General features: G+C 50.5%; 1 long non-coding RNA gene and 1 other non-coding gene across 2 annotated transcripts; both read right to left on the bottom strand.

Annotated features, from left to right (window-relative positions):
- Window positions 1-5,410: 5,410 nt before the first annotated feature.
- LOC142875350 (small nucleolar RNA U13) lies at window positions 5,411-5,514 on the bottom strand. The gene has a single exon (XR_012922732.1). It is a non-coding gene; the product is annotated as a small nucleolar RNA U13 (small nucleolar RNA).
- A 37,647-nt stretch (window positions 5,515-43,161) lies between these two features.
- On the bottom strand, window positions 43,162-70,424 carry LOC142874979 (uncharacterized). The gene is made up of 3 exons (XR_012922563.1): window positions 70,043-70,424; window positions 67,107-67,180; window positions 43,162-43,248 (listed from the first exon to the last, which is right to left on the bottom strand). It is a non-coding gene; the product is annotated as an uncharacterized LOC142874979 (long non-coding RNA).
- Between the last annotated feature and the right edge of the window lie 619 nt (window positions 70,425-71,043).

The raw sequence follows: 71,043 nt of genomic DNA, 5'->3' as shown, positions 1-71,043 counted from the left end.
CAATTAGGGATCAATGGTGCCAGGGGATTTAAAACAATTGCAACCAGCAGGGCAGGCTCTGCTTGCAGCAACAGTGGAATGCAGAATGCGCTGATACAATTGTGCTAGCCCTGAATTCAATCAGAACTGTTACACCCCTTGGCAAGGCCTTTTTCCCAACAAGTGGGATTGCTCGGTGGCCAAGGTTTAAGCACTAGGGATGGCAGTGACCAGTGACCTGATTGGTCACTTGCCCTTGGCCGTGGACGTCAAAACCATCGTCATTAGGGGACTGTCTGTGAACTTCTCATGAACAACTGAATCTAACCTAACCTGGTTTAGGTCACCCACACCTCACATTTTGAAGCTACTGGTTTTTGTAATTCTTTGACTGACAAGAATGTTAGGTCTTTGTATGTTTCATCATTTCTCATTGCTGTGCCTGCCTGAGTTGACAACGTTAACTCAGTAGAGAGATGGAGATTTTACTGCCAACATCGGTGAGTTCAGAGGACGCAGCCGAGAGGGGGGCTTGGCTCGGGGAGGTAGGAGGGATGTATGGGGTCTCTCCATCACTGGGAATCAGAGGCAGCTGGGGGTAGGGACTCGGAAACCCAGGCAGGGACACTTCCGAGGATGACAGAACCCTTTGCAGACCTCGATTCATGACAAGCTGTTGTGCACACCCTTTGGTTGGCTTCTTGGATCAGAACAAGTCCTTGGTGTTCTTCTGCCCAACTCCCTTCTTTGAAAGAATTGTCCTTGGTCCCTGACTGCAGCCATGTGGTCCCAATGGGGGCTGTCACTACTTTCCATGTCTCCACCTCCCTGGCAACAGTCCCCTTGAGGGAGGACACCTGGCCCCTCATGCTGACCACGTCCCTCCCTGGGGTTTGTCTGTGCTGCCCCTGGTGTGGAAGAAATGCTGCTTTGGGGGAGGGAGAAGAAGCTCAGAGCTGCCTGTGGCCATGTTTCCTGCCTCCTTGGGAAAAGGGCCTCCACTTTTGGGATACTGAAGCCCAAACGCAAGAACAGCCAAAGGCTCTGTCTGAATTGGATCCTTGCTCCAGCAGCTCCCAAGGCTGGGGTGCCCCTGCCAAACTTTGGTCATATGAACCAATGCACCGCTCTTCTTGCCCAAGTTCACGTTTCGTTTCTTGATATTACATTTGCTACCCATTTCTTAGCATGCTGCATGTCACATTACTATTATTTCTGGTGCACAATTTTGAGCACACCTTGGCAGCTAAGGAAGGACACACTCAGTTCATCAGTTCTCAGCACTCGAGGTTGGCTGGAAAGCAAGCGCAGAAGACGAGGGCTGAGACAGTCGCAGGCTTGCAGGAGAGCTTCTAAGACCACAAGAAGGCTGAGAAGACAGACCAGACGTTGCCTCTCACCATCGGAATTTGGCATTGACTCATTTATAAATCAGGAGCAAAAAAGTGTTACTTCAATGTGCATTTATCGAAACACTTAGTATTTACTGGGAAAGGGTAGAGGCAGCAAGGAAAGGTCAACCTGAGACGACATTATAACCTCTGTGAGAACTAGGGTTTGTGGTCATTTTGGGGGGTTGGCAACTATTAGCCTCCACCTTCAATGGTGAATAAGCGAGTAGGGTTCAGACCAGATCAGGTACCCCTGTTCTTTCTGGTCTATGCCACAGATCTCAACTCAGTTCAACACTTAACACCTGCCATGCTCCGTGCTGGAGCCCTAAAGGTCAGGCCCACTCTTGCAGACAGACCCGTTAGTATTCCTGCTTGATTTCTCCTGCTGTTTGAAAACCCTCCGGCAGCCCCCCAAGTGTGCTCAGAAGAAAGTCTTCACTAGAAGTAGCTCTGGAGGCCCCACGTGACCTCCCCTGTGCCCCTCTGTGCCCTCGTCCCCTCCACACCCACAGGTTTCCTTCTTCATTCCACGCCTACCATCTCCGTCCTACTCACCTGGCAAGGTCCCACTCCAGCCCCTCCTTCTTAAAACCTTCCCCACGTCCTGCTCTCACACATCCTTCTGGTGGCATTTCCATCATATTTGCTTTTACTCTCTGAAATGGGGACTTCTGTGATTGCCTTAAACTGCATCCTCATCTTGTATCCGGTTATCCCCGGATACAAGCAGCAGGAAGGGCCGTGCAGGGCGCGGAGGGAGAAGGCCGGACGGACGGCGGGTGGAGAGGAAGGTGGCACGGCCTCCAGCTCTGCTGTCATTGGCTTCCTGGGTTCTGCTCACGGAGGTAGCACAGCACCTTCATCCGGCGTCATCCTATGAATACCTTCTCTCGTGTCTGCTGCCTTTCCATTCCCTTGAGTCTTAATAAACATATACCTTGAGAGAAGGCAGGACATATCTCCCCAGTGGGCAGTGTGAGGCATCACGGCGTGGCTTAGCACCCGACCTCGTAGCAGGACCTGCAGACGTCCCCTGCAAACACCAGCCTCCTCTCTCATCTCAGGGATACTTAGTCTCTGAGTGACAGGCTTCAGGGCTATATATATATATATAAAAGAGTTATTGATTCTCTTTTTTCACACATTTTCCAGCTCTGGCTTCATTCCTTAGTTCTGACACCCAGTAGCTCTAGAACTCTGAGCAGACTGTTTAACCTCTCTGAGCCTCTGCTTCTTGGTGACAATAATTGTCCCTTCTCTGGCTGTTGGAAGGATTAAAAGATTCAATGTATGTAAAGTTCCCAGCCCAGCGCCTGGAGCTTGATGGGCACACAAGCGATGTGCTAACTGCCGTCTCTGGGAAATTCTGCCCAAGGGAAGCTTTAATTACAGTTGCTTTCCCTTTCCCCCAACTCAAGGATTTGCTTCCAAGACAATTAACAGACCACAGAATTCGGCTACCTATCAGCCGCTGGTGGCCAACAGACTCCCGCTGTTGGCACAAACACTGCTTCTCGGAGCTGGGACACTTAGGCAGGTGCCAGCTTGTGGCTCCATGGCTCCCGGTGCATCCGGATCTGTGACAGTTACACGAGACGTGTGCTTAAATATTTACCGTGCTCAGAGCCACCCCAGCACGGCGGGGCTCAGAAGAAAATCCAAGAAGCAAGATGGCCTTGGCATCATCCGCTCCTCGCTTGGTGGAACATATGTCTTGATGGGCGGATCGTCAACAGACTGGGCAACCTGTTGCTTTAAACGATTAACAATAATGATCTCCCCTGGATCGCAGGGGCAAATATCAGGCCTGTCAGATGGTTTGTCCAACGTAGGCAAGTAGAATGGTTCCCTGGTACCATTTCCCCGAGGGTGCAGGTACGTGCCTAAGTCCCCAGAGTGACCACGGCGTGAATTGCTGCAGGAAGGGTATGTGTGGAGGGGTGGGGAGCAGACAAGCTCAGCACCAGCTCAGGGCCTGGCACAAGCTGCTGTTCGCTCATGAATGCTGCAGGAACATTATCTCCGTTATTGTTATTTTTTCTGTTTTATAGATAAAGGAAATCTGTGGCTCAGAGGAGGTTAGTAATGCCCCCAAGGTCACACCGCTATGAGAAGCAGGGCCAGGGCTCCTTGCCTCTATCTGAATGGCACGGCAGAAAGCCTAACACAAGGAGAACGCCCCAGCATCCTTTCCAAAGGCTCCCTGAGTTCACGGGTGCCACAAGGGTGCTGAGCGGCCAAGATGCCCCAACTTCGTTTGGCAGTCGGAGGTTGGGAATTCCTTCGGATAAAGGCAGCCCTGACCCCGGTACCTCCCCGTACACTCCATCCACCGAGGACGGCTCAGGGCACTGCCTCGCCAGGGATGTGAGGGGGGCAGGGACACGGGGTACCCAGACCCACGCTCTGGAGGGGGTTGTGGAGGGAGTCTGCTCTTTCTCTTGGATCCTACCCAGGGGCCTGGGGGTGAGAACAGCAGCCACACGCACGAGTCCGGGGTCAGGAGGGGTGGCAGCGACAACCTACTGACCAGCTCCAGCGCGGGGGCCCTGGCAGTCGCCTGCAGCCTCTGGCGGTGCTCCCTCCTGTCCAGCCCAGGGTCTCTGCACCCAAAAGGAAAGTATTCTGGGACCGCCCCGGGAGTTTAGAAGGCTGGCACATTTCAGGGCCCCAGAAACAGGTGAAGAAGTCCTTTAGCTCTCTTCCCTGAAGTGAAGACCCGTCTCCCCCACCACCATTACAAATCACGGCTTTGCACGTGCTGGCGATGGTGGCGGTGGTCAGGGGAGACTCTGCATTTCTTACTATTTCCTTTAATTTTTATATATCTTTTTGTAGAGATGGGGTCTTACTATGTTGCCCAGGCTGCTCTCAAACTCCTGGCCTCAAGTGATCCTTCTGCCTCGGCCTCCCAAAGTGCTGGGATTAAAGACGTGTGCCACCATGTCCAGCTGAGAGTCAGGATTTCTTTCTTTCTTTTTAAAATTAATTAATTAATTTTTAAAAAAAATTCAATGGATTTAGAGGGTACAAGTGGTTTTTCGGTACACGGATGAATTGTATATTGGTGAAGTCAAGGTTTTTATTGTACCTGAATAGTGTACACTGTGCCTGACAGATAATTTGTGGTCCCTCACTCTCCTCCAACCTCCCCCTTCTGAGTCTCCAAAGTCCCTTATGCCACTCTGTATGACCACGTGTACCCATCGCTCAGCTCCCACTCATAAGTGAGAACGTGCAGTATTTGTTTTTCCTCTCTTGAAATACTTCAGTTAGGATAATGCCTTCTAGTTCCATCCAAGTTGTTGCAAAAGACATTATTTCATTCCTTTTTATGGCTGAGTAGTACTCCATGGTGTATACATACCACATTTTCTTTATCTACTCATCAGTTGATGGGCGGTTGATTCCACATCTTTGCAATTGTGAATTGTGCTGTGATAAACCTAAGAGTGCAGTTGTCTTTCTGATACAATGATTTTTTTTTCCTTTGGGCAGATGCCCAGTAGTGGGCCTGCTAGGTCTAATGGTAGGTCTATTGTTAGTACTTTGAAGAATCTCCATACTGTTTTCCAGAGAGGGTGTACTAATTTTCATTCCCACCGACAGTGTATAAGCATTCCCTTTTCACTGTGCCTGCACCAACATCTATTTTTTTTCTTTTTTTGGAGACAGAATCTTGCTCCGTCACCTGGGTTATAGTACTGTGGCATCAGCCTAACTCACAGCAACCTCAAGTGATCCTCCTGGGCTCAAGTGATCCTGCTGCCCTCAGCCTCCTAAGTAGCTCCGACTACAGGCATGTGCCACCATGCCTGGCTAATTTTTCTATTTTTAGTAGAGACAAGGTCTCACTCTTGCTCAGGCTGGTCTCGAACTCCTGACTTCAAGTGATCTTTGTGCCTCAGCCTCCCACAGTGCTAGGATTACAGGCATAAGCCACCCTGTCCGGCCTGTTTTTTGACTTTCTACTAATGGCCATTGTGACAGGAGTAAAGTGGTATCTCACCGTGGTTTTATTTTTTTATTTTTTTTCACGTCAGACGGGTAATGTGCCGATGTCGTAACAAGGTTTGAGGGAGGCACATCTCACGCATGCGCGTGAAGACCCAATCATCACGCTTATGAACTACAAAAGGATCACACCGTGGTTTTAATTTGCATTTCCTTGATGATTAGGAATGTTGAGCATTTTCCCATATGTTCGTGGGCCATTTGTCTACCTTCTTTTGAACAATGTCTTTTGTCCCCTTGAGTATGGATCTCTACGAGCTTTCCCTTCCTGCTCCCCTCCCTTCTCGGTTGGCCACAGCAGCACTTCTCACAGCACGTGGAGCCTGGAGCATTCTCTAGAGTGGAGTCTACACTGGTCAATAGGCATGTTTGCTGGGCTCGCTGGGGAGGGCCCATTCAGGCCTGGGGGAGGCTGTTTGCTGGACTCAGTGCAAGGAGCCATTTCCCGACTAGAGATGAGAGATGTCCCCAGAGCTCAGGGAGGGGAGCCTGGGCTACAGAACTATGCACAGGCAAGTGCTCAGGGCAGGACTGCTCCCCGAGGCTCTGTGGCCCTAAAAGGGTTCAAGGTCTCCCTGGAAGCCTGGATTCCATGGGGTGATTTGAGCACTGGAAAAACAAGGTTCTCTCTGTCTGCCTTTCCTGTCCTGAGCACCCCAGGGCCGTGCGCCTGGCCCTGGGGAGCTGTGACCCTGGCCCTGGCTCTCCCTAGGGTGACCGCCCACCCTGGAAGTGGGTAGCCTCAGCTGGCAGGACAAAGGACACCGTCCCCTGAGAAATACACTCACGGAGGATGAATCAGTGTGTTTGAATGCTCTGGAAAGGGGGGAAAAATAATAAACAAATGGGCGAGGCAGTGATTATGATATTCAAAACATTTCCCTTTAAAACAGGAGATGTCTGACAGCTAAAAAGGAGAAAGAACTTGGCTCCCCCCCCCCCCCCGCTTCAATTTAGACTCCTTATTGCCTTCCTGATCTTCCAGGGTTATAACCGCTCTCTCAATGACTAATAGAAAACTCCATTAGGCTCTTTCTTTATGAAGGGAATTAATGACTTCGTAAATTTAGTGCTTTGTAAACATGGTAGGGAAAGCGTTTCCCCGGGGCTTGACGCGTCCCTGGCAGGGAGGGAGGCCGGGTGGGGAGGAAGCGTGCGGCCTGCTGGGAGACCTGCTCACCCAGCCCGCGCCCGCCTCGAGGCCTGGGTGCCCCAGAATCCTGAAAAAGAAGTCAAAGCGGAGGAACCCGAGACAGGAGCCCAGGGAGAAGGAGATGCATCCGCTGAGTTGAAAAAAAAAAATACCAACTGGGGACATTTTCAAACATAAATGCATATTTTATGTAAAAGTGTGTGGCCTTGGCAAGTCTAGATTTCATCCTGGGTTATAGAAATAGGTTGTTTATACAGCCCAGACCCATGGACTAATTACCTCCTTTGTTCTTTTAAGCTTTTTAGGCCTGGCCAAAGGTATAAAATCCTTGGGAGGGAAAAACGACTCTCAGGACAAACATTCAGGAGGGGCTGTAGAATCAGTATCTTGGGTTGTTATTTTTTAAATTATGTTGTAGAGACAGAGTCTCTTTATGTTGACCAGGCTGGCCTTGAGCTCGTGGCCTCAAGTGATCTTCCCACCTTGGCCTCCCAAAGTGCTGGGACTACAGGCGTGAGCCACCAGGCCCAGCCAGGATCTCGGGTTTCACTGCTGGAATGAATAAGGCAAGTTACTCCTACTCATTTTATAAGATAGTGGTGTTTCCAGAGGCTTCCCCAGAGAAGATTCCCTGGTCCACTGAGGCTTTCTCCTTCAAACTGCCCTTCCTCAGATGCCAGCCTGTGTCTGCCCAGTCCCTTTCTCCTTGAGAACATCACAGCTCTGTGTAGTAGATCCTCACATCTGAGAAAGTAGAGCAATCCCACTCGGGGACTTGGGTAATAGAACCGCCAAGGGTCAACCCGGCAAATTCATTCATTCTTCCCCAGTGTCATGGCTGAGCTGCATTAACTCACGTGTTCACTCAACGAATAGTATCGGATACCTCCTGTGTCCAGACTTTGAGGTGAATCTTTGAGATCCAGGAATTGAGGCCGTTGAGGTGTCTCTCAATACTTGTAAGAGCAATGGTAGCCAAAGTATATTACTGTGGGGATACATGAGTTTTTGAGTCAACCTGCCATGACTTTCTCTTTGGTTCTTCCTATGTTTTGAAAGCATCAGCCAGACTAGCGCAGTAAATAGTATTGTTGGTTTGCAATACTTAGGTCTCCTGACAGAAAAAAGTTTAAATTTGTAAACCCTTTTTATTTTCTCAGCCACCCAAGTCCTCTGAGAAATTAGAATACACTTTCTGAAATTAGAAAACCAGGAAAATAAGGCTTTCTGTATTACATTCAAGAAAAAAGTCTAGAAGATACTAGTTGGAGGTGTCTAAGCCAGAGGTGAACCAAAATTAAGGGAGACAGTAAATATTATAGGTAGTTTAAGAAAATGTCACTGCTTGGGAAGCCTGGCAGAGGATTTGAAAATCCTCTTTTCCTGCGAAGGATTCCAGGTGACAAACTCACGAGCCCTCTGACCGGATGCAAGGCCACAGAGAGAATGTATCTGATGCCTATTGTATTTTATTTGTGTTCTGCTCTGTTCCAGAAAGGATTTCACAAAGTTTACAAAGGAGGAGACACAAAATATAAGTTAAATATACACTAAAAACAGGAGCAAGAGAAAAAGAAAGGAAAGGGTGGTGACATAAAATGAGGCCATGAGCACAGTGAGGGAAAGGAGAAGTGTACCGTGCAGATTTATACACTTCCTTCCTGTGGGCTGCAAGTTTGGTTCTAGGAGTTGACGGAGAAAGGGAAACGGATGAGTGTTTAACATAAAAGCAGATCAATCACTTAGGAGACCACTGTTTTTGGAAGCCAGGAAAGGTTGGTCTTTCTTCCGAGGGCCTTTCCCTGCCATTTGTATAACGTACTGAGCCACAACTTCAATAGCATAGTAGCGTCCTGTACCTCACGTGGCCTCAAGCAGCACAGAATTTACAACTGTCGGTCCTCCTCAGAACTTCAATTCCTTTTTTTTTTTTTTTTTGTGGCCCCCAGTCTTTTCCTGAATACCCCACAGCTGGGCACGATCTTATCTGATTCAGGTCATTCAGGTCTACTCTGGTCTAGACCTTTCAGACTCTCAGGTAGACAGTATAGAAAATATCACCAGCGACCAGATTTTTTGACCTCTACATTGTAACCCACGTCCTCACAAGTATGAGTGTCTATGTGGTACTAGAAAGAAAATTTAGAAAGAGGCAAGATCCCCTGCAGTGTCTCTGGAGTTTCCGGACATCACACCTCTACAAGCGCCAACCCTCAGCCCACCTGGAACAGGGGGAGTCTCCGCCTGATCCTAGAAAACTTGAGACCCCTCCTTGGTCCCTTCTACAGTTGATCCTTGAACAACGTGGGGGTTACGGGTGCCCACCCTCATGCAGTCGCAAATCCTTGACTCTCCCAAAACTTAACTACTCATAGCCTACTGTTGACCGGAAGCCTTATCGATAACATAAACAGTCAATAAACACATATTTTGTATGTTACATGTATTATACACTGTGTTCTTACAATAAAACAAGCTAGAGAGAAGAAAATGTTAGTAAGAAGATGATAAGGATGAGGAAATATATTTACTATTCATTGAAGTGGGTGGTCATAAAGGTCTTCATCCTCCTTGTCTTCCCGTTGAGTAGGCGGAGGAGGAGGAAGAGGAGGGGTTGGTCCTGCTGTTTCAGGGTTGGCAGAGGCTGAGGAAAGTCTGCCTGTAAGTGGACCCCGCGGTTCAAACCCGTGTTGTTCAAGGGTCAACCGCACACACCATGGGGACCAGAATGGGCGACGTTGCCATTTGTCCATGGTAACGGCTCTGTAGTCTCTCCTTCAGATGTTTTCTCACTCTGGTCGCGTTCAGTGTGCTTAATTGATGCTGTGTGGAAGCGTCTTCATGCTAGAGGATACATAAGCCATTCTCTCTGACAGAAGCCCGGAGCTCTCCCTGCGACCAGGGCACTCTGGGGGCGGCCTCCTCCCTGAGGGGCAGATAGGAGCGGGGCGCCAGCAATCGGTGCCCCGGCGCGGGCTCCGGAGTAGGCAGGGCGGACGCGCCATCTAGCGGCGGCTCTCGGAACGGCCGCACGCCTGGCTCCCGCGGCTCCCGCGCCCTGGGCTGGGGACCGGGCGGGGACCGAGTGGGGGACCCGCACAGGCATGCTGGAGGCTCACGGAGAGGTGAAGTTGCTGGATCTCGCATCGCTTCCTTCCGGTCAGAAGAGCACCTGGGCCCATGGGGGCGTCAAGTGTAGACAAGAAACCCTCCCAATCAAGAGGTGACCTGACCTTCCCACAGGACAGGGTCCCTTTGCTGCAGACCCCTTGTCCTCGGAACCTTGCCATGTGCCATGTCTCTCTGTTTGTAGGCCTCAAAAGCCCTGGGACACCCTGCCCGGCCCGGCTCCCCTCTTGGATGCTGGCGTGTTTCTCCTGTCTGTCGCCGGCCAGCTGTGGCCCAGCCGTGGCTCCTGCAGCAGAGGATGACCCTTTCTGCCATTTCAACATCGATATGAATTCGATGGCCTTTTGCAACAAAGCCTGGGAACCTACCCCACATTTATAATAGGATCCATAAGAAAATGCATTCCGCATTCTAAACCACCACCACCCGTGTATACAATCTGTTCATGGGGAAGTTAAGACTTCCATTGCCTACAACTCACTTCTGCCGTCTGGCATGGCCCTGTTGTTCACTTCCCCAGGTCAAGTTCAGGACCTAGCACTTGGCGGGGCATTTTAAAAATTAACACTATGAGAGTCCCCACTTGGCTTAGATTGGGCCTGAATCTGTAGGATTCAGACCTGCCTGGACAGGTCTGAGGGGCTGTGGAGAGGACCCGCCAGCCAGCAGCTGTGTGCCACGGCTTCCAGGCCACGGAGTAGACCCGGCGATCTCCTTCCAGAAAGGGTGCGGACTCAGCCTCCAAGAGCATGGCTGGCTGACAGCCCCCACGCTCTTGGCTCCTCAGACTAAGCACCAGCTTTCAAATAGGGTCTTTCTCTTCTTAGGATGGCCCAGGCCCATGCTGGAGCAAGGCGGCGGCCCACAGGCCTGGCGTTTCTACTCGCCACAGAACCCCTCTGCCGGGAGGCCGTGCTCCAGCGCTCCCTGTGGGGCCAGCTTGCCTCTCCCCGCCCCTGCACGGGAGTTCCTCAGCCACGGATCCTCTCTGTGCCTAACCGCCTCTCCCGGCCTTTTCTGGAGCACCCAGTGTAACGGGTTGACGAATCCTGTGGAACCAGAGTCCTTGACATTTTGGGGATCATGGGCCCGTTAGAGCATATAATGTAACAGTGAGGGTCTTCCCAGCATCTGCACGAGCCCAGCGCTACGGCAGGGCCTCCCAGGGGCCATTGAGTCAGGCTGAGAACCTCTGACTAGATGGAGGCCGGGAGGGTGGGAACTTGGGGGTGGGATAGCCACAGAGCGCCCCATTTCAGATCTGACCCACAGCCCAGCCTTCCGTGGGCTCACGGAGTCTGTGAGGAAAAACCGGAAGCCACTTCCCCGTCAGGCCCCGTGGGCAGGCTGCCGGCTTTGGCCCGTGGGGCTCTGGCGCCGTGAGGGCTTCGGAGCACTGGTGGCATCGGCAGCAGCAATGGTGCCAGGCCGCCAATCTGGCAGAGGCTGGGCGGGCGCCTTGTTATCTAGAGGGGACCACGGTGCCCACCGGGCGCGGGAGACAAGGCCTTCCAGCACCGCTGTGAGCAGTAGACGTCGCCGTACAGTGCCCATCCGGACAGAAAGGACAGACGACAGCTAGAAGGTGGCATCTTTTGGCGCCCTCGTCCAGAAATCCCTCCTTCGTGAAGTGAGTTGCCTGGGTTGACAGCGGTTAGGGGTCCTCCATTGACATATGGAGGAAAGAGCGAGGAAAAAAGATGGTGCAGAAGTGAGAGCAGACACTATGAGAGCAGACACTTAGCACTTACTGTGCGCCATGTGCTGTTTTAAGCACCCACATGCACTAACCGATTCAGTCCGCATGCGACTCCATGCTGTGGGCCCTATTATTGTTTTCATTTTACTCTCAAAGAGACTGATGCACAGAGGCGTCAGCAGCCTGCTGAAGTCACATAGCTAGAACGGTGTGACCGCCGGGATTTTGCGTCTTAGGCTCGAAGGGTTCCGGGTTCATTCCCAGCTCCCCTTCTTACTAGTTGTGTGATCTCAGGTGGGTTTTCCCTCTCTTTGACTCAGTTGCCTCCACCGAGTGTAAAATGGTAATAATCCCTCCTCCTGGGAATGTGTGAGGAGCTAATCATATGAAGGGTTTTTGCCGGCACACAGAAACACGCTCAGCAGTACAGTGAATATATAGGAAATCTTGGATCTGTGCCACTTGCAGAACTCAGAGTGGCTTCTTTAGAGAAACTCCAGGCCCAGCCACCTAAGGCCTTGCCGCGGGGTCCTCTGGCCCATCCTGGACGTCCAGGGGGCCAGGCCAGAGCCATTTCCGGGTGGATTCCCGGCCGGGCCCGGGCCCGGGGCCTTTCAGTGTCCCTGGGCGCCTCACTTTCTACTTCAAGGGCTTTGCGTGCTGGAAGCCTGCCAGCCCCTGCGCATTCCTCCCAGCGCCGGAATCAATAACACCCTTGTTTTCCTCGGAGGCGGCGGCCGCCGTGGGGGAGAAGGCTGAGGGCGCACGGCCACCCGCCCGGCTGTCTGAAAGCCGGAGGGAGCGCGAACCGCCTGGGCTCTCCGAGGAATGTCTGGGGACCGCCTGCTTCATTCACATCAGCCTGACCCAGGGACTCCCAGGACGGAATCGTTAGGAACGCCGCGTGCTTTGTAAAAGGGTGCCCTTCCGGTGGGTTCCAAAGCACCTGATTCATACCAGTTTAACCAACGTGAAACTTTTCCGCTACACGTTCTTCGTGTAAAGCCACATGCGCTCGCCTTCAGAAATACGAAGATCCGGTCTAGAAAAATATTCGTACAGGCAGAAGGAAGAGAGCCTGTCAGTTCTAAAGCCAGGGAAGGCAGAAGAACGCCGGACCTGTGTAGATGGGAGAGCATGCGGGCGCAGGTGGGCTCTTTTTAAAAACATGATACGGAATAGTTGGAAGCACAGTGTTGTTGCACTTGCAATTTGAGTTCCATCAAACAGGATTACCCAATACTCAAGGGCTTTCAATGGGGGCTTTCCTTTAAGGAACCCAAATTTTATCCTTACTAATAAGATGAGAGTTCCTTACTCTGATCTTATTAGTGTTTCCTGACATGGCCCGGCACCGAGAGCTGGCGGGTGTGGCCTTGTCACCTAAGCGAACTTCCCCAGGCACGAGCATCTCCACTGGCACATTGGCTGGAGGCGTGGCTACTTCTAAGCACTAAATTGGCCATGCTGTCCCCGACTTTCTTGCCTTGTTGGCAGAATTAGGGTCCGAGGCACTTAGGACCTTTCACAGGAGCACATGCCTTTACACTACAAGTGTTTTGTTTTTCCAAAAAATAAATTTGTATAAATATATATTTTACTAACAAATGCTATTGTAAATGCACCAGGAAAGTTCATTTTCAAAAACTGCCCTGAAGCTAATAATACTTTAAATTTTTATTCTTTTTTTCTTTTTTTTAGACAGAGTCTCACTTTGTTGCCCAGGCTAGAGTGAGTGCCGTGGCGTCAGCCTGGCTCACAGCAACCTCAGACTCCTGGGCTCAAGCAATCCTGCTGCCTCAGCCTCCTGAGTAGCTGGGACTACAGGCATGTGCCACCATGCCCGGCTAATTTTTTCTATATATATTAGTTGGCCAATTAATTTCTCTCTATTTATAGTAGAGACGGGGTCTCGCTCTTGCTCAGGCTGGTTTTGAACTCCTGACCTCAAGCAATCCGCCCGCCTTGGCCTCCCAGAGTGCTAGGATTACAGGCGTGAGCCACCTCGCCTGGCCTTCTTTTTTGTTTTTACTCAATAAAGATGAAGTGCTTATTATATGCCAGGTACTAGTCTGGCTGCTTTTTTGGAGCTTTGATTTCAGAACAAGCATATCTTTTTTAAAAAAAGGATTTAAATGTATTAAATTAAAATTATTATAAAATGATTTCAGAGTGTCAACGTGTAATGTGGCTGGTTAGAGGAGGGGGTTCTGCCGGAGGTGGACTCACTGGGGAGGCCTTTGGGAGAGGACCAGAGCTGAGCTGTGAGTGCCCAGGCGGAGCCACCACGTAGAGGCAGGGCAGGGTGGCAGCACAGCAAGTGCAAAGGCACTGAGGTAGGGATATGATCAGTGAGTCTAAGGAACAGAGGTGGCCATGGCTGGAGCAGAGTGAGGACATAGTGCTAGAGAGTTCAGCAGGGTCCAAGTGAGACAGGGCTCTGAGTGCCAGGCTGAGCTGTAGGCTTTCACTGTAGATGCTTGCAAAGCTTTTGGAGGTTTTCAAACTAGGAAGTGACTTGATCTGATTTGTGGTTTATACAGATCCTCCGCTGTCAAGGATTTGCTGCAAAAGAGTGGGGGGAGAGGGGAGAAGCGGGTAGGCATATGGTGAAAACAAGACTGGCCTTGAGTTAATAAGTGTCGGAGCTAGATATGTTTTGTGTACGCTTGAAGTTTCCTATAATACAAGTTTACAAAAGAACCCTTTAAACTGCAAAAGAAACCAATGGAAAATGAACCCTGCAATAAACTGCAAACAAACAGGACACAACAAAAGCAAAGTGCCCTTTTCGGCTGCTCCGTGGAGAACAGGTTATGGGAGGAGGACGTTCAGTTAGAGGGGGTGTGCAATAGTTCAGGCAATACACGGCAGGGGCTTGGCCCCGGGGGTAGCAGAGTCCATGAGGCAGGGCTGCATGCGCTGAGATGGAGCCAGCTGGGCTTGCGGAGGGACTGGATCTGGGGGCGATGGAGAGGGGGGATTGGTGCAAATGATTATAAGACAAGTTATCATCTCCAGCTGTGCCTTTTGCCACTAGATGGGACTGTCATCTGCTGAACTGCATTAATTAGCTTGATTAGTTGGAGAAACTCTATTAATCATGCTTATTTTCTGATGCTTTGACATCCTGGGTGTTGAAGATGGAAGTATCTCATGATGGGAGGATCCTTGAGCCACTCCCTGGAGGACTCCATAACCCAGAACCTTCGTCTTGGGCTTTGCATGAGTGAGAAACAAACTTTTACTGGGTTAGTTTAAGCTTCTGAGATTTGGGGGTAATTTGTTCCAGCAGTTGGCCTGTTCTGATTGATACAACTGCCTGCTCTGAGTGGACAGAAGTCTTATGGATAATTGAAATAATAAATAATCCCTAAGTGATAGTTTAGCCAGTTAACAAGAAGCAAATTACTCCTTCTGCCCACTCAGTGATAAGGGTTGTTTATGAGCATCGAAATGACCTAAAGACTGAGAACAAAAAAAAAAGGAAGACGAATGGAAGGCCTTGAAACATGTGTATATTGTACAACCCATCCCTGCGAACATCACTCAGCCAATCCATAGAGAGAGCTGAGAATAAGAAAGTTGCACACTGTGACCACTGATTTAGTGCGCACCGCTGTGTGCCAGGCAGGTGCAGAGGGCGACATCCCCCAGCTTTTCCACACCGCTTTTCTTCCCCACCCAATTAACTTCCCAGAGACCCACCCTGAAGGACTGCGTTGGTCGTAAGAAAGGACAAGACGGACAAGACAAAGATTTGTAGTGGTGGTCGCCACGCCGCCGACAACTCCGCGGCTGCACTCCAAGGCACCGTTTCCTAGCGGGTCATGGGCACAGCTTGCCTGACTTCCGCAGAAACCCACCGTCAGGGCCCAGAGCGCTGAGCACTTGCGCCGGAACAATTCGGAGTCGCAAGTAAATGGGTCTGAACTGGCAGGCTTCCAGGAACAGCCCACCAATCTTCACGTCTGCAGCCGCCAAGGGTCACATAAAATGTTTGTGGCTTCAATATACAGTTTCATTTACTTGAATATCAGCTTGGGTGCAGATAATCAAAGAATGGCTCAAGGTGGAGAATTTAACATGAGAATCCAGCCAGGACTGCCAAGCCATATATGTGCTAATGTTGCAATTTCAACCTTGGACTTAAGGTCAAGATTAATTTAGTGAAAAATATTATTTCAAAATGGAACGGCCACCTTCTGAGTTGGAGAACAGGGGGGACTCAGGACAGGTGAGGGGTGGGGTGTGTACAGCCCAAATGGCAAAAGTGGGAATTCTTTGAGAAAGAATTCAGGGGAGAGCAATGTTTTTCTCTTACATATAGGAAGATTCAAGAAAATACCATTGTTTGTGGGCTGCATTTCCCCCTCAAATGTTAGTTCATATTTGGGCACAGTTGAGAAACAGCAATACTAGCAGCTTTTTTTTTTTTTTTTAACAACACTTTACCATGTGTTTTAAATTAGTGTCTAAATTAGAGAGAATTGTACAGGAATTGGAAAACTTTTCCTGTAGAGGGCCAGTTAGAAAATATTTGAGGTTTCTCAGACCATATGGTCTCTGCCTCAGTTATTCAACTCTGTTGTTGTAGCCCAAAAGCAGCTACAGAATATATGTAAATGAATAAATAGCAATGTGTTCTAGTAAGATTTTGTTTATAGACACTGACATTTGACTTTTACATAATTTTTACATGTTATGTAATATTCTTCTTTTTTTCTGATTCCTACCATATAAAAATATAAAAATCCTTAGTTCCCCAGATGGTGGGGTAGATTTGGTCCATAGGCCACAGTTACCCACCTCTGGAATAATATAAGAAGTCCCTCTCCCTAGCACCCAGGTTCAACAAAAATCAACTCATGGCCAATCTTGTTTCATCTACTATCCTATCCCTTTTTCCTCTCTTTGGGTTCATTGAGGAAAACCCTAATCAACAAATTATTTCATCCATATTCATATTTCAGTATTTATCTCTGAAAGAGGACTCTAATTTTTGAACATGAAACTACAATATCATTATCCCATCTAAAAATATTAACAACTCCTTAATATCATTAAATATCCAATTAGTATCCAGTTTTCCTGATTATCTTATGAATGTTTACTATTACATGTTTTGGGTTTTTTTTTTCCCCCTTTCAGTTTGTTCGAATCAGGATCTAAGTAAGATCTCAATATTGCAATCGCTTAGTAGGTTTCCTAAGTTTCCTTCAATCTTTGAGTTCCTTTCCCATTTCTCTCTTCCTCTCTCTTTTTTCCTGTACACATTATTTGTTGACGAAATGGAGCGGTTTGTTCTGCAGGGTTTGCTATAGCCCAGGTTTTGCCTGTGCTGTTATAGCACCTGTTGCTTTGTCCTCTGGATTTTCTACAGTACAACAGTGCTTGTTGTCAATTGCAAATTTGACCTAAATGCTTGATGGGATTCAGGCTTAGTTTTCTTGTATTTGTATTTGTTTTGTTTTTCTGTAGATTACTTCCCAGATGGCACTGTGTTCTCCCATCAGGAGGCTTTTTTTCCCTTTTTTTTTTTTTAATTTCAGCATATTATGGGGGTACAAATGTTAAGGTTATGTATATTGCCCATGCTCCCCACTCCCCTCTCGAGTCAGAACTTCAAGCGAGACCATCCCCCAAACGTTGCACATCTCACTCATTGTGTTTGTATATACCCATCCCCTTCTCCCCCCTCCCACCCGCCCAACACCCGATAAATGTTACTCCTATATGTCCACTGAGGTGTTGATCTGTTAATACCAATTTGCTGGTGAGTACATGTGGTGCTTGTTTTTCCATTCTTGAGATACTTCACTTAGTAGAATGGGTTCCAGCTCTATCCAGGAAAACACAAGATGTGCTATATCACCATTGTTTCTTAAAGCTGAGTAGTACTCCATGGTACACATATACCACATTTTATTAATCCACTCGTGTATTGATGGGCACTTGGGTTGTTTCCGCAACTTTGCAATTGTGAATCGTGCTGCTATAAACATTCGAGTGCAGGTGTCTTTTTCATAAAGTGACTTTTGATCTTTTGGGGAGATGCCCAGTAGTGGAATTGCTGGATCAAATGGTAGATCTACTTGTATCGCTTTGAGGTATCTCCATCAGGAGGCTCTTAATGCGTAGCAGTTGCTTCTCTTTTTGTGATGCTAGCAGCCATGGATATTTATTGCCTGGCTTCCTTGCTTGTTAAAAATATTAATTGACTGTTTTTTAAGAGCAGTTTTAGATTTACAAAAAATTAAGCAGATAGTACAGAGAGTTCCTACACACCCCCTTCCACACTCAGTTTCCTCTGTGATTACTCCACTTGCATGTGTAGGGTATATTTGTTTTAGCGCATGAACCAATACCGATACATTCTTATTAACTAAAGTCCACTCTTTGTTTTGTACAGTTCCATGTGTTTTGACAAAGGCATAATGATAGGTATTTGCCATGACAGTATCAAAGGGAATCATTTCACTGCCCTACAAATCTCCGTGCTCCACCTGTTCATCCATCCCTATCCCCGCACCCCGTTGAAATCATATAGTATGCAGCCTTTTCGGATTGACTTTTTTTCATTTAGCAATAGGTATTTAAGATTCCTCCATGTCCTTTTGTGGCTAGATGGCCCAGTTCTTTGTAGCACTGAGAAATATTTCATTGTATGGATGTACCACAGTTCGTTTATCCATTCACTGAGCAAAGAACATCTTGGTCGGTTCTGTTTTTGGCAACTGTGAATAAAAACATTTACATGCAGATTTTTGTGTGGACATGTTTTCAACTCAATTGGGTAAATATTAAGGAGCATGATTGTTGGATTGTTTGGTAAGAATATGTTTAGCTTTTTAAAAACTACCAAACTATTTTCCAAAGTGGCTGTACCATTTTGCATTCCTACCAGCAATGAATGAGAATTCTTGCTGTCCAACATCCTTGCCAACATTTGGTATTGTCAGTTTTTTGGATTATGGCCATTCTAATAGATTATGATGGCATTTCGTTGTTGTTTCAATTTGCATTTCCCTCATGACATAAGATATCAGTGGAACATCTTTTCATACGCTTATTTGCCATCTGTATATCTTCTTTGGTGAGGATTCTGTTCAGATGCCCATTTTTTAATTGTGTATTTTTTATATTGTTGAGTTTTAAGAGTGCTTTGCATATTTTAGATACAATCAGATATGTGCTCTGCAATATTTTCTCCCAGTCTTTTGCAGAACAGAAGTTTTTAATTTTAATGAAGTCCAACTTATCAAAATTTTTTCTTTCATGGATGCATTGGTGTTGCATATAAAAGTCATCACCCAACCCAAGATCACCTATATTTTCTCCTATGTTATCTTCAGGAATTTAAAAATTTTGCATTTTACATTTAGGCCTGTGATCCATTTTGAGTTAGTTTTTGTGAAAGATGTAAGGCCTGTATCTAAATTTGTTCTTTTGCATGTGGATGTCAAGTTATTCCAGCATCATTTGTTAAAAAGACTTTCCTTTCTCCATTGAATTGACTTTGTTCTCTTGTCAGAGATCAATTGACTATATATGTGTGGATCTATTTCTGGGCTCTCTGTTCTGTTCCACTGATCTATTTGTCTATTCTGTCATCAATACCATACTGTCTCAATTACTATAGCTTTATAGCAAATCTTGAAGTCAGATAGCGTCAGTCTTCTAGCTTTGTTCTTTGATACTTTGTTGGCTATTTTGGGTCTTTTGCCTTTCCATAAAATCTTCAATATATCAGCTTTTTGATATCCACAAAATAACTTGCTGGAATTTCAACTGGAATTGCTCTGAATCTAAGTTTCAAAGAGTTTACATCTTAATAGTATTGAGTCTTCTTATCCATGAACGTGTAATATCTTTCCATTTATTTAGATCACTGATTTCTTTAATCAGAGTTTTGTTGTTTTCCTCGCATAGATTATATATACATACTTTGTTAGATTTATATCTAAGCATTTCATTTTTGGTGGGTACTAATGTAAATGGTACTATATTTTAAATTTCAAATTCCAATTGCTCATTGCTGTTATAACGAGCAATCGCTCATTCATTTTTTTAAGGGTTTACAGAGTGGTGATATTCTATCATTCTTTATCCATTTATTAGCTGATATAGTTCTCTAAAAACACTCCTCCCATCAACTCTTCAATTATCCAGAGATATGGATCATTTAGGAAAGAAAGGAAATATGCTTGATTTCCCCCCTAGATTTACCAACTTTTTGAAAGTATTGAATCGGTTCCTTAACATCTTGGAAGTTGACCAATAAGTTTGTTATTTTTTTTTTTTAGTATCATTATGGAAAATACTAGATGTGTTTCTACCTATTGCAGTTAATATCCCTATTGGTGCTCAAACTGTCTTTTTGGCATGTGGGCCTTTTCAATTGGCATCAGATGTGATTTTGATAATTTCTTTATTTCCTTATGTTACAAGATAGTCCAGGCTCATCTTATGCATGTTCTTCCCCAGACCTGATATCAGCCATTTCTCCAAGGATCCCAGGTTCCTTTTGGTAGGAAATGGTGCTTAGAAACCACTGAGGCATATACATTCCTGTCCTTTCAGTGGTCACGGGTAGAAATTAAAATCCATTTCATTTATTTAAGACAAAATATATTATGAGTTAATACTGATACATTCAATTTAGAGATATGATGTAGTCTCATTGGTTTTGTAACAGTTTTTTCTTTCTTCCATGCTAGAATTACTTTACCCCACAATACACATACAAACCAATGTTACCCCCAACAATATGTTTACTAAAAACAATTTAGGTTTAAAACATTTTTTTCCTAGTCCTTGTCCTTAGAGTATATCCCTTAAGAAATGGATGATGAATAATTATATTTTAAAGTTATTATGTCTCCTGAAAACATTCTAAAAATAAAAAAAATAAAAAAATAAAGTTACCTGTTATAGGTCATGTCTGTGTGGTTATGCTACCTAGAAAATATGGAGTTAAATTTATTTGTTTCAATTTGGTTTTGATTTTAGGAACTGCTTTTTTTTTTCTTTTTTCTTTTTAGTTTAGACTTCTTAAAATAGTTACACTCATTTGTCTTTTTCATATTTTTGCCAGTTTATCTTTGGAACGAATTCCTAGAAGAGGGATCGCTGCTTCAAAGGGCAAATGTGTATGTAATTTTGCTAGATACTGCCAGATTCCCCTCTGTAGGGCTGCACCATTCCCCATTCTACCAGCAACAGTGCCTGGTGCTCTGCTCTGAAGGTGTCTCCCTTATGTTTGTAGAGTGTGTGAGGGCTCGTTAAGTGCTTTCTTAAAACACATCTCCTTTAATCCTGGCAACTGTCCTAGGAATTAGGTAATGTGGATGGGGAAACTCAAAGTCAAAAGCCCTAAAGTGTCCGGCATATAACAGGAAACACGCTGACCGTAGCCTCAGTTCCATGTGCGGCCACCAAGAACAAGCATCCTGCCTCCCCTCTAGCATGGCTCTCTGCTTTCCCGCCTTGTTTCTGTTTTTCTAGCTGGATTGGCCTTCCCTCTCCCGCAGAGTCTAGGAGTGGGGGGAGGTCCCTTGGCTATTTGATTTTCTCATTCATTTATTTGCCACATGGCACTGGGTGGGGGGAGATGACCGTGAGGATGCTGTTCCGCAGTGCTGGGTGTGCTGGTCAGAGCTTTGGTCTGGAGGGAGAGACCCTCGGCGTGCAGATACTGGCCTAGAATCTGCGTGTCAAGGTTGGAGGTGCATTGGAGGTGCTGGGAGAACAACATTCGGGGGGGAGACTTAAAGAGGAAGAGAGGTCAGAAGAATTTTCCCGGAGGAAGTGATAGCTAAGCCAGGACCTAAGGAATGGGTAAGATTTAGATGCACCAAGACAGGGAAAAGAGGTTCCTGGACAGAAACAGCCTCAAAAATCAGGAGGCAGAGAGGGAGCACGGGGTACTGAAGAAAACGAAAGAACTTCTGAAGGACTAGAGATTGTCATCTGCATGGCTGTGGTCAACCACATTGCAAGGGGTTCCTTAGAAGGACAGCATCAGTTTCTGGGGCTCCTGCTTTTGGAAATCCAAACTTGTGACCCGATGGTAGATACCTTAGGCCCTGCCACTTTCTGGGTATGGCATGACATGCCAGAGTACTTGCGACATAAGGCAGAAATAGTCTTTCTTTACATCTCTTCTCCTCCCAGCCTGGTGTGAGCTACTATGGACCACAACCATTTGCCAGTGGCCGGCGCCCTGGGCCGTCCTGACTGCTAGCCTACCAGGTAAAGGCAACAGGGAAATATGCAGATTCAACAGCGGCTTGATTATAGGCAACTAAACCTAGGGCCACATCTGGGAAGAGAAAGGGAGGGAGAAGTGCTTTTCAAGAGTGCTCAAGAGTCTAGATTTGCATTTGTTTACTAGAACAAAAAGTTGGCTGATGAGTTAATGGACTGATAATTGCACTGCTCTTCAATCAGTGCATGCTCAGGGGGCTGACACATAAAAGTAAAGATCTTTGCCCCCAGATCAAATATACCCTGGACCTGCCTGGTAGGGGTTAATAAAATTAATAGGCAAGATGAATGAGCAGGGAGACTGGAATGAGCATCTTGGATTCTGTAAAAGTGAGGGATGAAAAAATGAGATTTCTGGCCCCGTGGTCCATCCTACTCAAGCCAGGGACCAAGCCTGCTTCACGTCACCTGATCGCTCTGACCCACCCAGGGAGGGGTGTGCGTAGCTGGGCACACACAAACAGGCTTGACCCAAACTTTGTGATAATGACTCTCTAAACATTGGAAGCGTGTGTTGTTTGGTGGTCTGCTCTGATGAAGCCTTTTCCTGAGGTTTCTCGCTGTAGAACTGTGACCTCGTGATCTAGCTGTTGCAGAACAGCGCAGTGAGTTAGGATCTGGCACTTGGGGAGGTTGAGTTGAAGTTCCATGACTCATAACCGTCCACATTCCAGAATCATTTTCCAGAAACCCCGGGGTTCATTCTGTTCTCTCCCTCAGCTTGTTCACGCCCAGGACATCGATGACCATCTAGACAGTGATGGGTTCCGAGTTGGAATCTGCAGCCCGAGGCTCTCCTCTTCAGACTTCCAAAAGGCAGCACCATGCGAATATTTCGCTGCACCTGCCCCTCGGGCCTGGTGCTCCCCTGGTGAGCAACACCACATGCACCAAGTCATGCAAGTCCCGCATTTCCGGTCCTCATCCACACCGTCTCTCCCCCATCCCAGGAAATCTCTTTGCTTCCAGCACCTGTTGCTTTCACCTCCTCTGCAATTCTTGCATCCCGCCCCTCATTACAGCTGCCTGTGCACTCACTTCCCCGGTCTCAGACCCCAGCCTCCCGTGCCTGCGCCAGCCCACTAGCTCGTCCTCTCGTCTCACCCTGCGTTTGCCCCTCCGGCCTGTTCTCCCCTTCGCCACCTGCACGTTTGTTCTACACGCAGATCTGACTTGGATGGGTCCCAGTCCCCTTTGGGTTAAGGACTTCCTTTTTGAAGGAGGCTCCCAAGGCTCCACCACATTGGGACCCATCTGCACCTCTCCTGGGTCCTCGTGCTCAGGCTGCACTTGTCCCTTTTGCCCAGCGTGTCACAGGGCTGTTTTCCCACCCACCAGCGTTTGGCACCTGCCGCTCCCTGTGGGGCTCCTGACCTCACTCATCCTTCCCGTGTCAGCTCAGGCACCTCCCTGTCTCGGACACACCTTCCTTGACCCTCAGCCGAGGCCAGGGGTCTGGCCACCTGCTCTCAGAGCGCTGCCCCTCTGTGCTAATACTCAGCCCAGCTTGGGATTATACACTCACTGGTGTCGCCACTCAATCCCCTGGTGTCTCCCCGCTAGCCTGGTCCTCATACGACCAGGGACTGTTTTTGCCACTCTTGGACTCTCAGCAACATCCCTGGTTTCTGGCACAACACGCGTGCACAGTGTGTACTTGGTGAGTGAATGAACTGACGGAAAGGACCGTTGATGTCTCAGCCAGCTCGGCAGAATAATCTAAAATAGGGAGCTCTGGGGGGAGGGAGGGGAGGCAGTATTTACTTGATGTCACAAAGAATTCTAATAGAAAAGAACACCCTGAATTTTCTAAGGCACGGGGAGGCAGGGTCTGGAGTGCATAGAATGTCAGTTTAATGATTAGCTTGGTGTTTCTTTCCCTGTAGGATCATGACAAATATAATGAGACCGTAGATATAATTAGCCCTGGTGTTTGGGCCTTACCTTTGATGCTCGTCAGTTTTCATGGGAGTAAATCTTGCATCCTAAAGCCGCCATCAAAGTCACTGCTGAAATTGCAGTGACATCACGGCAATACTGATGTAGCATTTTTACGATTGAGCCTTTTGGTGCATGCGCTGGGAATGCCTCTTCTGTTTAGTGTTACTGGAATGCCGTGATAATTATTGGGCTGGCTATTTGTTAAAACAACAATTTAGACACAAATTTCAGGAGAGAATTAGGTGCTATCTAATGATAGCCGACCCCAAGCAGAGAAGATGAATACGTGGAGATTTGCTCCCTGCGATTCAGAACTAATCCTGAACGCATAATAAACTAGGCCTTCAGCGAGGCCTACAGAGGATAAGCACTTCCTCTGAGCCATTAGGGCCTCTGCGTCTGGGAGCACCGCAGGGCAGGAGACACTGGTTAATTTCCACATACTCCTAATCACCTCAGCGTAGGCTCAGTCAGAGTTTAGAAATGTCTCCAAGAAATTGAACCCTGGTCTCCTGGATTCACTAAGAGTCAAGATCACAGTGAGAGGAGAAGCCACCTGTGTGTATGTGTGTGTGGTGTATGTGTGTGTGTCTGTGTGCGTACGTGCGTGGTATGCATTTATGTGGATCAACCAACGGAGAATTTGCAGGTATATTTTAAGCCTTCAATTTGAGCACGTAACTTCCAGTGACAGTCATAGGAATTGAACGCCCAGACAAAGAGAGAAAAATGCAAACCAGTCCCCAGCACAGAGCGTAAATTAGCTACGTAAAAGATAACGGAACCAAGGATTCGCTAGGTGAGTCTAAGAGGAGGAAAACATCTTGAAACATTAATAAGCATCGCCTATTAAAAACTGGAGGGGGCTGGGGAATGGGACTTGCCACACATGGACCCATGATCACCCTCTCAGCCCTCTTAATTCTGACGGATGTGGCGTTATTCTCCAAGCAGTGCACGTAACCACGGAAATATGCTGTTTGTGAGCATTATGCCAAGAACATCTTATATACAAATGGACACTGTTTTACATTTTTTTCCTGGAATCGGAGACACAAACTGACACAGCTAAATAAGGAAAGGCAGTGCGTTAATGTAGCTTAGCTCCAATTCACTAACAGCTTCATCTTTTTAACATTTTAAACAAAAAGAAAATCTCCCCTCTCATTTTCATTCATCAGGCTGTGCCTATACCATAAAGACAAGTTTTAATTCATTTGGACCCAATTTTGACCATATTGACTCATTTAGGAGGTCAAGGGAGTGGAGAATGCTAGATTGGTTTCTTTCCCCTATACATTCCCCAGGTTGCCTGTTACGGGGATTTATAGACACAAGTCATACCTACTTTCTTGAATACTACATGCCTACGCCTTTTACCCAAATCTCAGAGAGGGAGTTTCTTTCAAATAAATCTAGGAGAACAGCTGTCAAACTAAGGTGATGAATAGAATCACCTGGGGAGCTTTGAAAGCATCCACATTCCTGAGTCCCTTCTCATATCTGCTGAATCGGAGACCCCGGTGTGTGGCCAGGAGAACGCGTCCTCCAGAGATGCTGATGCTGCCAGTCTGGGCCAGCAGCTGGAAGAAGCCTCCAGCTGCTCTCCCAAGACAGTGGCCTGGCGGTCACTAATCGCAGGTCCCTATACTAGCATGTTAGAGGAAGGAAAACTGGCCTTTGTGGAAGCAACTCAATATTACCTCCGAGTCCAATTCAAACTCTTGTAAGTCATTAGAGCATCTCGAGTCCTTTACTTGGGGATCAATTCTAGTGCGGTGTGTAACTGGGCATTTAAGGCCTCAGTTTTCCTTGAGTGGCTCTGGATTGCTGGTTCCCTGCAGGGATGTCCTCCTCCAGGCACACTTTCCTGAATCCAGAGGCTCCTTCAAGGCCCGGCCAAAGATCATCTCCGCCATGAAAATAGCAATGACTGCATTAGCTTCTTCTCCCTCTGAGGCTCCCTTGGGCTAGTGGGAGGCGTGTAATTTAACACTTAATTGTTTTCTAATTGCTTGAGATCTGTTCCGTTCCCTTGCCCTATTATAAGCAGCTCAAGGGTGGAGACCGTGGTTCCCTCCCCGTGTCTCTAACCAGCCTGGTTTCCTGCCTGGCTCTCCACCCGGTGGCCCCAGAGGCCCAGGCTGGCATGAAATTGGCTCTCCATGCATATTTATTGAATTAATGAATTTGTTGACGGAATGATTATTGGAACGTGTCGTCGGAAATCACGGCCTGAAAACAAATGACTTCCTAATATGCTCCATTCTTGGTCCATTTAATCCCTGACGTCGCATAGATAGGTATCGGGGCCTCCTCTGCCCCGGCACTGTCCCAGGTGCTGGGGACCCAGCAAGGAAATGTCCTTTATAGATGCGCTAAGTGTGAGCTTGTAAAGGAGGGTAAGGTAGACGGTTTTTTTTTTTTTTTTTTTTTTTTTTTGAGACAGAGTCTCACTTTGTTGCCCAGGCTAGAGTGAGTGCCGTGGCGTCAGCCTGGCTCACAGCAACCTCAAACTCCTGGGCTCAAGCAATCCTCCTGCCTCAGCCTCCCGAGTAGTTGGGACTACAGGCATGCGCCACCATGCCCGCCTAATTTTTTCTCTATATATTAGTTGGCCAATTAATTTATTTTCTATTTATAGTAGAGATGGGGGTCTCGCTCTTGCTCAGGCTGGTTTTGAACTCCTGACCTGGAGTGATCCTCCCGCCTCGGCCTCCCAGAGTGCTAGGATTGCAGGCGTGAGCCACTGCGCCCGGCCCCGGTAGACACTTTTGAAAATGAAATTGCTCTTCCAGATCCTGGAGACTGAAAAACAGAACAGAGATCATTTCAATAACAATCATAGCTCAGCAAATGGAGGATGACAATTCGGTGCCTGTAATCGGGTTTTGCAGTATTGCAGTTCAAAGTGGCCCCATATGCTAACAGAACCACAAGGAGGACCGGTTTTCTTCCCTTCCAGAGCCTTCCTCATCACATTTTCAGAGCAATAGAGGCCTCTACAAAGTAGGCATAGCAAGCTTATTCTAAATTTAGCTCTTTGGCAGCATGAGTTGGTCAGGCAAGTCTTGTCTGTTGGCTCTCGGTGTCCTTTGATGTCTACTCCTTTTGTGACACAATCCTAGAGTCAAGGGGTCAAGACCTGACACTAGGCAAGTCGATCTGGAACCACCCAATCACCCTTGGCGATTTGGTCTGAAGGAACCATAGCGTTAATTTTGCAGAAAAGACTCCTCTTTTTCTATCTGTTTTTTAAAATGTGGTGAGCCCGTCCCTTCGGCTCTGCATTTCGCCACCAGCGTTATCTGCCCGTGCCCAGGCGAAAGTCAGCAGGACGCGTTTCAGCCTCACCCAGCGCCACCCTCTCTGCCCCGCGCATGGCGTCAGCCCTGCCTGGCGGTAATTACCTGGCGAGCCAATTGCAGGGAGAAGCGGCCCAGAGAGATTCCTGCTGCCAAGTAATTAGGGCCGGAGAAGTTCCACAGACCATTAGTGTCACTTTGGGGAACAGGATTTTACAAACATTGTGGCAGGCACTTGATCTGAAGTCCCACGTCTTTTTAAGCAGGAATGAACATCAGAAAAAGAGAGGAGGGGGGTGAGACACGAAGGAGAAGACAGAGGGAGAGAAATGAGTGCAGGCAGGGATAAGGAGGACAGGTAGAAGCAGAGAGAGCCTCAGGTTTGGCTGGTTTTCTGTTTACTGAAGAAGACAAACAGTGTATTCATTTAGCTGTCCCCGAATAGAGGGGCGACTGTCACACGGGAAGGCAAGTTTTGCTAGGCAAATTGCTATCCAAATGACACCTCCCATTTGTCTCTCCCTGCTCCCCTGTCCTGGGAGCCATTTGCTCTGCTGCTGTCCCCAGGGCCCCTGGCGCGCGGCCCCGCGTCACGGAGCTCCCTGGCGCTTCATCTAACTCAATTCTTCGGTGTCCACGGCATTCTTCCCAGCAAAGGACGTCTCGGCGAAGTTTCCGTGATTATTTTGAGGCTTCCGTAAAATGAATGCAGTGTCAACGTGCAGTCTTCCTATGACATAGGGGTGAGATGGGGCTGAGAGACGCAGGGAAATGACTTGTTTCCCACTCTCACGTTCAAAATACGTTTGAATATATTGATTTTCCGGTTTCCTTGGATAGAGGTGCATGGTACCCAGGTGAAAGTCAGACCTGTGTCTGGGTAAAGTCCGGCATGGATTTCTGACCACATGTGCCCCTGAGATTTCCTTATTTGATGCCATTAAATATTTTTAGTAAGAGAGATTATTATATGGCAAGCTACATAAGACTTCATTGTGATTTTTTTTAAAATACCTGACAATGAAACAAATCAGAAAAATAAAATGAGGACAGCCTGTGCTGAGACTTTTGTTTTAGACACTAGGCCGTTCTAAGAGACTTCAGAAGTCTTGGGCTATGTACCCCCAAATGATTGGCTGGCTATCATCTGTCTATCAATGCATCTCTTTTATCTATATGTATCTATCTTTCTATTTATCATCATCTGTCATCGATCTATGTCTAATCAATTATCTATCATGTATCTATCGACCTACTTCCGGAGCATTTGCTTGCTCATAGTTGGCTGCCTCCCGGGGTCTGCTGAGCACCCCCAGTCACATCTCAGGGGCCAGCACTGGCTTGCTCCTCCAGGCGGCAGCTTTATCCCTTGGCCTTTTGACCTGAAAACTCCGAGGGCTGAGGCCGGCCAGTCAGCACTTCAGCAGGGGTTATGCTAGAATCGCCTCTGTTGGATTTGGTCAATATGACTCGTCTCGAGAACGACCTGTTAGTTCCCCAGCTTGCAAACAATTCGATCTCCGAAGTTCCTCCTGGCAGGTGGCTCTCCAGCTCAGTGCTGGCACTCTGCCTGCGCCTGGGCAATGCCACCCGGTGTCCCAAGCCCAGACCTCCCCTCACCTGCTCTGCAGAAGGGCCGCTCCTCCTTGGTGCTCCCCTGGGCACTTTGTCCTTGTTTCTCCAGTTGTGGCTGCCTTGAAACCGCTTGCTGACATGCCCATCTCCCCGCTAGACCGTGTGCTCCCCAGGATGGGGGCTGTGTCTGATTCATCCTTGCTTTTGAAACCAGTGCAACCCTCGGGTCCAGAGAGCATGGCTTTTATTTAGTGTTTGCTGTGTGAAAACATGAAGACACAGATGGAAAGAGACGGGACGGGGGGGGGGCTCCCCTCTGGCAGTCATCACATCTGGTTCCACATTTCCCTCTTTCTGTCCCTGTCTCTGAGCAGTCCCCACTGAGCACACAGGGCCTCTGTTCCTAACTTTCATGCCTCTTTCCTGTTCCTTCTTAGTCCCAGCTAAAAGGTGACAGGGCCAGGCGAGAGGGCATTGGTCCCCTGCTGTACCTGTTAGGGCAGACTAGGTGACACTGTGGTCACAGGTAACTCACCAAATCGCAGCGTCTAATAGGGCAAAGGTTTCTTTTTTTTTAAATTTGTTTATTTTCAGATTGCTTTCTCCAAACATTTATCACCAGTTGGCTGGTTGCCTGTTCCATTCTGTCCTCCCTCTGGGACTCCGGTGTTGGCGAGGTTTCTGTCTGAGATGTTATTGATCGGTGGGACAGAGGTGAAAATACCGCAGTGAATCCCTCACGGGCTCTTGAAATCCCCTCGCAGAAGTGATACCGTCACTGTTCACATTTCATCGTACAAAGCAAGCCAGACGGTCACACGTGATTTCAAGGGAGCTAGGAAATGCATTTCTGCCGTGCTGGACCCGACCGACCAACTTCTGTGAGCAGGTTTGGGGAATATGGTTCCCTGCGGGGCTTTCTTCCTGCGGGGAGATGCAGTTGGGGGTTAGTGGGACAAGCCGCCACCTCAGTCGCTGCCGTTGGTCTTGCGGCACCACAACTAGTGCCCCTTGCCTTTTTCCTTCACTCCGTGTTTCACGTTCATTTCTTTCTCCGCCATCACCTGACAGGTCCTGGTGGCTTTCCTGGTGGTGCGACCCATCCATACTCTCCTCCCTGAGGGGCTGAGCTCTTGGTGACTGTCCCTTCTCAGGGCAGGGGTGTTGCATGTGTCTGTTCACAGTGCAGTGGAGCACGGGAGCACCGAGAGACAACAAGGGGATCACCTGGGTGCCGCACATGCACCTGCCTGTCCCTGTTGAATGAAGGCAGCCCCACCTCTGCCTGCTGATAGGGCCAAAGACCCTTGCCGAGGTGGGGACCCTCTCCTTGCCTGAGGGTCAATGGACACAAGGTGTCCACAGTGCCCTGGTGGCAGCTGTAATGTACATTCCAGTGGGACCCTTGTGAGGCCCTCTGGCATCCCCTTTGGGGACCAGGGTCTCTGATCTTGCAGAGCCCAGACTTGCAGGGTCAGGAGGCACCAAGTCCCCAAGTAGGTCGCTGGGAGTAACGGTGAGCGGGTTTTCTATTTGCCATCACAAATTACCGCAAACTTAGTGGCTGAAAACAACACAAATTCACTATCGTAGAATTTTAAACGTTAGCAGTCCAACTTGGGCCTCCCTGGGCTGCGATCACCATGCTGGCAGGGCCACATTCCTTCTTAGAGGCTCTGAAGGGGAATCGGTTCTCTTGCCTTTTCCAACTTCTGGAGGCCACCCGCATGCCCTGGCTCACGGCCCGGCCTCCCTCTCCAAAGCCAGCAGTGTGGCACGGCTCTGACGGTCCTCACAGTCACACCGGCCCGGCGGTAGCCAGAAATGGGTGTCCAGGGTTAAGGCCCCACGTGATTAGAGTGGGCCCCCTGGATAGTCCAGGATCGTCTCCCCATCCCAGGCTCCTTCACTTAATCACACACGCCAAGTCCTTTCTCCTGTTTTAGGCACCAAGTGCGCAGGGGCTGGGATCTGGGCCTGGACATCTTGGAGAGCCCCGCACTCTGCCTGCCACGTGGGGCAGGTGAGAGGCCTCTGCAACACTTCGCCACGGGAGGGAAGTGCCAGCTCGTACTACGGAAGGGTTGGCCACCTCTGCAAGCTCTGAGCATTCGGGGATCGGCAGGGCCAAAATCCTGGAGGACATCACCCCGATGTCTCCACCTCAAGCTTCAAGATCCCGGATTGGTCCTGACCTCGGTGTAACAGACCCGCCTTGGCTGAGTGTGCAAATGTCTCTGGAGCTCTGTGACCTCGTAGGAAGTCCTTCGTCGGCTCCTCAACTGAGAAGTGCCCTCTTTCCGTGCAGCAGATAAGGGTCTTTTTTTGCAAGCCACCAAAGAGCTGGCGTGGCTGTCACACACAGCCTTCACTTGTCCACTGCCCTCTGCAGAGGTCAGAGCAAACGAGTCCCCAGCAGCCAGTCCCCGTCCTCGCAGGCATTATCCCTCCACACACTTCCGCACCCAGCACGGCAAAGGCGTCCCCCTTTGCCCAGGACATTTTCACAGGTCACAGCCCATGAAATCTTCAGCACTTGGGCTGCCACTTTGAGTCAGGGGCTGTCCAAGCCCCCGAGGGGTCTGGCTTGCCAGCCCGGCGGCAAGGGAGCCTGTCTGCAACACCACCTCACAGCATCTGTTCTCACGCACGGAGTCGGGGGACAGTGCCGAGCACACCCTCCTGGATTTGAACCTCTGCCTCAGCTGTGTGACCCTGGGCGGATCACTCCCCTCTCTGAACCTCAGTTTCATTCACTGTAACCTGGGGGTAATAAATCCCCACTTGGTAGGGCGTCTGTGAGGGCGGAATTCACTAATAAATAGGATGCACTTGCACTGTAGAACCCAGAGCCTGGCACAGAGTGGGCGCTTCGCAAAGGGCACTGGGGGACAGTCCCAGGCCCCGCAGGTGCACATCTGCTACCGTCTGCTACCCGGGAGGCCTGCAGCGCGCAGGTAGGGCACGCATCCCCCTGTCCCCGAAACCCCACACTCCCACACGCCCCCAACCCTCCACACCTGCACCCCTGCCATCCCCTGAACTCCTGCACCCCCACACTCTGCACCCCCCGCACCCCCGCCCCCAGCAGCAGACGGTTCTGCTTCTTCTCCCCTTTTCAGGTGCCAGTGATCCTTGGCAGCCCCCTTGGCAGCCCAGCACAGCTCCAGGTCCCCCCTTTCATCTGCCGCCCCCCCACGGCCCCCCCCCCCCGACTCCTGACAGTGGGTGTCCCTGTCCCAGCGGCTCACAGAAGGCCCCTTTGTCTCCGGCCCACACCTGACTGCCGCACGGCGAGGTGGTGGCGGGCTGCTGGCGCGCGGCCAGGCACTTTCAGCAGTAACAGCATTAGTCATGCCTCTTGCAGAAGCTGCCTCGGAAACCGCAAGGGGCTGGGTGGCCCTGCGCGGCCCTGGGCGGGTGTTTTTCTTTTCCTTTCCATGGGGATTTTTAAACCTAAGCTGCTTTTTGGTGCCAGAGACCCTCTGGGCCAGTCTTGGGTCTGCTCCCTGGTGCTCTGGCTGGAAGAGACCGTCACCATGTTGCCCCTGCAGAGCTGGGCACTGAGCTGCCAGTGGTGTGCGTCCCTGGGGCTGAGGGTCCCCCTGGCCTGTCAGGAGAACCGCCTGGGGCTGCGCCTTCGTTTCCGGAGCAGGATGCTGCCCCATCCCCTGGTACCGGGGTCTCCTGAGGTGCAAGGTGTTTGTTACCAGGAGTGTTCTTAATTCTCCCTGAGGACATACAGAGGAAGGTGGGGATTGTGGCTGCCAAGGAGCACAGCCACTTGCCCGGCATGCCAGGGTGGAACAGATGAAACCGCCCTGCACCAGGCAGCCCCTCTTCTCCGGAAACTCTGGAACACAGCTCTGGGGGCCCTGGCACTGGGGAGCCTCTGCATGGAGGGTGGGGGGCTGCCGCTGCATGGCCTGCTGATGGGAGGCCCCTGTCCGTGGGGGCCCCTGGCACGGAGGAGCCGCTAGCACTGGGGAGCTCTTGGCACTGGGGAGCCCCTGGCTCTGCGTGGGGTCCTGGGAAGTTTGAAGCCAAGTTGTTGGTAACAAAGGAACATGGGAGCTCACTGAGGTGGTCTTTAGGGTTGCCCACAAAGATCCGTGTGTTTCTCTCCTCCCGGCATGTGGTAGGACTGCATTTTCTTGTCTTGTTGAACTTGGGCATTATTTGAGCGGAAGTGACTACTACCTTGCTTCTGAGTGCTCAGTCCTGTGCCTTGCTGTGCAACCTTCTTCCCCTTTGCCCTGGCAACTGGCAATGTCCTAGGTAGTGGCCTCCTCCTCCTGTCCCCCTGCTCATCAGCCCCATCCTGGAGTGAGGGGGGTCAGGGGTTGTTTGCCCCCTCCATGTAACCTGGCCCACGCCGACTGCCACACCGGCCGCCCTCCTGGCTCCTGCAGGCCACGGGTGCAGGCAGGAGAAAGAACAGCACAGTGTGCAGAGTGAGGTCTCTGCGGTGGGTCAGAGGAGCACCCCGGGCTCCCAGGGCTGTCCCCCACTCACGTCTTAGCTCGTCTTTATAAACTCAGGTTTTTAACATGAAGTTTTCTGTAAATAGGGTAGACAGGCTTAGCACATAAAAGCCCAGGACACACAGGTGAATTTGAATTTCGGATAAACAGTGCTAAACCATATATAATTTTTTAAGTATAAGCAATGTTTGTGACATACTTATACAAAAAAACTTACGTGCTATTTATCTGAAATTCAAATTTAAGTGGGTGTCTTGTATTTTATCAGGCAATTCTATCTATAAACCTTTCTTTCCTCTAAATTACTATAGTAGTTTAACTCAATTGCTCACTTGCCACCTGGGAATATAACAATTGTGCCCCCATTTCATCTGTCACATTGCTTTTGGGGCTTCTTGAGGCCACACCCGTGGCTCTGCCACCCATATGTATCTCCCACGGCACCCAGCCCAGACTCCCTCACGTAACCGAAGTATTAACTCAGTGAAAAAGGTGGTTTTGATGTGGCAGAAGGCTGTTAGAGGTGCTCAAAGAAAAAAAAGAAAAGTACAAAGGATGAGACATTTGTGTTCTTTTCCGTGTTCCTTCCTAATGTTGGCAGCGTCTGGCATTTTACATCAGGCCGTGACCGTGGTCCTAGCAGCTGGAAGGAAAAGCCCAACTTCTTTCGTAGGGGGTTGTCATCACCTCCCAGCGGACCCCATGCTGGAAACCGAGCCCGAGCTGCCAGGTCCCTGCACCGCTCTGGGCAGCTGCCCTGCACACGCCCCGTCCCCGGGTGGGAGGCACCCTGTCTTGGACAGCCAACATTTCACAGAGGCCCGGTGCCCTGGGGCCCTCCAGAGCCTCCAACATTTCGCTGAACGCCTGGGCATGCTCAGGGATGCTGCCTCTGCCGAAGAATCCGGGAACACAGCTGTAGGCGACCGAAGTGGGAGCTGCTGGGTCAAGTGTCCTTTGGTGTGACGCACGCCATGCTTGTCACCTCGGAAACCCGCATTGGGAGCCGTCAAGCTTCCTGGGTGTTGGACTTCAGCCAGTTCCTGCTGTTCAGCCCTTAGAGAAGTGTCAACATCCCGAAAGCAGATGTCCCTCACTCCTCACTGCCAAGACACTACTTAATGTTTATCGCGCTCTCTCCTAGTCTGGGCTCAGGGTGAGGCAGTTTCTATTCGTCCTCTAATTGCACTGGGCTTCCCTCCCGCCCATTCCCTAGGCAGCTGTGTTCCCCCTGCCGTCCCAGGTTATGGTGGGGAGGGCAGAAACCAACCTGATTTTCAGAATCTTATGAAACTTGAGTCCACTACTACTGCCAGCAGTAGACAAGGCACCTCTAACTCAACTCAAGAAAAGCTTATGCAGCCAGTGAATTTCTCTCCATTGCAGTATTTCCCCCAGGTTCATCCCAGCTCAGCTCTCTGCCATCTCCATGGCAGCCTATATCCCAGAATAAGCAGAGAGAGTCATGATCACCAGGACTGGATCACCAGGAGAGTCATGATCACCATGCCTGGATCACCAGGCGTGCTCTGGTGTTTCTTCATGAGGATTTATCATCGTGTTCTGGTAGAAGCCTGATGTGTAGCACCTGCATTCAGCCCCCAAAATGGGCCACAATGGACCTAATGGCTCCAAATTTCTTGGCACTTAGGTCCATGTGAATGTCTCCTCCCAGCCAAGATCCACTTGTCATGCACATGCAGTGACCCACGGGAATGCAGAGCCCTGCAAAGAGAACATCGGAAGGAGGGACCTTAGCTCGGATTATCCATTTATGCCCTAACTCTCTCTCTCTCTCTCATATACCCTGTACAATTGTCAAAGATAAAAAGCAGTGACAATGTCGTGTTGTATTGTGGAATTGTCACAAGGTCATGTCACAAAGAAGCCAAAGAGTCTACTCCAAGGACCCAGCTGGGCCTGGGCTGGCTTCCTCCTGCAGTGTAGCCAACGACCCTCCACACAAAGGCTTGGGGTCAGGTGCTTAGGGGAGCCCTGCCCTGCACAGAAACCCTGGAGAGCAAGCCCCTCCCCACCCCCGCCACCCCTCCCCCAGGGGCTGCTTTTGGTGCCCACAATCTCCCCAGCCCACGCACAGTGCCCGGCACACAGTACATACCTGCTTGATGAACGGGTGAGGCAAGAATGATGAAGGAATGAGTGATGTGGACCCTTCTTTATGCTCCTCTCCTTCCTCGGGCTCACCTTTCCCCAGCATGGCACGGGAACGATTTTGGAAGTTGAGATCAGGATAGGAATCCAGGAAAGGTGCCAAGGTTGTCCATGACCCCATTTGGGGTCCTGGATCTCACCCTGACTCCCGTTTCCAGTTTTTTTTGAATTTTCATTTTCCTCTCTGCACCTGCAGTTGTTCCTTCATGTCTGTCCAGGCTCAACCCAAGCATGGGATCGACCTACCACTCTTGATTTCCTGCAACACCCCCATACCCCATTATCGGATATGCAAGGAATTCCAACTGGAAACTGAGGGGGAAGGCAAAAGGGCCCACGTCCGATGGTTGTGCCAAAGCGCTGCACTTCACACAGTGGGAGATGAGTGTCGGGCTCTTCAGAATGCTCCGGCCGGCCCCCAGCTCCCGGGCAAGGCTCCCACCACGTCACCCTCTCCCTGCTCCCCTGTCCTCTCTCCCCATGTCTCCCCACCTCAAACTCCTGTTTGCATGAAGCTTACAATTATTTTTTAAACTGGACATATATTAATATGACTTACTCTTCTTTATGTACAATATCCTACACTAAAGAAGGAAAAACTTCCTGTTCATTTCTTACATGGTGTAGTTCAGCTCTCTCTTGTTTATTTCCTCCTAACCACATCCTTAGAGCCTTATCTTCTGTTTCAAAGCAGTTTATCTAGGTATTTTGTTAAGCATGGGCAGTCCTCCCTCAAGAGGAATGTCTTAGCATAAGATAAGATACAATTTATTGGTAGGGTGGGCACCGCACAGTTCTGAGAACTGCCAGAGTCCAGTATGGCCAGAACCCTGCAGGCTGTGAGGGGCAGGTGGCAGGAGACGAAGGTGGCGAGGTCCAGTGGGCGCCCGGGCTGGGGGGCCCTGCAAGCAGGGCCAAGGTGTGTGCGTCTTATCTTAGCCACAGGGCAGCCATGGATGGAAGCAGAGGTGTGCACCATGGAGTGGCTCGGGGGTTCCCATGGTGATTTAGAGTGTGGGAGGCCAGGTAGGAGGAGTGCAATGGGGTCAGGGGAGAGGGTGGGCACAGTGGGGATAGCGGGTGCAGAGAAGGGGCCCGAGAGGTGTGCAGTGCCTCGGGGTGGAGACTGCAGGACGCCCTGACTGCTTAGATATGGTGTGGAAGGGAGAGAAGAGTCTGAGATAGTGTTGCACTTTTAGCCTGGGCTCCATGTGAATGTCCCATTGCTCTTGCAGACAGAGCACTGGGAGGGGAGCCAGTGCCCACGTGCCCATGCAGAGCAAACCGAGCCCGGAGACTCTTCCTCAGAGCCCGAGGCAAATGACAAACATTTGTCTTGGTTCTAGGTCCTAGGGACCAACGGTCTACCCCGGTCAGTTAAAATGGCCACCAGGCAATCCCAACCTTGGTCTGTGTGGCCAGGGGGGGCAAGCTCGTTATCCAAGAGCATCACCATCCCTGGCAGGCACAAAGCGGAAAAGAGGGAAGGAAGAGAAGAAAAAAGAAAAGGGCTCGAGAGAATCAAGGCAGAGGAGGGGACAGGGTAGCAAAGGAGTGGGGACAGGAAGATGGGAGGAGGGAAACAGGAGGGTAGATGGAGGCTGACTGCTTTGCTTGCCACAGGGAACAATCCCTTCTTCAGAGTGTTCATGCATTCATTCACTCATTCATTCATTCAGGAAGTATTGCCTATGAGGTGCGGGCTCTGTGCACAGGCTCGGCAGAGGTTCTCTGGTACACAGTCCCACACGGTCCCTCCCCAGGTGGAGTCTACAATGTGCCGAGCAAGGCACGTAACGAACAAACAAATGCAGAATAAATATGTAATTACAAACTGTGGTGAGGACTGTGAAGGAAGACTTGCAGAAGGCTGTGAGAGAACAAGGAGGAATGCATTCAGGAGTGTGTGTGTGTGTATGAAGGTGTGTGTGCATGTGTGTGTGAGTGTGCATGTGTGTGACGTGTGCATGTGAACATGTGTGTGATGTGTACATGTGAGCATGCGTGTGACATGTGCATGCGTGAGCCTGTGTGAGTGTGTGCATGTGTGAGCGTGTGTGTGACATGTGCATGCGAGCATGTGTGTGCATGTGTGAGCGCGTGTGCATGTGTGTGCGTGTGAGACAGATCCCGTGAGGCAGAGCAGGGAAGGCGTCTTTATGCGAGGACGGGGGGGGGGGCAGGCTGTGCTGGTCAGAATAGGTGGTAACAGCCAATTCCCACATCTCCGTGGCCTAGCATGATACGACTTTACTTTGCGCTCACATCCGTTGGCTGAGCGTCTGGGCAGCTCTCCGGGGCGGCTGCCGTCCATATGTGGCTCAGCGTCTGGGAGGCTTTGATCTCCAGGCACCTCCATGCTCACGTGTCTTGCAGCAGCGCTGCGGCAGGGAAGAGTGCAGAGGAATGCACCCCGACTCTGAAATGCCCCACTGGAGGGGACACATGTCCTTTCCACCGACATTCCACCGGCAAAAGCAAACCCTTTGTGCTGCCTAATTTGAGGGGCACATGAGCCCCAAAGGAGAGAAACCAGAAATCTGGGAGCGCTAGTCGTGCCTACCACGTGGGCCGAGTGCAGGGAGAAGGGCATTCTGGGCAGGAGAGGGCTCAGGGAACGCGGGTGGCTGGAGTGTCGTGAGCACAGGCAAAGCGGGAGACCCGATGGAAGAGGCGGTCAAGGCCAGACCCTGCACAGGAAGGATTATGAGTTCTTTTCTAAGTACAACTGAAGGTTTAGAGCAAGGGGGCAGCGTGTGTGATTTATGGCTCACAGAGGGACTGTTGTAAGGAGAAATGGATGAGGAGGCTGTGGCAACAGTCCAGGCCAGCAGTGACACTGGCTTGGGCCCGGCGCGGTGGCGATGGAGAGAAATGGTACAATTGAGACATATCTTGGTGCTAGAATTGATAGGGTTGGTGGGGGGTTGGAACGGAGAGATAGCAAATGTTCTGGATTGAGCAACTTAATGGATGGTGGAAACTGTGGGAGAAATAGGTTGTGTGTGCGTGCACGCGTGCGTGTGTGTGTGTGTGCGTGTGTGTTAAGGGGGAGAGCTCCAGGGTGCAGTTTCGCACAGTGCAGTTGGAGACGCCTGTGAAACAGGCGGGAGTATCCGGCAGGCAGCTGGCTTTGCTGCCTGGGTCTCAGTGGTGTCCATGTCAGACGCACAAAAGCCCCACTGTTGCACTTACAGAGGAGACCCTAATGCGACAGCCCCGGATCCTCTCTCCTCCCTCCCCAGGCCTTTCCCCAAGTACAGATATTACTGCCTGGTTTAAATACCGTGTGTGAATAGGACATTGGAGGCAGAGTAAAGCCAACAGATCAGAAGATGACTGCCGAAGGAAAGGCAGTGTGTCGCTCACAGCTCCCAAGAGAAGGAGGCACACCGGGCCACGCGGGCACACGGGCAGGCATGGGGGTGGCCAGAGGCAGAGGGAGAGCGTGGCAGGGTGAGCAGGCTCCCGACCGGCCGGTGCGCACGCTGTCGGCGGGGTCTGGGGCATAGGGACTATCCCTAGTTGTCAGGTACCTGGCCCCGGGGGCACCGGGGCAGGGGAATCGTGGCCTATTAGAGGAAGTGGTTTGGGTGTGGACTCCGGATTTGTCGGTTTGCATTTGAAAAGCATGCTCCTGAGTGAGTGGTTTGAGATCTCTAGGACCTGGGCCTTCCCTCCAGGATCAGCAAAGCCCCAAATGTCAAAAAGAAAATCAGAAAATAAACAGTACAGGCAAAGAACTGCTGCCCTGCGTTCTGAGAGCCTTTGTGGACGGCGTTGTTGAGCGTTGTCCCAACACACTTGCAAGTCACCTGCTCTAAGAGCCACATACCACAATAGGGTGTGCATGCTCCTTCTTCCCACCCCCCACGCTGCTACCAAATACCTGTCTTGGCCTCAGCGACTCCGTAATGAATTCAGCTTAGACCAGACGCACGAGAATGGTGGAAAAGCCTAAGGTTTATATTTAATTCGGATTTGCTGCTCTGAGAAATGTTATGTTTTCGTGACAGAGACGGGTTGCCTGGGAGATATGGTTATCAGGCCAGATTTTTCAGTTGTCTACAAAGTAACACGGCTATTACAAGAAAAGTTCTCGTACAATGGAGTGATTAGAGTGGGGCCGCCTGGGCTCGTGGAGCTGCAGCGAGCCGTCTCCACGGCACCGAGCACCCTGCACGCTCCTGCCGCCCCGCCGCGGGGCTTGCGCATTTGCCCATCTCCTGGCGCTGAGCGGGTTGTGCGCTAGTCACGCACAACCCTAAGTAGGTCAGGCGCCCACGGCGTGACTGCCAGGTACTGCTCGCTGCAGGAGGAGGGGGCTTGTCTGCCGCTCGCTCGAAAGTGCCGGGCCTTTGACCCAGGACTCCTCAGCGGCTGTTCCACCCATGAGTGTGCAGTGTCCGTCGGGGCCCGTCGTGCCACGGGACCAGGCCAGGACAGCTGGAGCAAGTGTGCCAACGCTCTGTGACGTGAGAACGCTGTGCGTGATGACGGCTTTCATCCGATCCGGGAGTCTCGTGCCATCTGTCCGCATCCCTGAGACTTGTGAGTTTGCGGGTGCAGTAAAATCTCCACTAAGACTTGACAAAAGGCCCCAGCTACTGTACCCCAGTGTAAATTTTAACAGTACCTATTACAAAGCAGCCGTCAGTCCACAGGACAGGGGCACCTTGTGCTTAGGGGAGAGGGACACTTGGCGATGAGCACTCGTGGCTGTTTTAACAAAGGGGACCGTCTCCTGTTTAATTTGGATCTTAGGCTGTTGGATATCACACTACTACGTTCATCTGAAAGAAAGAACCCAAATGCGGTCGGGGTGCTCCTCCTTTTAGCATGTCTTACGGTTAGGATGCTCCTGGCAAATTGGTTATTTGAAAAGTGACAACGTCTATGTTAAGAAGGGGTTGTCGGAAAGGGAAACTGAAAGCGAGTGACGGCGTGCGTGACTCTCCTAGAGGAAGGCACACTGTGCGCTGGTGGCTGTCTTCCCAGTGGTGGGCAGTCCCCTGCACCAGCCCCCACCTGGGGCACGTCCGTCCCCCGTTCACCTGGGCAGGCACTGGGGGGGGGGGCTTGTGACGGGTCGCGGGTGGGGTAACCCAGGGACGAGAGCCCTGCCCTCACCCTTCCTGCGGCTTTGCAGCCATGACGACGCTGCAGCCCCGTCAGCAGGGAGCGTGGCCGACTCGCTGCTACACACAGAGCAGAGCACACGCGAGTCCCCTCTGTAAGGCTCAGCTCCGTCACGCCTGTGCTCAACGTCAGCCTCAACCGAGGCCCTGAGCCGCAGTTCCCGGCATCCGAGTGGGAATTTCAGGACTGCGGGCGGAAGACACGCCCGTGTGAAGGGATGACTCAGCCTCTCCCTCGAGAGTCGCAGTCTCAAGCCTGCCAGTGAATCAGTCCTGATGGAGCTGAGTAGGAGACTATGTGTGCACACGGAGTCATTTTAAATATCTCGGCTGGGGGACCCCCCCCCAAAGCAAAGCAAAACAAAAGCCCTGTAAAGCTGCACTATAGCCCCCCCTAATTGCTAGGGGGTCAGAGTTGCAAACTACAAATACTGGACAAATATTGCTGTTCTGCAAGGACTTTTAGGACATGATAAGAGCCATCAGCAGGAAAGGCCTTGTTAAGGCTGAAAATACTAACGTTCGCCTACGGTAGGTGCCCGCCTCCGTGTGTCTGCCCCATGGGCTTCATTGCCCCCTCCCTGCCATCCTGGCTGGCTGTGTCCCCATCCTGAATCTCCTCCTTGCTCTCTTGCTCAGGGGCTGCCTTCTCTGCTTCTTCCTTAGTCACTTTTCCAATTTCGGTGGCTCCATTTCTGTCCTTTTGTCTTCCTCTTTTGATAGACTATCATATGGTTTAAGTTCTTTGTGCATACGTGTATATGCATGGGCTATACAAATTTTGTTCATGCAATGCAGTGGGCAAACAGTCCTAAAGTAGCTTGGAAACAGACAAACAGGCTTGGCCCACTGCTTCGGTTTTAGTGTTTTACCTAATCCTACAAGAACCCTAAAAAGTATTGTCAGATTCGTTTTACAGATGAAAAACTGAGGCTCACAGAGGTCGATAACTTGCCCAGGACCACACAGGTGGTATAGCATGGAGCCGTGGTCAGCTCTGCTGCTCACATTCTTGGTCACTTCAGAGTGGTGCCTGGCTCGGGGCGGCAGAAGGGACCTGAGCTCTGAGCCTCGGGGGAGCTCAGGCTTGGAGGCAGCACACTCGGGTCTGTGACTTGGCTCAGCCTGGCTGTGTGACTTAGCATCTCTGGGAGTAACAACAGTGGATCCCAGAGGATCGCTGCAAGGACTAAACGAGATGATGGCGGGAAAGTCCTGAGCCTGGCACGTGGCGAATGTCCAGCTCACGTAGTCAGCCCTGAAACCCTGGAGCCGTCCTTGGATCCTGTTTTCTCACGCCCCACTCCAGCCCATCGGCAAGTCCTGTCAGCTCTGCCTTCCCGTGTACCCCAACCTGATGGCCTCTCACCGCCTCCTCCCAGCCTGGGTTTGTTGTCACCCTACACAAGGCGACTGAGACTTCCACCTGGCTCCCGGTTCCATTCCTGTGCCCCTCAGCAAAGGGTGACCTTGTTAAAGTGTAATTCAGATCGTGTTACGCCAATGTTTGGAAGCTCCAGGGGTATATCCCACCTTGTCGCCCAGAGTAAATGGCAAAGGCCTAACAGTGGGCTCAGGCCCTACAGCAGCGAGTCTCGAACTTTACAGGTGCACAAGCTGCCAGGGGACTCATGAGGGTGCAGCTCTGACTTGGTGGGTCTGGGGCGGGACCCAAGGCTCTGCATTTCTATCAAGCTCTCAGAGGCTGCTGTGCTGCTTGTTCCAGACCGCCATACTGAATAGCCGGACTCTGCTTTTTTTATCTGCATCCCTTACCTCCACCTTCTGCCCTTGCCAAACCACCCACCCACCCGCATGGCCTCCTTGTATCTCAACACGACAGGCAAGCTCTGCCCCAGGGCCTTTGCACATCCTGTTTCTCTCTGGGACGTTCTTTCTCCAGTTACTCACTCACTTCCTCTAGGACTTGCCTCTAATGCCACCCTCTCAGCAAAGGGTTGCCTGACGTCGGTTCTTAAAATTGAAGCCCCCACCCCCCAGCAACACTCTCAATCTCCATTCTCTGTTTTATTTTGCCCATAGAATACAACTTTCTAACATCTCACATGTCATACTTATTTTGGTTTTTCCAGTCTTTCCCGGCCAGAAAGTGCTCTTGATGAGGTCACTCAAGCTCGTCTCTGTTCACTGCTGTATCCTCAGCTCCGAGAAGAGACGATAAATACTTGCCACGCACAGTGATATTGTTATGTTGGTCTTGCTGTCTGGATCAAGCCCCCTCAAAACAAAAAAAATAATAACAGCATAAATATCTCCTGTCTTGGTATATTTTGGAGTGGCTATAACAAAATACCTTAGACTGGGTAATTTATAAATAACAGAAATTTATTTCTCACAATTCTGGAGCCTGAGAAGTCCAAGATCAAGGTGCCGGCAGATTTGGTGTCTGGTGAAGGCCGTTTCTCATGGGTGGCACCTTTATATGTCCTCATGTGATGGAAGGGACACAAAAAGGGAGAAACAAACTCAAGTTCAAGTCCTTTTATGAGGGCTCCAATCCCACTCATGAGGGCAGAGCCTTCCTGACCTGTAATCACCTCCTAAAGGCCTCAGCTCTGAATACTATCACGTCGGGGATCAAGTTTCGACATATGAATTTTAGGGGAACACATTCAGACCACAGCACCTCCCCCCTCCAACAAAAAGCCAACTGGCAGGTCCTTGGCCATCCCAGAAGGGGTTCAATGACTTCTATGCAAATTGAATCTGCATGCTTTTATTTAAAAGTAAAAGCTTTCTACTTATGACACACTTCTGTGGTGTGTGCTGGGTCGGCTGTCGAGAGTCCTGGAGCTGTGCTGAAGCAGAATGTGGAAATCCAGAGCAGAGACTGTGTATAGGAAGATGAATGACAAGGTACTTAGCTGGGCACGGTGGCCAATGCCTGTAATCCTAGCACTCTGGGAGGCCAAGGTGGGAGGATTGCTTGAAGTCAGGAGTTCAACACCAGCCTGAGCAAGAGTGAGACCCCGTCTCTACGAGAAAAGAAAAAGAAAAAAAAAATCAGACAAGGTACAGCTGGGTCATCAGGCCCAGCTGCCTTGGTCTTGCATACTGAGCCTGTTTTCACCTTGTCTCTGGTTTCATTGCTTTGTTGAGCCCTGGGGTCCAACCTCCAGACCAAACCTGAGTTGCAGCTGCTTAGCTGGGATGCTCAGGTGAGTGAGGACCAGACTGTTGTCAGGGCAGCCCTTGGACTTCCTGAGAAATGACATTCCCTGGCTTCCCACCGACAGGCATGTCCCCACACTAATGCCTTTCCTAAATGCTTTCCGTCCCCTTGGTGGTCACTTGTGCTCTCAAGCATCCCTGACTGCATGTTCTAAAAACTGCTAATTAATGATGATTAGGCTTCCCTGACACCAATTGGATCATATTCATGTTTGATTCTAGCTTTGGAGAATCACCTTCCTTGTGTCTTTTTGTCCATGTCACATCGGAAGTGGATAGATATCAGGACAGCATTCTGGCATAAAATTTCCCTGTAGAACATGTGTAGGGTTTTTTCCTGCCTTTATTACTCTTGGGGGGCGTCACACACAACATTCTAGCCATAGTGTCCAGCGAAAGGGGCTGTCTTTTTCTATTTATTTATTGTAGTAAGAACAATTAACAAATTTTAAGTGCACAGTACGGTATGGTTAACTATAGGCATGATGTTGTACAGAAGATCTCTAGAATTTATTCATATTGCACAATCGAGACTTCATATTAATACCGGTTGAACATCAACTCCCTGTTTCCATGCCCAGCCCTTAGTACGCACCCTTCTGCTCTCTGTTTCTATGATTTTGACAATTTTAGATGCCTCATGTAAGTGGAATCATGTAGTATTTGTCAAAAAACTTGAATAGACATTTCTCCAAAGAAGACACACAAATGGCCAACAGGTACATGGAAAAATAATCAACAGCACTAATCATCAGGGAAATGCAAATCAAAGCCACAATGAGCTATCACCGCACACCTGTTAGAATGGCTATGATTTTTTTTAAAAAAAGGTAACGAGTGTTGTCGAGGATGTGGAGCAATTGGAACCCTTGTGCACTGTTGGTAAGAAAGCAAAATGGTACGGCCGCCAAGGAAAACAGCGTGGCACTTCCTCAAAAAATTAAAAATAGAATTGCCATATGTCCAGCAATACTACTTCTGGGCATATATCCAAAAGAACTGAAATCAGGATCTCGAAGAGATACTTGCGCACCCATGTTGTGTGAGTCCGTTTTGTGCTGCTATAGAAGCATACCTGTGGCCGGGGAATTTATAAAGAAAAGAAGTTATAGGGTTCAGGGCTCTGCAGGCTGCACAGGAAGGATCGCGTGAGCATCTGCTTCTGGTGGGGGCTTCAGGGAGCTGCCAATCAAGGTGGAAGGAGAAGGGGGAGCAGGGGTGTCACATGGCGAGAGAGGGAACGAGAGAGGGAGGGGGCGGTGCCAGGCTCTTCTACAACAACCAGCTCTCACGTGAACTAATAAAGCGAGAACTCACTAGCGCGGGGAGGGCACCGAGCCGTTCATGAGGGACCCACCTTCATGACCCAGACACCTCCCACCTGGCCTCACATTCAACACTGGGCATCACATTTCAGTGTGAGATTTGGAGGGGCCAAACATCCAAACCACACCACGTGTTCATAGAAGTATTGTTCACAATAGTCAAGATTAGGAAACCACCTGATACATCCGCTGACAGACGTGTGGATAAAGAAAACGTGGTATATACACACAGCAGAATATTACTCATCCCTGAAAAAGAAGGAAATTCTTCCTTTTCCATATGTGACCACCTGGAGGAACGCAGAGGACTTTACTCTAAGGGGCCGTGTTTTTCAATGACTCTCAGCAGATCGTTGTGTTCTTCTGCGTGCAATGCCTTCCCCGGCTGGAGGATTATGCATTTTCACCCTGTTGTTCTCAGGAGTGGCCCTGTGGCTTGCTCAGCCCAATGAGATGGGAGCAAAAGGGACAGGTGCCACTTTTCAAGTAGCAACTTGAAGCAGCAGAGAGTGGCTACCACACTCTCTCCCCTCTTTGCTCTGGCTCTGAGAGGCGGCTGCTTTAGCCTGCGTCTCCATCCTTTGTCTGGTGCAAACATTCTCACAGCGATGACTGGTATCTGATCTCAGCCCTGCAGGAACAATATGGAATAAGCACAGACATCATTTGTTCCCCAAGAACATCTTTGAGTTCTCGATGGAAACATAGAGAAGGGAAGAAATTCCAGGAAAAGGACTTGTAGCCGCCATGGTCATGCCTACTGTTTTAGATGCTTATCTTTTCTTAACGATATGGCACTGGTCTACCTCAAAGTAGACCATCTATGAAAAGCAAATCCGTAAGTAAAATAGCTTTAATTATACATCTGATTTTACACCCCACAGTTTCTCTGGTCCCTACCTCTCCTCCATCAGCTAGAAGTTTTTGTAGCATTGAAAATAGAAGGAGAAAAAGAATTTCACTAGACAGGAAGAGATTGGAATCAATGACCTTTAAGAGAATTGAAGAATTGTGTCCCATGAGTATACCAAAGTGTGTGATGAAGAGATATCCTCCCTCTGGGCCAGATAGAAGGCTTTTGGACCACACAAGTGGTCAGTGGCCAGCTCAAAGGGGACCAGGTATAGGGAGCTGGGACCTCAGCTAGGCTGGGTGTGGGCATGTTGTCAATCTTGCTCACACCATGAGCGATTAGATGTGCTTTGACCATCCATAGCAAGTGCTTTTTTGTTTGTTTGTTTGTTTCCTAGGAGATGGAGGCCTGCTTTGTGGTACAGGCTGGCCTCAGCCTCCTGAGTAGCCCCATCTCCTGGCCTGCAAATAGTTTAGAATAAATTAAACAGAAGAATGCATTCAATATATTGAGCACTGTCTGTGCCAGGGACTGGGCTGTGTTTTGCTTACCTTGCCTCATTTTAATTCCTCTGTGATGGTCAGTTTTATGTGTCAACGTGGCCAGGCTATAACCCAGTTATTGAATCCAACACTAATCTAGGTGTTGCTGTGAACATGTGGTTTGTAGATGTGGTTAACGTCTACTGTCAGTTGATTTGAAGTAAAGGAGATCACCCTCCATAATGTGGGTGGCCTCACCCAGCAGTCAAAGGGTCTTATGAGCAAAAGCTGACATTTCACGGAGAAGAAGAAATTCTGCCGCAAGACTGCAATATCAACTCCTGTCTGAGTTTCCAGCCTGCCGGCCTGCTCCACAGACAGCAGGCTTGCCAGTCCCCATAATCATGTGAGCCAATTCCTTAAAACAAATCTCATAATATGTATAAGAAGGGCACACACAGACACACACAGACACACACACACACCCCTCCTGCTGGTTCTGTTTTTTCAGAGAGCCCTGACTGATACATCTTCTAACCATTCTATGATTATCTCTGTTCTGCAGTTGGGGCCTTTGAGTCTCAGAGATGTTAGGGAATGTGCCCAAAGTCACACAGCTAAGAAGAGGCAGAGCTGCATCTGTTTCCAAAATCTGTGCTTTTCAATGCTGCAATGCCCGGCCTCACCAGAGTAGCTGAAATAAAAGAACTCCTCGCAGCCAGGAGTTCTGGAGAAATGAATGCTGAAGCACTTGTCAGCTCTGCAGTGATTTGCTGAAGGGTTCCTGGGAGCCCGGGTTGAAGCGCAACGCTTGATTCTCAGAGAACCAGTTCCTCGCAACCTTGACATTGCTAACAAACCAATTGCCGGCCTGCCACCGTGCTGGCACCCTCGGCATTTCTCGCCCACGCTAATCCTGTGCATTCTGGCCAGCCTGGGCTTCCTGGCCCTGAGTGAGCAGCCGGCTGCTGGGCTTCCTGGACACGGCTGCTGGGCACTTCTGCCTGACCGCTTACTGGTCTGTCTCCCGCAGAGGGAGGGGCCATGATGTGTGATCTTGCCGCCGGTGGATTCCAGGCATGCAGCTCAGTGCCCTGCACACAGTCCATTTCACCAACTGTGAGGAAGTCGTGAATGGTGGTGCTGAACTTTTTCACTTTGCAGGATAATTTGAACTTATCTCCATCCTCCATTTTTGAGGGGTCCTACAAAGAAGCCAATAGCCCTTTGACCTGGAATCATTGCAGATCTAGAGCTCAGATCTCAGCCGTTGGGTTAGCTGCCAGTGAATGAATGAGCAACCCACTGCCTGCTATCAGTGCAATGACCAGAGCCTTCCCTTGGTGGCCAGGAGGGCACAGCCAGAGAACATCGCTGCGGCTCCTGGGTGGTCTCCTCACAGGAAACCCACGCTCACTCCTTGCACCTTGGAGCGTGCTGTCAGAATCGATGAACTGGGGACGGATTTGCAAAGACTTGTCATTTCACGTGTAACGAGAGCAAACCTTTAGAAAATGAGCATTCCTTTAGGCTCAGTAAACGTCCTCGGGACAGGCAGGAACTGGCATCTAGGGTAAAGCGAGCTGGGCCAGAAAGGGGTGGAGGGAGCCGGGTGTTTATCCCGTGAACGTCAGCTGTCCCCCGAGATCGCTGGGGAATTCCCACAGGGCTGAGCGATCCAGCCTGACATGTAAAATCACAATAGCGTAGCAGCAATCCTGGCTTGGGATTAGGAGATCTGGACATGTCTGGAAACCCTCCAGGTCTTAATTTCATTACCAGGGTAATTGGTTGTCATGGGGAGGGGTTCCTGGATTAAGCTAGGATTGTTTCAAACCTCCCCCTCCACAGCTTGGATGTCCAAAGTCCATGCTGCGTTTGTGCAAAGCCCTGGAAGCTTCACTCTCTTCTCCCTCCTCCCACCCCTTCCTGTGGGTGCCGCCTCCCTTTCCCTGCACCCCAAACCAGACCCCAAACTCAGCATAGTTGGTGGGTCCCCCGTGGAATCCACCGACTCTTGCAAGGACCTGTAAAACCACAGGATGCGTGTCCTGGCGAGAGTGTGTGGGGTCCACAGCCGAGCCCAGGGACTGCCGCGGTGCCTCTGGGTGCCACACCCTCACACAGGTGCCACCTCCCCCTCCGCCAGTCCTGGCCCCACACCTGAGCCCCTGGAGCTGGCGGCGTGCCCAAGCCGCCCAAGGCTCTGCCCTGAAGCAGGACTTCCCCAGGGCCCTTTCGCCTTACGCCTCTCGGGGGCTCCAGGACCCTGCTCTGTGCATGCTCGTGTCTTCCAGGGTGTTTGGCCGAACAATCAGTCCCCCGAGACACTGGCCAGGGGACAGATCTGGTGTCCACCGCCAGGCCACGGGGAGGAGCTCGCCTCCCTCTGGCACGGAGCCACGCGGACCTGTTCCTCTCCTCCCACGGTGGGCTTCCTCCCAAAGGTTCTCAGTGCCTTGGCGACTGCGGTCGGGGTTGTGGGCCTGTTCCCCAGACGTGCTGGGCGAACCCCAGCCCGGGGGTGGGAGCATCTCACGGGCAAGCACGGCCCCCGCTGCAAAGGAACAAGCGGACCAGGAAGCCGGATTCGCGTGAGTTCCGGGATGCGCCAGCCCCGTGACCTTGACTTTGCACGGAGCCTCAGCTTCCACTTCAAGTGGGCGTGAGGTCAGACTTTCTATTTCTTCCGCAGGTTGCGTGCCCTCAAGTGACCTAACGCTGTGTGCAAGAACATGCTTCACCTCGCACGCAGTCTCCATAGAAGGTGTTATGAACACTCGAAACAGAAGGAGCCTATCTCTCAATGTTCAGATTCGGGACCCTCCCCCAGGGTCTGCCTGGGATGCAGGGGTGCTGAGGGTGAGCTCAAGGTTTGCCGTGTGTATGGAGGGAGACCCGGAATAAATTCCACAGTGGCTCGCCTGAGCGGGCAGCTGAAAGCTTGCCTAACACCGTCAGGGCTTCGGCAGTTTCTCATCTAAATAAAACGTGTTTAAACGGCGTGCCTGAGTTCTAGCATCAGAATGACACGTAACTGGCGTTGAGCTTCTGCAGCCTTCTGTGCGGTGGTGGTGACTGTCCTTTCAGGGCGCAGGCTGTCTGCATGTCCCGGGGACAGTGTCGTGCAGGCACCCTCACGGTGAACCACTTCAACCAACACACAGAATGTGGCAGGAAGACCAACAGGAGGAGTGGCTGCACTTGCCCCCGGGCTGGGATCCGCCCCAGCGGGCCTCGGCCAACATTGCTTCCTTTTCTGAGGGTCTCCTGGGCCCTCAAGGTGCCCTCAGCACTATCTGTGCACAGCGGTTCTACCCGCTTCTGGAGTTCTTTATCTCTCGCATGTTCTGTTCCCTTTGCTCTGAGCACAGAAAATGGAGAGTGGGTTTGGCAGTCTTGAGTGCGAGATGTTCAGACATCCCAGCAGAGTGGGCAGCTAGATACAACATTCGTTATCTACTGCTGTGTAACAGATCTACTCCTGAGCTCAGTGGCTTAAAACAAAAAGCATTTAGTATCTCACAGTTTCCGTGGGGCAGGCGCCTGAGTGTGGCTGAGTTGGGTCTCTTTAGGGACCTCCCCGCAGACCAAGCCTGCAGCTCCCAGGAGCAAGCTTCTCAGCTCACCTGCTCAAGAGGAAGCTCTAGACCAGGGGTCCTCAAACTTTTTAAACAGGACCAGTTCACTGCCCCTCAGACCGTTGGAGAGTGCGCACTGTGGGCCCGGGACGAGTCGGCTGCTAAGTGGGACAGGCAGCGGTGGCAAAAACACCCGGAGGGCAGGATAAATGTGCTAGGCGGCCCGCATGTGGCCCGTGGGCCGTAGTTTGAGGACGCCTGCTCTAGTCTGCCTGGCTCAGGGTCGAGCACAGGGCTAGGAGCTGCGGTCTCATCTGCAGGTTCCTCTGGGGAGGATTGGTTTCCGTGCTCACGCGTGTGGATATTGGCAGGATTGGGCTCCTCTTGGGCTGTTGGAGGAGGGGCCTCATGCCCTCCCTAGCTGTGGGCTGGAGATCACCCTCAGTTCCCCGCCACGTGGGCCTCTCCACGGGGCACTCACAGGGTGACACAGCTTCCATCAGAGAGACTGAGCGAGAGTGCCCGAGAGGGCCAGAGGCGGAAGCCTGATCTCAGAAGCGAGTGAACCCCAGGCAGTAGGGTCCCTGCCGGGTGTGCCATCCTAGGCCCGCTGGCACAGTGTGGCAGTCTGTGTTCTGGGAGGTGGCTGGGCTCCACACAGCCACCGGCCAGCTGTCAGGCTGCCTGGGGACACCGTAGGAGGAGGGGATGTGTGGGGAGAGGAGCTCTGAGGCCTGAGCCCCAGGCCCACCAGCCTTTAGGAACTGGAACCTGGGAAGGAACAAAGGGGTGGGGAGGAGGAGGGCGGCAGGGGGCTGGGGGGGATCTGATGGGTGTGGGCTGAGGCTGACTACAAATGACACTAAGGAGTGGAAATGCAAGTGAAGGGATTGAGAAATGGGGACACCTTCTGCACTTTTTCACTTAAAGAGGTCGTTTACTAAAAAGAGGAGCCTTTCCCAGTGCTCAGAGCCCAGCACACCCTCTCCCGCCCCTCCCCCACCCTGAGAAACCAAACGTGAACGATCAGGTGGTCATTCTGTCCTCCTGGGTCGCCCCTTAACTGAGGGCTGGCAGGGCAATCCTACACCCCTGGGAAACGGGGGGAAGGACCTTGAGGCGGAGGGCAGGCGTACAGGCCGGAGAGCATCCGCGGGGAGAGGAGGCTCCGGCATGTGTCTCCCCAGGACTTTGATCAGTGTGTTTAGCCGCAGCAGGCAGGGCGGCTGAGTCAGCAGCAGCTCGCTGTGGGAGCGAGCAGCCTGACTTTGCTCTGAGTCCCCCTAGAGCTGAATTCCCAGCCAGGCAGTCAGATGAGAAAAGGTACAATTAGGCAAACAGACACAAAGAAGAGGAGAAATAACAGCAGCCAGGCGGTGAATGAGCTGCAGTGTGTGGTCTGTTTCCCGCCTTCCAGGGCATTCCCCGGCCTAGTGTGCTGGGCATTCATTCGTTCATTTATTCAGTAAGTATTCATTGAGCACCTTCTGTGCCTCCTGTCTGGGGTAGGTGCAGGGATGGCATGGTAAGCAGAAGCCCACTGTGGCCTTGTCCTCAAGGACATTCCAGACTAGAAGAGGAGGCAGACATGAGCCCACGGCCACACGGACACATAGACATTAGAGTGGCGACCACCGACAAAGACTCTTTCTTTGACCAAACTTGGGTCAGGTTCCCCCGAGCCCTCTTCTCAACTGTGCCTGGGCTTCGAGCTGGGCCCCTGTCCTGTCCTGGCTGGGCCTGCATCACCCAGTCTTTGCAAGAATCCTGATAAGTCAGTTTAGCAGCAATCTCCCTACCCTTGATATCTGATCACTCTCCATAACTGATCAAATTCCTCATTTCCCCACCCTCGACCCCTGATCCCATGCACTGCTGACCCCTTTGCTTTGCTCACTGGCTGTAAACCTCCACTCGTCCTTATTGCATTTGGAGTTGAGTTCCATCTCCCTCCCCTGTTGCAGGAATCTTGGCACCTATTGCAAGAGACCTGAATAAGGTCTTTCTTACAGCTTTAACATGTGTCAGAATAATTTTTTACCATCACTGCTGTGAAGGTGAAATACCTGATATTGTGGGACTTCCAAGTAGGGGGGTGTGAGCTTATCAGGACGGCCAAGAAAGGCTGGCTTGAGGGAGTGATGCTTGAGTTGAGATCTAATGTCCTAAGGCAGGGTGAAAGTTAGAAATTACTCAAAACTTAGAAATAAGGCAAAAGGATGACTGCATGGACTTTCAGCGTCACATTGGAACATTGTCTAAGAGGCAATGCACAGATGGCCTAGTTCTAAGGGAGTGTATCTGGTTTGACCCGCTATTAACTGTTGATTAGGGCCTAAGCTGTGTGAAATTAGATGTTAACATGTAAACGTTACATGGCTAAGTTGTCCGGTAGAGATGCAAATATTTCTGTCGGGTAGAAAAGATAAGCTAAAAGGTTATGGTTGGATTGCCCTGTAGGACATTAACTCACTTTGTTTCTAACTTAGCAAACTTATTTCAACATTCCTTTTTTTGAGAGAGTGTATCAGTGTCTGTTCCACAAATGCTCTTTGAGCCAGTTTTACCATCCTGCTGGTTCCCTCATTAGTGAGTGAAATCAGTCTTTCATCAGGTACTCAGTATATATTTGTATGAGAGTCGTGCTTTTAATTATTTACAACTCACATTTGGACAGAGGTGGGTGGAGGACATGAAACACGTGTGGTTGGTACCCATTTACTGTGGACCCAGGACCAAGACTTTGAGGGCCCTGAGAAAACTTGGGGAAAATCCAGGAATGTAGTAATTGTGTTCATGGAGTTACTGGACTTGTGCATTAAAAAAGTAAGAGTTACTAAACTGTCTATGCAACAAGTATCTCATTGCTATAGCCACGCTGTTTCCTACTGAGCAGTAGCTGGGGGCTCTCGGTGTCCGTCACCAGATACAGGTTCATAAATCTAAGCAAACTCCCCTCACACCTGTTCCCTTTGCATAGTTTGCTGTATTTGTCAGTGAGCCACCTTCCTCTCCACCCCCAGGCTGCAGTCTCAATGTGTCCTCGGGCTGTCCTTCTCACCCTCCTGCCTTGGCCGGTCAGTTCCTAAGTCCTGCCAGTTCTCCCCCCGGCCTATCTCTGGGAACTGCCCCTTCCTCTCCGTCACCATGGCTACCACCCTCTTTCTCTGCCAGTGCTGGGATCCGTGAGGACCTATTATAGGGTCCTCATGAGTCTCCCAGTGTCCAGCCCATCCTGCATGTCTGCGTGTTATTAACAGATTAAACTCCTTTATAAAAACGATGCTTTCACACGTCACCATCCTGCTTAAATCCCTGGGCACATTTGCACCTGTAACCTAGGCTCATTTCTGGGCTTTCAGAAGCCTCGTACAGGAGAAGGCAAGTGAGGTGCTGGCAGGTTATATTTTCTCCTTCTCGATATCCTCAGAATGTCTCTTTCCGCCAGGTGCCCCTGCAGCAGGGTGTCTGTGCACAGCTTGCCAAGCCATGAGACACACGAGTAGATGGATTAGACCATGAGTGGGCACTCGATTCACCGGCAGCCAACATGGGTGGCCTGGCATAGAGAGCTGCCCCACAGGGACAGCCAGGCCTGGGTGGAGGTCACCAAGCCACCGGATCCTCTCCTGGGAGTCTAACTCCAGACAGGAGCTGTGGAGGACAGTGAGTGAGGGGCTGAGCATGAGTCACCAGATCTGGCGCACTGGGGCAGCAGCCATAGGGGTAACAATGGGGACATTGCCAGACCCACTGTCCACCTGCCCTAATCACCCCTCCTCTCCAGGGCCTGGTGCCAAACTAGGGACAGCCCCTACCCCGAAGCCCACTGAAGGTGTTCAAACTAGCCAGTCCTGCGCTCATGCTGCCCTGCCCACTCCTTCCTGCACACGCCGCCGTGCAGGCTCATGCCCCTGCCTCCCGAGTGACCCCGGCGCTGGTCTGTGTGCCCCCATGCCACGGCACACCCCCTCTTCTTGGGAACTGTGGGTAACAAACTAATTATTGCTGTAATTGTCTCTGATCTGTTGGCCTTACAATACCTCAATTTTGTTTATTAATTCACTATGTTTTAAACTACTCTGTTCCCACACTGCACGGCTGCCTGGCAATGTGGTTGCCCCGCTCTGCTCAGAGGCAGGGCCATGTGCTCTTCCCGCCTTTGCCCTGTGTCTTAGCTTCAACCTCCTTCACTCAGGGCACATCGAGGGTCTCTATTCCTTGCAAATCTAAAATAATCCAACAAAAGGGCTCCCGAAATTACCCATATCTACGTCTCCTACTTTGTTTCTCCAATGATTCAGCTTTAACCACACGGGCTGTCATTTCCTTCCTGTGTGTTCTTGTTCTCCGTACCTTGTTAATACATGATCTCCTTCCAGGAATGCCCTGCTCCTTCCCTCTGTTGGCTAAACTACTCTTCCTGCAGGATTGACTTGCGTTTCAGCTCTCCTGCTATGGCTTCCATGACTTCGCCATGCTGGGCGACTGTGCCCTTCCCCGAACACCTGCATCATCCACCACCCGGGACACGTATAGGGCAGCCTGTGCCACCTTACATGAGTCAGTATGCACTTCTCAGTATTCAGGAACTGTCTTTCCCCAACGATTTATGTTCTCTTGGTTCAGGGACCAGTTTTTTTTTCTTTTTTGTTCTTTTTGTGTGTGTGTGTGTGATGACAGGATGCATTTGATACCAAATACCGTCTCGACATCTTCCTTCTCATTGAGTTGGGGCTAAAAACGTCCCGGATGTAAGAACAGTTGTTGCCTGTTGAGCCAGGGCCTGGCCAAGAGGAGATACCAGGTCCCCGCTCACCTCTGGTCCAGGCTTGACTCATCTGGAAGGTGGGGTCAGCCTGCCCCCAACTTTCCTGAATGGAGAGCCACATTCATTTCCTGCTATTTCATGATACTTGGGAAGATTTCATTTTCTTTAATTTGCTGGTAGGACTGGGAGGGAAGGTGAAGTGCAACTGAAAGAAATAGGGAAGGCACCACTAAGGCGGCTGGGCCACCAGGTGGGGCGTAGGGAGCTATTTCCTTGCTGAGGCTGGGGCTGGCGCTAGGGGTAGGAGGCTTGGAAATCAAATGTGTACTTCACGGTTTGGTCCCGGGCTGACCTGTTTATAATAAAAACATTTGGTTTGACTTCCACAAATTCCAACCCATGATGTAAACGTTGATGCATCTCAGGCCACATTCCTTTTAGTTCCCAGAGAAGTTCTTTACAAAAAGCATAATAGTTCCTGGGATCATCTCCAGTCTGAGACATCACATTTATAGTTTGAGCTAGGCAAATGATTCAGCTACTAAAATTCAAGCCCTAAATCTACTTTTTAAATGACAAACTAATTATTTGCATCCAAATCGGCGGACTGTGTCTCTTTAAATGGTCTTTGCATTCCCCATGCATGCTATAATCAGCAGATGGCCTTACCTTCCCCCACCGCCCCCCTTTAAACAGACCATTCTAATAGCTAATATCCTGCAGTGACCAAAGCCATTAGAAGGATTAGGCCATTACCATCCTGGCCAGCGGAACACATAATGCTCACAGGGATTGCCCTTTTTTTCTCTTTGGTTGTTGTTTTTATGGATGAATCGGGGCCCAATGGTGGGTTGAAGAATCAAAACGAGGAGGGTAGAGGGTTATGGTCATTCTTTCCAAGGATACCGCCCAAACAGCCATAGGCTTTGGGATTTCTTTGTTAGAATAATGGCAGATGTCAGCTTTGCGGCCAGAACAAGCTCTGAAAGGACAAGGCAGTACTTAGACCTCTGTCCCTCGTTTCCACAATATCTAATACTCATCCTTTCCAGAACACCACTGCGAATCTCTCTTTGCTCTGCCTGTTCTCACAGGCCTGTTTGTGCTGTAATTGACAAGCGACCAGCAGCCCAGCCCAAAGCCACGTTGCAGGGCCCGGGAACGCTCTGAAACACTGCCACCCAGTGGCACCTCTTAGGCATAACAGCACCCAGCAAGGGAGCAGGGAACTCAGTTTCATAAGCCGAAGGATGGAGGGGGCAGGGCAGGAGGCGGTGCAAAAGCCCCCATAGAATGTGAGGCCAAGCTGCAGAAAAGCACGCTGATGGCACAAAGAGAGGTAGCTAGTTTGCACATGGCTAAATAGGGCGGGTGACAGAAACACAGAGAAAAGGCGGCGAGAATACAAAGAGAGGAATACAGAAATGTAATGAGATAGTCCGTGGGCAGTCTCTTTTCCGATGGAAGAAATATGCACTTTGTCTAAGTGAGAGCTGGAGTGAGGTGACCGAAAGATGAGTCAATGGAGCTCTTTTTTCGGAGTCTGCCTCAATTTGGATGACTCAGTCTCTCACATGTCTGGGTTCCTACAGATCTTTGTGCTCTACTGACTTTGGGGAAGTCACTGTACCTTAGTTTCTTGATTTGAAGGGGCTGAGCTGCACTGCTAAAGCTTCTTTCAGCCCTAATATTGTGTGAATTTGTTATCTGAGAATCTGAGCGAACAAGAAATGCAGAAATACAGAAAATGTAAGCTGCAGGCAGTCCTTAAATCGCTTGTGTTTAACTTCCAAGTGTTGTAAGAGAAAACCTAAAAAATACAGCCATTGCCACCTCTCGGTGGTTCATGATTTGCTGGGACAGTGAACGGAAGGGACCCCTGCAGGGCGTGGGTGAGTCTCAGAGAGAATCTGCAATCTAAGCTTTCAGCATCAGCGGAAGAGGACCAGCTCCTTGAGATCTGGAACTTTCCATCACTTTCAGTGTGTGGGGGAGGGGTTGAGAGGGAATCGTACTCCATTGAAGTTGAAGCTAAACTAGAAGCTAATGGGTTAATAGTTTAATAGGTCACCCTCTTGGATAATATGTTCATTTTAAAAAGAAAACTTCTGTTAGAGGGCAAGTAATTTCGAAGAAATTAGATTCTGCTAGTTGAAATGTAAGAGTCCAGGCAGGTGGTAAGGGAAATTTGTTTCCCCGACCCTCTAATCTTATCTGATTGTTCCTGCCTTGCCTCAGTCATTAATATTTCTCGGGGAGAAAGCGCACGTGATCACTCTTTTAAAGACCGTTAGCATCACTTTCCTATCCGAGGTCTGAAAGAAGATTTGGGCTCAGGCTCCATTTGAAGAAATCCAGGTTGTATTTCCCCCAGCATTTAGGGTTTGATGGCTTCTGCTTTATCTAAAGTGCTCACATTGCAAATATGAGCAGCAGGGCTGAGGATTTAAATTCTGTCTTGATGGGAATTTGAACTGAAATACTCTGCCCACTGCCACTTTATAAGCTGGGAATCATCAAGCTAGCTACAAATACCTCGAGGGGTCCTTGCAGTTGCTCAACATAAATCAGCGAAATGACAGGCAATTGACTTTGAAGACAGCGCTCACATGGCTGAGTGGCTGGAGCGGCTGGAAGCAGATGAGGGCATTTTCCTGTAAACATGACTGTGATTAGCACCAAAGTAAATAGTGAACCCGGCTCTGTCTGTCAGACTCCAGCCTGCTCTAGATTTTTCATAAGGTAGAAATCAACATGTGATGCAGTGCAGCAAAGTTGGCGACTCTAAGAAAGAAGTTGATATTTCAACACCTGGTGAATACTTCTGATTTCCCTAAGAGGTAGGCAAGAAGGAAACTTGATTTTGCCCTGTTTTCAAGGGGAAATAAAATAAGAGTGTGGGGATCAGACCCTTCAATGTGAGAGCAGTTCCGCTTGTGGTCCATGCTCTGATGCCGCCCAACGAAGTTTGGCACAGCTCAGACGTTGGCTGAGTGGAAAGGTGAAAGGTCAATCTGAAAGGTTGACCTTACCAGGCTCATCAGAGGTCACCAACTCACATGCCTCGGAGGCCAGAGGGAGGTAACAGCAGTAGCTAAGCTGGCTGGAAGGGCTGAGGCCAAGTGGAGCATGCAGGCCCTGTCCAAAAAGGCAGGCTGACCCTGCACTAGCAGGGATTGTTGCCAACAGGGGCAGAGAGCCTCGGGTGGTTGTATCAACTGCATTTTCTAAAGAAGCCAGAAATCAGGATTTTCATGTGAAACACTAGGTGTGCCAAGACAAATAAATAAGCCTATAAACCAAAAGCATCCAGCCTGTCTGCAACCTGGTACTGGGCTACCTTCATGTCACAGTCCTCCATACTCATTCCAGCTATACCGGGTCTCTGTGCCATTTAAAAAGGTTTCCAGAGAGAGAGAGAGCTTGCCTAGACTCCTTTAGCAGGGGAGTGCAAGATCTGTCAGCCCTCCAGATCCAGAAGGGCTTTTTTTTTTTTTTAATTTCTAAGGTAGATCTTTCATACTGCAACATACACCATTTCTTTTTATTCTCAATCAATGGAAACGAATCAATGGAAATGAGCAACTGCTCATCATCATTGGAATAATCATAACTCACACTGGAATTTTAAACACAATTGACACTGGACGGAAGGAAGCCTGTTAAATGCTCTGGAGCCCGTTGCCTCAAAGGCAGCCTGTGCTATGGAGGCCCAGGTCAGGTCGCCAGCTGCTGTGAACCTCAGTTTTCACCTTTATGAAATGGGTTCTTTCCACCTCGTGGGTGCTGTTCTGTGAGGAGTGGGTAGTGGCTGATCGTAGGAAGGTGTGTGTGTCTCCTCTGGGGTCAGCTTGTCTGGGTGTGAATCTCAACACCACCCCTTTACTCTTTGCATGACTTTGGGCAAGTTTCTTAACCTTTCTAAATCTTGGTGTCCTCGTTTTTAAGACGGAGGTTAAAATAGCGCTTCCTCCCTAGCGTTGTGGTGAGGACCAAATGGCATGCTCCAGTTCAAGTGCTCGGCTCAGGACCCAGCCCTCAGTGGGTCTGGTGGGGTGGGGTATGGCAGGGATGATGGGAGGGAGGTGACCCTCCCATCCCAAGGTTCTGGGTGACAGGGTGGATGGGGAGCCATTAGTCAAGACAGGTGATACTCGAGGAAGAGCAGGGCTGGGAGACAGGAGATTTATGGAACTCAGGACATACTGAATTGACGTCACCCCAGAACCTTGAGGAAGAGAGGTCCAGTGGGAAGTTGATATGTGGCTTTGGGTTCTTGGCGGGAGACAGTCTCAGTTTGTAAGCAGCTGCGGCAACTGTGCATGCGTGAGGCTGCCCAGAGAGAGTGTAGCTTGAGAGAAGAAATCTCAAGAGGCCTGAGACCCCAAACCAGAGGCTGAATGGTAAGATGAGCCAGGAAAGAAAACTGAGATGGTGCGTCTGGAGAGATCTAGAGAAAACATGAAGAAAGGAGCTGCAGGTCTTCTGGGTGGAGTCTTGGGTTCTGGGGGCGGAACCAGGGGCTCTGGGGTGGAGTCAGGGGCTCAGGGGTGGAGTCAGGGGCTCAGGGGTAGAGCCAGGGGCTCTGGGGTGGAGTCAGGGCCTCGGGGGTGGAGTCAGGGGCTCTGGGGTGGAGTCAGGGTCTCTGGGGTGGAGTCAGGGCTCTGGGGGTGGAGTCAAGGGCTCTGGGGTGGAGTCAGGGCTCTGGGGGTGGAGTCAGGGCCTCTGGGGGTGGAGTCAGGGGCTCAGGGGTGGAGTCAGGGGCTCTGGGGTGGAGTCATGGCTCTGGGGGTGGAGTCAGGGCCTCTGGGGGTGGAGTCAGGGCTCTGGGGTGGAGTAGTCAGGGGCTCTGGGGTGGAGTCATGGCTCTGGAGGTGGAGTCAGGGCCTCTGGGGGTGGAGTCAGGGGCTCTGGGGGTGGAGTCAGGGCTCTGGGGGTGGAGTCAGGGGCTCTGGGGGTGGAGTCAGGGGCTCTAGGGTGGAGTCAGGGCCTCTGGGGGTGGAGTCAGGGCCTCTGGGGGTGGAGTCAGGGGCTCTGGGGTGGAGTCAGGGGCTCTGGGGTGGAGTCATGGCTCTGGAGGTGGAGTCATGGCTCTGGGGGTGGAGTCAGGGCTCTGGGGTGGAGTCAGGGGCTCTGGGGTGGAGTCAGGGCTCTGGGGTGGAGTCAGGGCTCTGGGGTGGAGTCAGGGGCTCTGGGGTGGAGTCATGGCTCTGGAGGTGGAGTCAGGGCCTCTGGGGGTGGAGTCAGGGCCTCTGGGGGTGGAGTCAGGGCTCTGGGGGTGGAGTCAGGGCTCTGGGGGTGGAGTCAGGGCCTCTGGGGGTGGAGTCAGGGCTCTGGGGGTGGAGTCAGGGCTCTGGGGGTGGAGTCAGGGCCTCTGGGGGTGGAGTCAGGGCCTCTGGGGGTGGAGTCAGGGCTCTGGGGGTGGAGTCAGGGCTCTGGGGTAGAGTCAGGGCTCTGGGGGTGGAGTCAGGGCCTCTGGGGGTGGAGTCAGGGCCTCTGGGGGTGGAGTCAGGGCCTCTGGGGGTGGAGTCAGGGGCTCTGGGGGTGGAGTCAGGGGCTCTGGAGGTGGAGTCAGGGCCTCTGGGGGTGGAGTCAGGGCCTCTGGGGGTGGAGTCAGGGCTATGGGGGTGGAGTCAGGGCTCTGGGGGTGGAGTCAGGGCCTCTGGGGGTGGAGTCAGGGCTCTGGGGGTGGAGTCAGGGCTCTGGGGGTGGAGTCAGGGCCTCTGGGGGTGGAGTCAGGGCCTCTGGGGGTGGAGTCAGGGCTCTGGGGGTGGAGTCAGGGCTCTGGGGTAGAGTCAGGGCTCTGGGGGTGGAGTCAGGGCCTCTGGGGGTGGAGTCAGGGGCTCTGGAGGTGGAGTCAGGGCCTCTGGGGTGGAGTCAGGGCTCTGGGGGTGGAGTCAGGGGCACTGAGGGGCTAAGTCAGGATGCTGCAGGTGGAGTGACCTTGCTCTCCAGGATGGGGTCCGCTCGCTGCCTGCTGAGCGTTCTGGAAACGCAGTGAGAAGCCAAGGCCCTTGTCAGGGAGGCGGAGGCCTCTGCTCGCCTGTCCAGTCCGACAGCCTACGCTACAGAGGGTGCGGAGAAGAGGGTGCGGGCAGCCTCCAGTGCTGGGAGGACAGCGGGGCCTCGGCCTCTCGGCGTGGCGCTCCTGGAATCTCAGGGGCCTGAGGAAAGCCCAGGAGGCAGAGGCGCTGCGGGTGCCGGGCCCTGGCGGCTGCATGGAGGGCCGTGAGATGGACGGAAAGTCCCGGGCACCGGAGAGTGCGCTGCGTAGCTGTTGGACTGTGCGGAGGGAGCAGAGCCCCGGGACAGAGGTGGCGGCTGAGGGCAGGCGAGCCCGAACTCCACGGCCTCAGGCCTGCCCTGGCCCTTGTCCCTCCCTTTGGACGGCGGGACCAGCCCTCCTGCCCCGTGGGGATAGGAGACAGGGCGGCGTGGCCGGGACCTGCCGTGCTAGGCAGCCCGAGTCCTTCCCTGGCTGCAGCTGGTGATGCCCCCAAACTGGCATCTGTTGCTTCACTCCCTGTGGCTCCCTTTGAACTTGAACTGCGCAAGGCCCAAGTAACAATAAAAACAGCAAAAGAAACAGATGCTGCTGCCGAGGGCAGGGGACAGGCCACTCGGACCCAGGAGGAGCCGCCTTTGTTTCTGCAGCCCGGCTCTCCCCTCTCCCTCATTCCACGGCTCGGGACCAGCGGCCGCTCCAAGCTCCAACAGGAAAATATAGCAGTGCGCAATATGTTGTTTTGGCAGAAAGCGATGAATTTTAGTATGGAATGTCTGTCACAGGGCCCATCCAATTAACTCACTTGTCGGGAAATCAGAATAAATAGTTTAGAGGAGGCGACTGCAGCTTTTGCCCAGACCTTTATTTCTTATTTGTTTTCACGGTTAAACAGGTCTGCAGTCACCAGGATGTATAGTTAGGGCGGAGGAGGAAAGAATACACCGCTTCATGTTTGTTCTCCCCTTGTGGGGAAGAAAGGGGGTAAATTCCATGCATTTTGGACGAGGGAATTCTGGTGAGCTTCTGTTTTTTTGTTTTGTTTTGGGTTGGGTTTTTTGAGAGACAGTCTCCGCTCTGTTGCCCCAGCTAGAGTGCAGTGGCGTCATCATGGCTAACTGCAACCTCCAACTTTTGGGCTCAAGCGATCCTCCTGCCTCGGCCTCCCAAGTAGCTGGGACCAGAGGCACAGGCCAGCATGCCCGCCTAATTTTTCTATTTTTTGTAGAGACAGGAGTCTCATTCTTGCTCAGGTTGGTCTCGAACACCCGACCTCAAGTGATCCTCCCGCTTCGGCCTCCCAGAGTGCTAGCATTACAGGCGTGAGCCATTGCGCTTGGCTGAGCTTCTGTTTTAAAAAAGTGTTGGAGGCAGCCCTGGCAAACTCCCTTAAGCCTCGGGCTTGGTGCTATTGTGAGTCTGAGACGTGGACTGCGCCTGGATGTCTCTCTGCCTCCTCAGGTTTTCCTGGAGACTGGGTGGACATCCCCACCTGACTCCCAGATCCAAGGCCTGGGACCAGCTTCCTGGCAGGGAGGGCACCAGGTGCTCTGGGTGAGCAGTGGCAGCTGGCACGTGGGGTGCTGGCATGGCCCCCAGGAAACCCGCTGTGCCCGGAAACCTTCGCATCTGTGTGACCTCCGTGCAAGGGATCCCTGCTGCGTGGCTGAGCCCTTGGGAAAGGACTCAGTGCGTACCGTACTCCAGGTACGCAGCAAGGGGGTCTCTTCCTGAGAGCGCAGGTCGTGCCCGTGCTCATCCTGTGTGGGTTCCCGGGGCAGGAACTCACTGCGACCCTGGGCAGGCCGCTTTCCCCACAACACAAATTGCCCGTTGGGATTTTCGAGGCACTCAGCAGATAGCACTATGGGTAGAGAACGACTCCTGACTTTGAGGGGGTCTTCTCGTGGCTCTCTGAATTGAGCTCTTCGCTGCAGTGGAGTTGAAACCCACAGCCACTTCACACTTGGCCTGCATTGCTGGGCTTTGAAGGAATCTAATGTGAGCTAGTTTTATGCAGCCAGAGGGACAGCCAGGGAGATATATTTCAGCTGCCCCAGAAAAAACTTGGCCCATGGCGCATGCACACCTTTTTCCAGCCCAGCGCTTCTGAAAACCGCCCTCCCTCGAATCCCAAGGGCCCCAGGCCTCCCCTTGTAAAAGTATTCACAGTCCCGGGCGTTTTACATCAATATTTCTCCAATAGCGGCGGAAGAGCCGGATCCAAGGCAAAAGCATTTTTTGACCTCTGCTCTCGGGAGCAAAGTGCCCCTAAATAATGAGGACCTGGAGGAGGGGAAGGGCACCATCCCGAAGCCTGTGTCCACACACCGGGCTGTCAGTCAGGAGTCAAAGACACATTCTTCAAGGGCTGCAGACCAAGTTCGTCTTTGTGCTCGAGCTGCTACCATTTCAAAGGCTTCACCAGCGAATGGTGTGTGAGTCATTCCTGGAACCTTCAGGAGTCTCCATGGTGACGGCTGAGTGGGCCTGAGGGAAGCCAGCATTCACTCCACTTCCCAACAAGTTCCTCTTTTCTGATTTTTTTTTTTTCTTCTTTTTCAATAGAGACTGGGGCTGAGGCTTGAGCTTTTTTGTTTTTTAAACAAATCACAAAATGGAAACTCCCTAAGTTTCTTTTCTATTTTATCAAAAACGCATTCTTTCTCTCTGTGTATATTCTAGTCTTTACCTGCTTCTGTTGAGACCCTAAAAAAACAACAGAACACAATGAGAGCCATGCATTTGCTTTTTTTTTTCTTTTTTTCTTTCCTGCAAGTATTATAAGAAGGGACCTGGTTTTCTTGTTTTCCTCAATGAAGAGGTGAAAAAGCTCTGGGTGAACTGTCACAGTGTGGAGCAGAGATGACACAGCTTCAGCCCCCCAGGGGGTGGAAGGCTTGTCTAGCTATGGTTGCACCCAGCCGAGGTCCACCCGGAGGCTGAAACTGGTGTCCAATCACGGCCGGCAGAGCTGGGCACAGTCCTACGATCCCAAGCGGTCTTCCTTCTGTGACGTGCAGGGACAGCATAGTATTTAGGGCGTGTTAGGGAATGAGTGTTCACGTTACCATTTGGGCTGTGGGAGCCTGAGCAGGAATCTAGGGCATTTTCCAAACGGGGCTAAATATTAAAATTTGAAACCAGTGTAATGTGAATTGGTCGAGAGTACTACATTTGTATAATCTGTTGGGGGTACAAATCCTGTGTCCTCTTTCATAACGGTGTATCACCCAACGGTTTCCAGGTATGTGGGTGGAAATGAGTTTACGGTGATATTGACGCTTGAATTCTGCTGACTCCATTATATTCCTTCAGACTGAAGCAGGACGTGCAGCCTCCTGAAGTTCTACCCCACATTTCTGGGGGTCTCGGGGGCATCTCGCAAGTGCTCTCGGCTGCGGGATGCAGCTGTTTGCCATTAGTGGCTGTTGCAGGCTCAGGGCACCAAAGCCTTGCAAGGTTTTTGCTCAGTGCTCTCCGTCCCTCAGACCCAGCCTTGACTCCAGACCTGGGTTCCAGAGCCAGTCAGTAAAAGTCACATCTTCGTGTCTAGAGAATCCCGCTTCTCTCTAACAACTGAGGCTTTTCTAGGTTCACTGAGTCTTGCTCAGGGTTCTTTGAACATGATTTCTTAAATTTTTGGAGCCATGAAAGCCCTTGCAAACGATCATAAAAGCCCCGAACCCTCTCTCGGGAAAGTGCACATAGGGGTAACAGCTTGCAGACAAACTCAGGAGTTTATGGGACTTCGGGTAAGAATCCTGCCTCGGGAGGAATTTTCTCTCTAGAACTTTCTTAGCCCTCCTGTGGACGTCCGTACAGACCTGCTCAGCAGCGTGTCAGACTCACCCGGTTGTGGCTGGACCCCCCGCAGGAGGTGTGGCCCAGGCCCACGCCGAGGCCACCACAGTGCACACATTTATTTGCAAACACCAAACTCTGCATACGCTGTGCGCAAATAGGCATGTAGAAGAAATGGTCTTCTACCCAAGCCCGCCCTTCCAGGCCTCTCAAAAAGCCCCGTTTGGAAAGGCAGAGTTCTAAGGCCACATTTCAAACCCCCAAGCACACAGGACTCCAGCACCCGGGGTTGGAGGATCCAAAACAGAGTGGCCTTGGAAAAGGCACATGTGGGAGTCCAGATCTGACTTGAATTTTCAAAAAAAATCACTCATACAATTGCATTTTCCTGCCTACTATTTTCTTTGTCGTGAAGTGTCTCATCTCACTTGTCTCCCCTCTGCGTGGTAGTAGGGTACTATTTGTGCTCACTTCCTAGGGCTGAAATCAATGTGTCAGCCGGGCTGTGTTCCCTCCAAAGGCTGTGGCAGTGGCTCCTTCCTGGCCTCTCCCAACTGCTGGCTGCTCTCGGTGTTCCTTGGCTGTGGCTGCGTCATTCCAATCTCTGCCTCCTTGTGTGCATGGCCTCCTCCTCTTCCCTGTGTCTCTCCTCCACGTGTCTCTTAGAAGGACATTACTTAGTGGGTTTAGGGCTCATCTGGCTAATCCAAAATGATTCTGTCTAAATATCCTTAACTTACATCAGCAAAGACCTTTTTCCAAATGAAGTCGCAGGTTCCAGAGGTTAAGATATGGGTCTTACTCTTGTGCGTGTCGGGGGCATCATTCAACCCAGGACAGTACTGCTCATCTGTGTCCACAGCCTCTAACAGCGCTGGACGCGTGGAGTCCATTAGCTGTTCCTGTGTTTGTTTATGGCAGTTTGGATTGAATCGTGGGCCCAGGTGCTCTTTCTGCTCCACTCCCAGGTACGAATACAGGGTGGTGTGTGTTTGGAATAAAATCGATGTTTTTGGCATTCCTTCACTATGAAAATAGCCACCGGACTAATTAGAGTAACGGGTTTGTTTTCCTTAGGGATTTCTGTTGGAATATTTATGCCATAGTTTCAACTTATCGCATTTTAAGTGTGCAGGCATCACACAGGCATAAAGCAAATATATTTGAAGGTCATTTTTCTCCCTAGAAGTAGGGTCTTCTCAGACTCTCAGTGTCTGGAAATAAATTTGATTTTATTTATGAGATAACCTTTTGTGTATGTATCTCATAATATTTATGAGGATAAAAAGGTATGCATTTACGGAAGTACAACTATGTATTTATGTATAAGTGACGTTATTTCTGTCAAGTGGCATTTTGTTGACATCTAACACCGACCCCCAGGTGTTCATTTAGATGATACACATATAACGGAAGTGACATGCTTTTTTCTTTCTTTAAAAATACGGTTGGGTGTGAAGCCCCTAATGGAAAGTCAATGGTTGTGATCAAGTTTTACCCTACTCTTGAGCACAAATTTTAAGCTTTCATATTAAAATGTACCATGAAGTATCTCTGACCTCACAATCTGGAATGGTTTTATTTGACAGGGTGAAAAGTGTCAATGAGAATAAGTCTGATTTTGCCAGCAGGAACTTTTTAAAACAATCCCTTCCCGTGTGCGTAACTCACATGGTATGTACCTTGCACTTCACACAGCTGGTCATATTTTATATTTACAAAATGTTTAGAATCTGGAATCCAAAATCAAGAAAGGTCCAGGTCCTTTGTCCCCCATTCATAGTGGAAATTAGTTTAAGTTGCTTTATTTTTTATTGTTTTTATTCCACATTCTTTCAAACATAAGGCTTTTGGGGTAGGACTTTTATGAATCATATTTTTATCATCATTTATCCGTTTTTTCAATGAACAAGAAACAGAAAAATCAGAAGAGAGCCAGAGAAAAAGCGAGCTCCGTGTCCGCGATGCTCAAAGCATACCACACGCATTAGGAAACGGCAGAAACCCGGCCGATCACAACGCGCTGCCCAGCGCAGTCAGGTTTAAATGGGAGCGTGCATTTTAAGTCCTGAAGTTTAAGATGCATTGACATCAGCCCTTTCGACTCCACATAGTAATAAAACCCAGCAACAATGCAGCACCAATCAGCTAAATCAGACTTCACTAAAAGAAAGAGCTTGTGCTTCCGCCCGAGGGAGCCCCGTGGACAGATTGCATCTCGGAGTTGAAAGGACAGTTAGAGCTGCCTCCTCCCTGTCGCTTTCTCTGTTCTGGGACCACCTTGCAATTTTCTTTCTTTCCTGAATGTATTTTAGCTCACACACAGATAGACTGGCTCAGCTGCCAAAAATGAGCCAACTGATCTACCACAGAGTTAGTAAATCTCATTGTTTCAAAGTACTTTGAGTTTTATTTTTAAACTCATTGACAACTCTGTGTGCTTTTAATTAACTTCTTTGACTTTAGTTGTTTCAAATTCAAAAGCGGGCTTGGATTAAAAATTAGATCAGTTTGTGTCAGTGTGTGTTTTAACTGTGTTAAGTGTTTTTCCTTGCTATACACTGACTCAGATAGATGGGGACTATTTATTCATCAAAGGGCCAACTTGCCCTGCATATCTTTGTGGCAGATACTGGCAGGATTATTTTGCATGAAATTGGGCCCAGACCAAGTAGCAATGAGCACCAGGGACCCGGTCCGGTTTCATACAAGAAAATTTCTCCATGGACTAGAGTGGGGGGGCGGGGGATGGTTTTGGGATGATTCAAGCTCATTACATTTATTGTGCACTTTATTTCTATTGTTACATTGTAATATATAATGAAATAATTATACAACTCACCATAATGCAGAATCTAATGCAGCCGCTGATCTGACAGGTGTAGCTCAGGCAGTGACGCCAGTGATGGGGAATGGCTGTAAATACAGATGAAGCTTTGCTAGCTTGCCTGCCATTCACCTCCTGCTGTGTGGCCCAGATCCTAACAGGCCACCAATGGTACTGGTCTGTGGCACTGGGGTTTGGGGACCACAGTCAAATAGGGTGGGGGGAGGAAAACAAACGACTCTGGCTCCAAAACCAACGGTGGCTGCAATTGCTTACAAGTACGAGGGTCAAAGACCCATCTTCTTTATAGAGCTTGGCTAGGCATTGTGATGTAGGCTTTTTAAAATGCATCTTCTTAAACACCTTTAATACACCCATGTGTTGGGCCCTAGCTTTCAATTTGCCACATACAGGGTGGCCACGTAATTTATTGTCCATGCCAGGAGAGAGTGGACAGGGCTGCTCACCAGATGGGATGCCAGGACGGCAGGTGCAAACCAGGACATCCAGATGTATGGAGCTCTTCTGCCCACGGGACATTACCAAGGGCTTTTGAAGGCCACGTGTGTGCTGGAAATGTTGCTAAATTTCACCTGCTAAATAACAGTTTTCTTTTCTTTTCCATCCTAGAGTCATCTATTGCTTCCTAGTTGATCCACTGGATCTCAGTCACTCACTATTTCTAGACTCCAGGACACTTTTCCACCATGAAGTCCTTTTTGTGCCTACACTGCTCCTATCACCTCAGCAGAGCCTCTTCTGTCATCCGAGCCGCCACGGGGCTGCATCTGTATCCTTCCTAAGGCGCTCACCTCTTTCTTGTTACACTTTCATGTGTAGTATCACTTTCACTGCTAAATTGAGCAAAGGGACCGAGCAGAGAGCCCGGACTCTCCAGCACTCACCAAATGTGAACCCCTTGTTTTAGCTACTTCTTATGTGTCTTATTTTAATTCTGGCCTTCTCTGGCGTATTTTTTTCACCCAAGTGTGATAAGAAACACACACAGCAGCAGCCTGAAAGCCTTGTTGTATTTGGCACGTGCAGGAACAGGCCCACACTGTCACTGGCTTTGAACCTCCAGCTAAGAGCTGTGCAATCTTGTGCACGTTACTTAACCTGTCTGTGCCTGGAAAACGGGAATAATAATAGTCCCTACCTCCTAGGGTTGTTATGAGGACCGAGTCCTCCCAGAACAGAGCCTGGCAACATTGAATCCTCAATATTTTAGCTATTGTTATTATTTAGACTGCATTTCCCTGTCGTTCAAGCCTTTATTCACATTTTTAAAAATTGCATTGTAACTAAAAGCAAACCAAGAACTATCAGCATGTGTTGTGTGGTGAGGCCCTAATGTCCAGGGGAGCCATCGCCTTAGTGACCCAATGAACACTTGATGGAACAGAATGAAAAGTCCTCTTAAACACGAGGAGCCGACCAGGCCCCCCTCACCCTCAACTTGAGGTCAGAGAGTGAAGGTGCTGGGTCTCTCTGCACATCTGCATCCTCATCTGCAGAACAGAGAGGCCCATGACAGTGCCCGCGCCATGAGGGTGAAGTGAAGAGGAAGCGAGGTCACCTAGGCAAAGCGTCCTGCATAGTTGCCAGTGCATGGCGGTTTCTTGCTCTGTGTTTGCCGCTGCTCACAGTGTCTGTCCTGGAGCACGCGTTGATTGTTGAGGGAGGTGTGTCCGGTGTTCTGGGGAAGGGGTCCTCACGCTGCGAAACTTCAGCCCTTGGGAACCCTGTGCTGGCTCTACCAGGGCACGACAGAATGCAAGGCCCTCTCTGTGCGTGAGAAACGCTGGTAACGAAAGCGCCTTTGCCCCCGGGAGCACCCAGAGCAGAAGCCAGCGGCAACAGCGACAGGGCTGGGGAACTGCGGCCTTCTGATTTCCAGACTGTTCTCTTTTAAGCACCAAAGGAGGCAAGAGAAGCTTCATCTTTCTCTGCCACGCCCCTTTTAATACAAGGTCTTGTTCTGTATAATTTGGATTCGGTCATGAGGCTGCATGCACGTAAGGGCCTAGAAGGCTGTCGGTGGTCCCAAGGCCACAGATTTCCCACCCCTGCTGGAAGCAAGAGTTACCATTTGCACCAGAACCGGCAAATTAAGGCCATTAGCTGGCGGGCTAGGAAGAGCCAAGAAACCTGTATTAATGAACCAAAGACAGGACGTGAGCTCCCTGAGACGCTGGAGGGAGAAAGGAGGTTGAGGGTATCCGTTAGCATGGCTCTTGCATCCCCTACCCCTAGAGTGACTCACCCAGGTTGGAGTGGCCTAAAGAGCTTAGGGTTGCACATAGCACACGGTCACTGTCCCAGGGGATGAAGTTTGTTCATGTACAGGTGCATCTGTGCCTAACCCCTACACCTGTCCTGTTCCCAGGGTCCCCAAGAAAGGGAATTCCACCCACTTTTCTTGGCATTCTCTGCCAATAATTAGCAATTTTTTCTTTATATTTATCCTTCTTAGTGCCTTTCCTTGTTCAGCTGTGCTCATGGACAGAAAGCTAGAGCGGTTTGCATTCTCCTCCAGCAAACACGTCCCTGAGCCCAAACGGCACAGTTGCCCTCAGTTAATTTTCACTTAGATCTTAACCTTCTCGGTTTATTTCCACTTGGATTCTGGATATTAAAGTAGAAATAATGCTTTATGACCTTTAAGCCAGGCGCCAGCTGCTTCCCCACCCTTTCCCCTGTGGTTTAGTGACCCACATGGTCCAGTTCTGCAACAGCCTTGTTTCTGGAGTTCTAACCTCCTTCCCAGCAGGAATGACTAATGCTGAGAGTCACGTATCACACCAAGGTTCACCAGGCAGAGCGAATGCTCCTTTGAGACACACTTTCGAGCAGTGATATCTGTTCTTGGAACCAAGGTTAAGTTTAGTGAGGAAAAAAAAAAACAGTCCCAGCTTTGCCCTCCCTCCTCTTCAAGTCTGCCCCCTCACCTCCCCAGGGTCACGATGAGAGCGGCTTCAGAAGTGAGCACTCTGGTCCCACTCAGTTCCGTGGGTGCAGTTCCATGTCCTGCAATTCCATGACGTTCCAAGGGAGGCATGACTGTGGGGTGAGCTTGGAACACACTCAGATTGGCAGCAGCTGTCCACCGTCACCATTTTTTTTTGCTCTTGCATAAGAATTTCAACGGCGATACAGCAGGGGGCTGCAGTGGGGCTGGGGGCGCAGCAAGACAACCTCCTTTAACCTTCTCCAAATCTTTCCAACCGAGCTTTGCTCCATGCAACCGCTTCTGCCAGAAGTCTGGGCAGCAGGACCCCAGGCTTTGGCGTTGTCGCCGCTCCCAGGCTGATGGCCTGGCGGAGGCGGGGAGCTGGGTTCCCAGCCAGGATGGAAAGGAACTCCAGGCTCCTACGATGCCTTGTACTGGAACGGGTTCACGGCCTCCACCCACTGAGCCTGCCAAAAACATTCTGTCTCGGCCAAGCCCAATCGCTCCTCATCCCCACCTCCAGAGAAAGAAGAAATCTTGCAGGAGAGACACTTGGTCAAGCTACAACAACAAAACGTGGAGGCAGTGGAGTGTGGAGAGAGGGAGTGAAGCTGGGCCGGGGGCTTGGTGACGGGACAGGTTTAGGGTGGCATCGCGGAGTGAGAACCTGCGGGGTGGGCTGGAGACACGTGGGAGAGGACGCTGCTTGAAGGAAGGCTGCACATTGTGTATAGGGATCCTCTTTGTTTTTTAGGAAAATTAGTAAAAGATCGGAGTTATTTTGCAATTCCTTTTGTTTGCAGGACTGTGCATGTTTGGCTGCCCCGTGAGGGTCCAGTCTGTGTGAAGATAACGCATGTGCAGGCACCATTGGCCCACGCACCGAGACAGGGCCGGCCTGGGGGTGTGTTTCCACTCCTTGGAAGCAAACGTGCAAGGCTGAGGAAGACGCTGGGGCTTGGGTGCATGGAGCAGGCAATGGTGACAAGTAGAGGTGGT

This window comes from Microcebus murinus, chromosome 13, assembly GCF_040939455.1.
Source record: "Microcebus murinus isolate Inina chromosome 13, M.murinus_Inina_mat1.0, whole genome shotgun sequence".
NCBI lineage: Eukaryota > Metazoa > Chordata > Mammalia > Primates > Cheirogaleidae > Microcebus > Microcebus murinus.
Note: the sequence above shows the minus strand (reverse complement) of the source record. Positions and strands in the feature narration are given on the sequence as shown.